This window comes from Equus quagga, chromosome 10, assembly GCF_021613505.1.
Source record: "Equus quagga isolate Etosha38 chromosome 10, UCLA_HA_Equagga_1.0, whole genome shotgun sequence".
NCBI lineage: Eukaryota > Metazoa > Chordata > Mammalia > Perissodactyla > Equidae > Equus > Equus quagga.
In genome coordinates this window covers 105,063,962-105,136,050 of record NC_060276.1, presented here as the reverse complement: position 1 = coordinate 105,136,050, position 72,089 = coordinate 105,063,962, and positions in this window count along the sequence as shown.

Below are 72,089 nucleotides of genomic sequence, written 5' to 3'. Positions count from 1 at the left end.
TGAAGATTAGATTGTGTTTAAAATATTTGAAAAAATATCCTATGTAAACCTGAAGATGAAGACTAGAGAACAGTGTTATAGGGTTAAAGGGTATTATTAGGGACAAAAATTAAAATATAGTTCTATTTAGTTTCAAATTTAGGCCACATAAAAATCAAATTTAACATTATACAAATGGAATATGAAGTATTTAAATAAGTTAAAATTATCTCAACTCTATAAGAAAGCAAAAATAATCGACTCACTTAACGTTATAATTTCATGCAATTATTGATTGTTTTAACAAAAGATTAAAAGAGAGCTGAATGTATTGCAACACACTGCTAAGGAAAATTCTAACTAATTATAGAAGTGCTTTGTATAGAGTTAGAATGAAGAGATTAAAGGGATTTCTTTTTAAAATTTTATGGTTAAACAATATCTAATTAAAAACTTTCCTACAAAGAAACTTTAGGCCTAGGTAGCTTCATTAGGAAAAGGAAATGTCACAGAGTATTCTATTTTTATGGCTTTTCACCTAAGGAAGCTCTCAGGCACAGTGCTGGGCATCCAGAACTCAGATAAAATGCTGCAATTTATTGGCTTGATAAATCAGAAGACTGAATTTTGGGAAACCACAGCAGCTGGAAAGTAAAAGTTAAAATCTTGGAAAAGAGACAACCACAGAAGGGAAGGCACAAATTTTGCATATACAGGTACACCTTGTTTTATCTCACTTCACAGATACTGCGTGTTTTTCAAGACCTTCCACCAGTGACTCTCTGAAGGCTCAGATGATAGTTAGCATCTTTTAGCAATAAAGTATGTTTTTAATTAAGGTATGTACATTGGACTTTTAGACATATCCTAGTGCACACTTAACAGACTGCAGTATGGGATAAACATAACTTTCATAAACACTGAGAAACCAGAAGTTCCTATGACTCACTTTATCATGATATTTGCTTTATTTTGGTGGCCTGGAACTAAATCCACAGTGCCTCTCAGGTATGCCCATAATCCCTGCACAAATTTCTGGTTGATTCTTGAATTACATATACTACACATGCACAAGGTATACTGCAAGTAGAACAGCTAAGTCTAAAATAAGTGAAAGAAATTTCAGCTTCTGCCTGCCACAGGGAAGACAGAGTTTGAAATTTGAGTTCACCTAAGTTCACTTCCTGCTTAAAGCAAAAAAGTCAATACTATCCAGAGAAATATGAGAGAATCTATAGTCTATAAAATGTATCAATAAAATGCCCATGATGCAATTCAAAATTACAAGACATATGAAAATATAGCAGTTCCCACAGCTGTATTCAATGAAGAAAATGAAAATATGCTCATAACAAATAGGCAAAAAGGACATTTCAACAAATAAAAACAGAGCCAAGTGAAAATCCCACAACTGAAAAATATTTGAGCTAAAAAATTCACTTAATAGAAGATTGGAGATGACAGAAAAAGAGTAAATAAATTCAGAGATAGATGAACAGGAATTTTCTGGTATCATTAGCTATCTAGAGGATAATATAGCAAATCTAATTTATGTGGATGTGTAGGCCTAGAGGGACAGAATAGAAAGAATACTGCAGAAAAAAATAGCTGAAGGGACGTCAAGAAATATCTGACACTATATTCTTTTTCAAAATTGTTTTAGCCATTCTAGTTCCTTTTACTTTCCATATAAAACTTAGAATTATCTTGTTTATATCTACAAAAAACCTTGCTGGCATTTTGATAGGAATTGCATTAAAACTGTATACAAATTTGAAGAAAATTGACTTTACTATATTGAATCTTCCAATATATTAAAATAGTATATCTCTCTATGTAGCTCTCTTTTGATTTCTTTCAGCAGAATTGTGTAGTTTTCATCATAGAAGTCCCATATATTTATTGTTAAATTTATCCATAAAATTTTATTTTTGAGTGAAAGTAAATTGTTTTGTTTTAAATTTCAGTTTCTACATGTCCATTGCTCACCTATAGAAATACAACTGATTTTTGTGTATTGATCTTTTATCCCATGACCTTACTGAAGCAAGTTATTCTAGTAGTTTTTTTTTTGGTAGATTCCCTGGAATTTTATATATAGACAACCATGTCATCTGCAAATAGGGACAGTTTTACTTCTTTATTTCCCAACTGCATGCCTTTAAATTTCCTTTTCTTGCCTCATTTTGCTCTCTAGGATTTCCGGTACTATGTTGAATAAAAATGGTGAGACAAGACATCCTTTTCTTGTTCCCCATCTTAGGGGGAAAATGTTCAGTCTTTCACCGTTAAGTATGGTATTGGCTTTAAGTTTTACGTAGACGCTCTTTATCAACTTGAGGAAATTCCTTTCTATTTCTAGTTTGCTGAGTTTTTTTAGTATCATGAATGGTGTTGAATTGTCAAATTATTGTTCTGTATCATCTGATATGATCAAGTGATTTTTTTCTTTAGTTTGTTAATATGTAGGTGACATTGATTGATTTTTGAATATTGAAGCAGCCTAGCCATTCCTGGAATAAACCTCACTTGGTCATTGTGTATATTTTAAAATATATTACTGGATTTAATTTGCTAATATTATGCTGAAGATTTTTGGATCTATAGTCATGAAGAACGCCGGTCTTTAATTTTTGTTTTTGCTTTTGAGTCTGTCTTGTTTTGGTATAAGTGTAATTCTGGCCTCATGAAGTGAAATGGATGTATTTCTTCCTCTTTTATTTTCTTGAATAGATCGTATTGAATTGGTATATTAATTTTTCTTTAAATGTTTGGTAGAATTTCCCAATAAAAGTATCTGGGCCTGAAGATTTCTTTTTCAGGAGGTTTTAAACCACGAATTCATTTTCTTTAATGGTTATCAGACTACTCAAATTATTTATTTCATCTTGAGTGAGTTTTGGTTGGTGTCTATTTTAAGGGCCAGAAATTTTACTATCTTTGTACTTTCTTTTATTGCTTTGATCTATTAGTGTTTCTATATCTTCTCCTGTCAATTTGGGTAATCTGTGCTTTCCTAGAAAATGTATCAATCCAACCCCATCTGCTCTTCATTTTCCAGCTTTCTCCAAATTTTCCACTGATGATCATTTAAATTATGGGGGGGGTGTATGTATGTATGGGTACTCATATATATGGATATGCACATATATATACAAATATTATATATATATATATATATATATATATATATAGTTAGTGGCATATATTTTCTTCAGTGTTTGGGATTTTTGATGGGTAGAAAGGTAGCTTAATTAGCCTAGCCTGCTATTTGATTAAATACCCTCTATACTTATTGTTTTCTCAGTATCATCAGCCTACCCCTTTCTTTCTGGTGAAATCTAAGTACTATGGCCAATCCTAAGTATTGCCTTTTTTCTGAAGACCTTTCTAATTTTCCTAGTAGTTGGATGACCCTTTATTTTTTGCATACCATCATTATCATCTTATTATTATGTTGTTGTTTACATTGTAAGACAGTTATGCTTTTCCCACACTGATGTCTTCCTTGGGCTTTGAGCCCCTTGATACCAGGGAGCATGCAATTTCCAGTTTCTAATTCCTAAGTATAGCTCTTTTAAGAAACCAAGGAGTCAGTCAATGTATTTATTATACTATGCATAAATGATATGATTTTCCAGTAAACTTTCTCTTCATATAACTATATAAATGGATACATTTTAATATTATTTCATAAATTTTAAGCTCATATAATTTATTAAATTTTATTCTTTTCTTAATTTTATGCTGAGTAACTGTAATCAGGAAAATACTTTCCATTAAAATGATTGTCCCTTTGAAATGTGGGTTATTTACTTGTTCATGTAGTACAAGTGTTTCATAACAAATCTGCATAAAGATTTCAGTAACATACCAAGGATATTTACACAGTAATAGTATTATAACTGCAATTCAGTACACGCATTTGATCTCCCCATGAACTATATGCTCTCAGTTATGACTAGAACTGGCTTGGTCTTTGGATAATTAGGCGTTTGCTTAGTCAGTTCAGAGTTTTCTGAAATCCTAGGACTCAGGTACTTTTCTTACATAAGAATCAGCCTCTATGGGCATTTTCTTACGTGTGTGTTCCATTATCCCTAATGTTTAGCTCTACCTGGAACATTTCATCTCATTATATTTGATATCCACCATGTATGAAAATAAAGCAAATTAAATATAAATTTTACTATCTTGGACCAGCTGCTGGAAAACTAGATCTGGATTTCTGAAAAAACTGGAACATAGGTTTTAAAAACAAATAACATAGTCAAATATTCCTATGGTGCTGATTTTAATGAGGCTAACAAAGTGAAGACAATTAGAAGGTTTTAGTCCCTTGCATTAATACACATATATAAATAAAACATGTGAATGGTACTATTAGATGCTTGAAAAAAATTGATGTCTTGAGCAGGTGAAAATATGTGTGCTCCATGCAATCTTTTTATAGTATTTATTTGGTAATACATTTTTATCATTAGAGAAAACTTAAAAAATCCAGGGAAGCCCTCATTTAAATTATCACAAAGTAGGACTTTGAGGAGTTAAAAAGATAAATATTAAGTATATCAGCATATTTATAGCTATTAAAAGTTATAATAGTTTATCTCCACCTTTATCTGTTTTATATATGTATGAACTGTAGTAAACTGAGATAATGAAGTTAACATCATATGAATGCTTAAAATAACAGGAAGAATCAATACTTTTAATAAATTTTACATTAACAAGGCACTAATAAAATAAAACCTGTCTACCCTAAGAACGTGATAGAATAGCTTTTCAGAGCACTCACATTAGACTCCTGTTAAAATCTTTAATTCTGTTAATATTTACAGCTGCCAAAGCATAAAGCATCCCACTGAATAAAACAGCATTAGTTAGCTCCCCAAACAGTCACCTTCAACAAGAAAACAAATCAGCTCAATTTAATAGAAATTAGTAGTTTTCTGTTTTTTAAATGTAATATGGAAATCTTTTATTAGGTTTGTTCTAACTGACATTTATGCCTATAATTCCCCCAGAGAAGCTCTTTTGTTATAATATTATGAAATGCTGCAGGCTCTAGAGGTATGGTGAAATTAGCAATGCTTAGAAACTAATTTGGTTTGAATGCTGCTGGTTCAGTCATTCATTCAGTGAGCATCCATGGTCATATTAGTTGACGTCCCTGAAACTTGGTTTATTCACCTAAGAAATGAGGTTGTAGCAATATCTGACCTTATTGGATTGTTGTGAGCATTCAGTGAGAAAACTTTTGATCTGTGGTGAATAAATTTCTATCTAATGACTGTCTAACCTTGGTAAGGGTACAGTAGGGATGGAGGAGAGGAAATTAAAACTGAGTCAGGCTTTCTTATAGAACTCTCCCCCTTTCAAATGGTTTCTCTCATATGTAGAAAAAATACAACAGTGTTCAGATAACAACATATTGCTTTGAATCTAAGATGCCGGTAATTATAACACATCCCAATTTTAGCAAAGTCAAAATGTGATAAAATGTGGGTCTTAGAATTGATTATTTTTGGTAATAGTATATATTGAGCACTTATACTAAATACTGTTCCAAATGTTGCGCACAGATTAATTTATTTATCCTTCATTAAAAAAATCAAGTAACTACTATTGTTATCTCTATTTTGCAGAGATTAAGTAACTCCTCCAAGAGCACTCAGCTAGTACAGACAGCTGAGCCATAACTGGAGAGGAGCCCTGGGCACTGAATCTACCTACATAAAGCCATGGCTACTCCCAGAAGCACACCTGGCTGTGAGATTCTTTCACATAGGAGTCAAGAGTGGGAGAATTGAAGAAAGGGGAAATGGGGGATAGGAATTGGTATCATTTCTGTCTTGTCCATCATGCTCTAGTGTCTATTAAATGCCCTACCTATTTATCGATAATGCCTAGTGTTAGAGAGTGTTGAAATAAGTGTAACCTTGTAAGTGAGTTAAAGAGACTTGAAACTGAGAGTAAAGTATTAAAATTATTCAAGTGAAGCCACTCTGAAAAAAGCACCTCACTGAGGGGCAGTTACAAAACCCCTGGCAATCACTGATCTGTTTGCTATCTCTAAAGTTTTGTCTTTTCCAGAATGTCGTATAAATGGAATCATCCAGTATGTAGCCTTTTCAGATTGGCTTCTTTCACTTAGCAATATAGAATTAAGAATTATCCATGTCTTTATTTGGCTTGATGCTCATTCTTTTTTACCACTGAATATTATTCAATTGTATGAATGAACCATGGTTTGTTTATCCATTCACCTATTTAAAGATATCTTGGTTGCTTTCGGCTTTTGGTGATTATGAATAAAGCCGATATAAATATTTATGTGCAGATTTTTGTGTGGATATATGTTTTCAAATAAGTTGAGTAAATATCTGGAGGTGTGATTGCTAGATTGCATGGTAAGACTATGTTTAGCTTTGTATTGATTTCTTAGCTTAGTAATTTAAGGTAAATCACTGAGCCTTAGTTTTTTCATCTGTAAAAAGGAAATAAATTTATATTAAGTCAAAAAGCTGTTGTGAGGTTTAAGTGAATATTTAACACAGTTCTTGACTCAGTAGGAAGTAATAATCACTAGTTTTAATCTATCTTTGATTTTATTAAGATAGATAAATATAAATTGATCCTTGTTACTCAATCCAGATACCCAAAACTTGTTCTAACACCACTCTCCTCTAAGTCAGTTAGTCAAGAAGTCATAGTGAGTCCATATCTCAAATATCTCTTAAATTTATTCTTTATTCCTCCATTTCCTCAGTCAATAACTTGGCTCTAACTTTCATTGTTTTTCAGTTGGATTACTACAGATCTTATGATTCATCTCTCTGCTTTCTTTTTCGTTATTTCGCCATCTATTGTGCATGCTACTGATTCCCAAATGTTGATTGCATGTGTCTAGAACCATGCCTGACATATTGTAGGCATTCAATAAATATTTGTTGACTAAGTGAATACATTATCTTCCAACTAGTGCTGACAAATGATAAAATGTCAAACACTCCTTTGTAAATAATGAAAATTAATGACAATTACATGTGTACACGCACATTTAAATATTTACATACTTTTACACATTTTCATCTATGCATCCTGTGTTATAGCCACTTCAAACTATCTTTAGGTCTCTGAATTTGCCATATGCGTTAATTCTTCTGTGGCATTGCCTATGTTGCTTGTTTTTCTGTCTGGAACTTTCCATATGCATCCCTTCACTCTACTGCACATCTTACACACAGCCAGATTTTACAGTGTGCCCTTCCATATTCTTTTGTACTATTGCTTATCAAGTTTTAATGTGCATATTAGTCACTTGAAGAACTTCTTTTAAATGCAGTCTGACTTAGTAGGTCTGGAGTAAAGCCTGAGATTTCTGCATTTCTAACAAGTCCCCAGGGGATGCTGATGCTTCTGGAACCTGACACACTATGTTATAGTAGTTGTTTTTCTTGGCTGCCTCCACTAGACAGGGAATTTCTCTAATGTTATCTTTCACAAAGTTATCATAAGTCATAAGTGATGATTTTATTTAGTAAATCTACCAGGGGTATTACAAGGGACACTACACTGGAAGTCAAGAGATCTGGGATCATTTTTGCCTGTTTACATCACAATGAAAATTTAACTGTAGAACTAAACATCGAATGGACCAATCAAGGTACTTGATTTGTCATTGGTATTGAAAATATATTTCAGATTTGATTTACTTTTCTCTAGTTTATTTTCCAAACATGTAATAGCTATCAGATACGTGTAATCATTAGAAAAATATACACATTGCATGATGTAAATTCATTTCCTGTAACTTCTAATACAATATTATGACCTTATTTTTACTTTTTGCCTATAAATCTTTTGTTTTCAGCAAAATTCAGCCCTATTCTATGATTCTTCTCATGTATTTATCACTTCCATACTCAAATGCTTAACCTAATATTTTTAAAGTCCATTGTTTCTGGCAGTAGGTAACAGAAATGGAATAGAGAAAAATCAAAATATCCAATAGATTTCTAAAATATATTACTGTTCCTTCTAATTTATAAATATATTACAGTTTTCCTCTAACTTAATTATTATAGTTTCTTTCAAAGTTTTCTCTAAAACTGTACTGAAAACAATATTTTCATTTATATTTTTCATATGTTGCTCATGAGATTCTGACATAGTGGTTTTGTTTACAATGGATTTTATGTTGTCAAAGTCCAGCATCATCATTTAATAATTGAAGTTTTGGCCACAAATAGTGAAGAGTACAGCAGGGATGGAATCACAAATAATGCCTAGGGATTAAGTTATAGGAGTCCAATAAAAGAACCTGATGAGAACTGACAAAGATAATAATACAGAGAGGCAAGAGACAAAATCAGCCAGAAAAATAGAAACTTGAGTACCTCCTCCTTCCTCACCAAACGCACACACACACATCCCATTTCCAGAAATACAGTAAGATTGCTTTACAACATCATTAATATTGTGATATGGATTTACTGTAATTTATACACAGACTTTCTTTTTTGACTTTGGAAAAAGAGGCAGAAAGCAACAGATTTCCCGTTTTGGGATGATGATACCCAGCGTAATCCATGTTAATGGTACGAAAGAAAAAACAAAGGAAGTAATTATTTAAGTTGGATTCAAGCCCTTTTTACTCATTAGTCACCAATTTACATGAGCCCCAACCAAATAAATAAGTCTTTCTAAAATGCTTGTTTCTGATGTATTTTGCACCACTGGGATGCTCCATTACTCATATGTTTTTGCAGGTTGTACTAAATTACTTTGGATTCTATCACCAAGAATTCCCACCTGACAGTGTTACCCAGTTAGTTTCTATTTCTCCCTTGAAAGAGCTTCTAACAAGGAGTGAGCCCATGTTAATTCATTAACTCACTCAACAAATATTTTGGGGCACCAATAATGCACCCAGCAGTGTGGTAGGTGCTGCAGACAGCAGTGAATAAAACAAAGGCCTCACCCAACTAAAACTTACATCGAAGTAACACTCACAATATGGCTAAAGTAGAGCCCAAGTAGCTCTCAGTTCTTTCTTAGGGTATGGAAGGAGTAGCATAATGATCACAGCCCCAGATTCCCTTTCCATTCTAGTCTTGCAGGAAGAAGTTAGGAATCCTAGGCACTAGTGTCTGAGTTTACAATTCTAGCCACTACTCTTGTCCCAAATTCTTTCTTGGTGGTAGGTAAAGGGGAGGGAACACACTGCCTGATTATAGATCCATGGATATTTCTTGTATTTCCTTCCAAATTACTCAGTTTCTGCCATTGAATTAATTCTAGCTACCTGATGTTCTCAATCAACCAGTGCCACTCTCCCATTCTATGTCTTTTTTCCATATTTTCTGAGTTCATGTGGTTAGAACACCATCAAGCATACAGTCAGTCACTTCATAAAGTTATGGGAACTTCATGATGTTTTAAAAATTCTTCTAAGCAGTTTTTTTAAACTCTTATATATTAAAATAAATTGTCATAACAATCCCCATTTCCCATCTTGGCTCTGAATTCATCTGAGAGCTTAAGTCAAAACATGGTATAGAATAAATAATCTACTACTCATAAGGACAGATGATCCTCATGACTGTCTCTAACTGTGTATATTTAAATTAGCTAGGGGTCATTAAAGCGGTTCTACAAGTCTTCTCCAAGTAGGGACCAATGACATTCTATATATGACTCTCATCATAAATTCAATTTTTTTGATCACCATTATTTTCATATTTCTGTATTTATTGAACACAGAAGATGCAATTAACATTCTAAGCTTTAAATTCCCCTTGCCATTCAAACCATAAACTTCCTAGTTTTTTTTTTATTTTAGCTTGTAAAATATAAGAGGACAATTTCACAATTCTGAGTCTGATCAGCTGATCAGCTTCCTTTTCATTTAACCCTGACATGGACTTCTCTTGGGCCTAATCTCTATTTTAAACACTATGCTCACACATTTTTGATAAACAACTAAAATTAAGAATTACATTTCTTAATAAATTGGATGTTTTACCAAAGAAGTGTACTGAAGAAATGCTGGTACCACCTAACCTTCCATAAACAATAGAACACACATTCAATTAATATAATATAGATGGCGACATATGATAACACACGATTTACTAAGGATGCTTAGACTTAAAGTCAGTGTAAAAATAGTGATATGTGCCTATTTCTAACAGTTTCTTAAACATACCTTAAGGTTTATGGTAATTTCTAATGCCACGCTGGTTTATAGACAACAACTTCATTAAGCTGCACCACATTCCCATACACCTACACTTAGTAGTGACACTTAGCTATAATCATTAGCGTTTTTATAATTGTCTTATTTTTCTAGGCAGAAAGGCACCCTCCAGGTCTCCTTTTAAGAATTGGCACAATCAAGTATGATATATATTCAAAGACCTCAGGAAGAATGTTTGTGTCTAAAGCATGCACCTCTATCCTTCAGAGCCCTGAGATTCCAAAAGTATACATTCTCTTCCCATAAGCTAAACCATTACTTTGTCTTCTACTAAATATTAAACATCTTTTGAATAAAACATATTAAACCTAGTTGGTCAATAATAACATTGTGGTTAAGTTTCCGATTATTTTCTGTGTGAAATTTTGACTAATACTAAATAAAGTCAATAGTAAAAAATGCATCTATCTGGGTCCTTGTATATATTATGTACTTAATAAATGTTTGTTCAATGAATTCAGTAAACTGTTATTACCTGCGTGCTCTGTGCCTGACACAATACTAAGAACAAAGGAAACAAAGTTATCTAAAGGATAATCCTTGACATTAAATTCTAGAGGCAGACACGTGTATAACTAAGTGGATTAGCCTATCAATATGTACAGAATTCTACTCAAAAAAAGGAATTCTTCTGACACAGATGTCAGAGGAAAATATAATTGAATTTGTCCTTGGATTATCACTGGACGGGCTTATTAAGGCTGAATTCATAGTTAAATAAAGACAGAATAATTCTAGTACATATTCTAGCTAATTTTCAGATCTAAAACTTACCTTAAGCTGGAAGAAACAGTGATGTATCTTAACTCTTTGTTTCTTTATCATCAGACTAAACTTTGCAAAGAAATCTCACCTACCTCTAATTTGCAGATTCATATACATTTAAAAAAAATAGCTGTGGTAAAATACACATAACACAAAGCTTACCATATTAATCATGTTTAAGTATTTTGTTCAGTAGTGTTAAGTACATTTGCATTGTTGTGCAACAAATCTTCAGAACTCTTCATCTTGTAAAACTGAAATTCTATAGCCATTAAACAACAACTCCCCATTCCCCCTTCTCCATTGACCCTGGCAACCAAAATTCTACTTTCTATAACTCTAGGTACCTCATGTAAGTGAAATGATACAGTATTTATCTTTTTTGACTGGCACAGACCAAACGACTTCACTGGTGAATTCTACCAAATGCTTAAAGAAGAATTAATGCCAATCCCTTTCAAATTTTCCAAAACATTTGAGAGAAGGGAATACTCCCAAATTTATTTTATGAACCCAGCATTATCCTGAAGATAAAGCCAGACAAAGACACCACAAGAGAATAAAACTACAGGAAAATATCTCTGGTGGATACAGATGCAAAAATCCTCAACAAAATATTAGCAAACTGAATGCAACAGCATATTACAAGAATCATACAACATGACCAAGTGGGATTTATCCCTGGGATGCAAGGATGGTTCAAAATACAAAAATAAATTAATGTACCACACTACTATTTAACTGATTCTCTCTTTCAATACATGTAAATTACTATTTAATGAATATAAATTGCAATTCACCTTTTGGGTTGCAAGAAATTAAGTAAAGGCTGGCTAGAGCAAATTACTGCTCCACCCATAGACTTCTGCCACCTGTTAAGCTGGCATTTGTAGCATTTTCCAAATAATGACATGCTTCAAACTCACTCAATATCTTTCTTGACATTCCCTCCCACAAAACCTTCCATATCAAGCCTGGTCCTCAAAATATATTCATGTTGATTCATCTTCCAGCTTAATTGTATTTATATTTTATTTTGTATTTTATATTTTATTTTGTATTGATTTTATATTATTCATTAATTATGTTGGGGCTCATTATCTTACCTTTGGAGAAATAATTAGGCATGTACAAACCTACAATGAAATATTCTAAAACTTACGTTGATATAAAGAATATTCCCAATAATTTTGAAAAACTAAATGAAATAAATAATCTAGAAATTATAAATGCCGAAAGTTTCTCAAGAAGAAATAGAAAATATACAAATAATAGTAACATTTGAAGAAACTGAATTGTAGGGACAAAAGAACAATAGTAATTCCTATTTCATGAAAGATAACAGAGCAAGATGGTTTTTCAGGCAAATCTTGACAGAATATTCTGGAAACTTACAAGTCCTATATTATACAAATGTTTTAAAGAATAAAAAAATGAGAGAAAGCTAATTACATCATTTGATGTGGCTAACATAATCTTGATCGCAAATTGAACAAGGACAATAAGAAAAAACTAACTATATAATCACTATAAAAATTCCAAATATGTTTCTAGCATAGGGAATTTAGCACTGGGGAAAAAAAATGTCTAAGTTTAATGAAAAAATACAACTCTTCTATTTACCTGAGAGAATAAACATGATGTTTACCACTTCCAGCCCCTGCTGGGGCCTCTGCTGTCAAACAGAAGGAAGAATCCCCACTCCTACTGCCCACCCACCTCTCTCTCTGGGCACTGCTGCTCACACCAGGTTCTCCAACCACCCAAGGGCTAGTGTGTCTAACTTCTTGGGGTGCCAAAACATCATAGTTGTTTCGGATTCCTTATGCAAATAGATAGAATAACCCTCTCCTCTCTCTGTGTTACACTGTCTCCTGGGCATGAAAGCAGGGCTTCTTTTATCCTAGAGGTTTAACAAGTCACCAGCCTATTTGACAATGGCTCCTTAGAAGTAAACTGTCAAATCTGGGAATTGCTCTCCTCCTGTAGCTCCACAATTTAATTAACTCCATTCCTTCCTCTCCCCGAATTTTAGATTCACTCATTTTCCCAGCCTGAGTCAATTCCTCCAAGTCTAACAGCTATCTTCCTTAACCCAAACCCCAACTCTAAACCCTGATCCCAGCTCTTGACTCACAACATGTCCTCAGTTCCCCGACTTACAATCAATATCACATTTTCACACTGCAGATGTACACAATGTAAAAATGTCCACAATGCTAAGATTTCCTTTTATAAACAAAAAAATAGCTAGCAGGAGAAAGGAACCCAGAGGTCACTGTTAAATTTCTTCTTTTGGTGGGGGGGCAGTGAGGAAGATTGGCTCTGAGCCAACATCTGTTGCCAGTCTTCCTCTTTTTGCTTGAGGCAGATTATCCCCAAGCTAATGTCTGTGCCAGTCTTCCTCCATTTTGTATGTGGGGTGCTGCCACAGCATGGCTTGATGAGCAGTGTGTATGGTCATGCTTGGGATCTGAACAAGCAAACCCCAGGTCACCGAAGAGGAGCACATGAACTTAATCACCGCACCACCAGGCCAGCCCTGAAGTTTTTTTTTTTTTTTAAAGGTTTGGTTATTTAAAATCCTCTAGGCCAGGACTCAGCTTCCAATTTTTTAATTCAACAATTGAATAAACTAATACAAAAGCTGCTTTTTACTTTAGAGGCTTTTTTTTTTTTTTTTTTTTGCTTGAGAAAGATTGTCCCTAAGCTAACATCTATGCTAATCTTCTTCCATTTTGTATGTGGGATGCAGCCACAGCATGGCTTGATGAACCGTGTGCAGGTCCGTGCCTGGGATCCAAACCCACGAAACCTACCAGTGACACAGAGCACTCGAATTTAACTGCTGTGCCACTGGGCCGACCCCTCTTGAAAGAGGCTTTTCCTCACATTTTTGAAATCAACAGAATTTTGAAGTAGTCTTTCTAAAGCTTCTGATTTGAATGTTAAAACCTCCTGGTTTAAATAAGAAATATAATGCTTTACCGTTCACATCTCTTGAATCCCATGCCAGTTATAGCAGACTATTTTTGACTCCTTCATATTCCCATTCTCTTACTTTTTCTCACTTTTGTTCAAGTATCTCCTCTCCTCCACCGGGCCATGTGTTTTGGGAATAAGGCCCCCAAAATGGTTCTTGATTGGAATAAACCCATAGTGGTGGTACCATTTCCTTTGCTTTGGACATGGACTTGTTACATAATTCTGGTCAGTGAAATGTTGAGAGGAAATCTTCTGAGTGGCAAAGTAGAATGCAACTTTGGGGGAAGTGTTTCCTTGCTTTTGTTAAGGAGACCAAAGAAGATCAAGAAATGTTTGTCTGCACATCATTCTGTTTGGATGTGATGCTTGGAATTGTGGCAGCCATCTTACTATTATGAAGAGAATTAGCCTGAGGATCTCCTTGAAACAGGAAGCATGGCAAAACACATATTGGAAAAACTAATTCTTAAAGGTGCCATTAAGCCTCTGAAGTAACCAACGCTTGAGCTGTCTTTTTGGTAAATGAAATAAAGCGTTTCCTCACTTTTTAAATTTCTTTGAGTTTATTTTTGTTCTACCTGCCATCAAAGGTAGTCAAACTCATATAGCAGTTTTAGAATGAAAATATTATTCTGCCTTCTTTTCCTCATCTGTGCTTTCAGATTACTGAGTTAATAATATATGTTTAGTTTTCATGCAAGAATGTTTGATATAAAATATTTAAATTTTCATTTAAGTGATTTTGTTTTTCTTCAACAACAGGAGCAAGAATAAAAACTTGAAGTCCATAAAGAAAGCCATGATTAATAACCCTGCCTGACACTGGGCTATCTCCACAAAGCAGGCCAGGGAAATTCCCTCTGGATAGTTCAGGTTCTATCTAGGCCTTTCTAGGTTACTGACTATCAAAGACAGAATTCTTGATTAAAAAATAAAAATGGATTCTGCCTTTAATAAGATCAGAGGCACTAACTAAAAATGATGCCAGGAACATCCAAAGCAAATGAACACTATTTAGATGTATGATTCACCAGATAAATACGAATATGGAAGAGTTCAGCCTGTTTATTCCCAACTTTTAAAAAGATATAATGGAAAATAAAACCATTAAAGTAAGATCAAATTTAGAGCCTGCAGAACACCATCTTTTTTTTTTTTTATCTTGGCTTAGAACACTAAAACAAAAATGACAATTACTTTTGCCTGTGCTTATCTCAAAGACAGCCAAGTAATGTGACTGGATGTAAGCTTATTCACTCTCAAGAATGTAAATCCAAGATTTAGAGATATTGTACTGTTTTGGGCATTTGTCTCCTCTTAAGGTGGTAGTCTATTCAATTTAATAAACTCATACCTAATATCCACTGCAGTCAAGTCTATGTACTAAGTTTTTGAGGGACAGGAAGGAGGATGGAAATGAGGTAAACACAAACAAGGCAATTGATGGGTGAGGAATCCAGTTTAAAGTTGTCTGCAAGGTTAATTAGAATGCTAGTTTCTGATGCTCTTTAATGCTGTATCTAAACAAGACATCAAAGGGCAAAGAGAAACAAGAGGCTATCTTCAGCAAGGAAAGGAGGAAAAACCTCCAAGAAAAGATAGGCTCCCAGTAAGTAAAAACTGGAGTGAAAGCTTTTCCTGTCTGAGGAAACAGGTGAAAGCTTATACTTGGGAAACATATTTAACAACCAGAAACTTTTTGAAACCTAATGCCCAATCTGCACCTCAGACCAGAATCTCTAGTAAGGGAACCAGGCAACAGGATTTTATAAAACCCCAAGTGATTCCAATGTGCAGCCAAGACCAAGATTCTTCGGGCTATAAGGACTTCCCCGATCTAGCCTCTACTCTGTCCTCAACACTTATCACCCACTGCTCCTATCACTCACTGTGCTCTACACAGGTGGCCTTTCTTTCTACTCAAGAATAAGCTTTTATTTCACTTCCTCAGAGCATCCCAAGTGCTTATCCCTCTGCCTAGAATGTTTTTCTTCCCCAAAACTCCTCCACTGGCTGATTCTACTAGTTTTGGGGGACTCAAATGCCAGTTCTTCTGAAAGCACTCTTAACTTCTTAATCAAAATTAACCCTACTGTCAAATACCCATAGTTTTCCATTCGGTTCCTTCTTAGTACTCACCACAATTTGCAATTATAAATGTATTTCTGGGATTCTTGGTTCTAGTCCTTTTTGCACCTAACTATAAGAACCAGGACAGTGGGGAACATGTGAGTTTCATTCACTTTTTTGTCACCAATTTCTAAAACCATATCTGGTGGTTAGTAAGTGTTGCAGTAAAACTTGTGATGCAAATTAATACATTAATGAGTGCATGAAAGAATGAATTGGATACTTTAGGTCACATGAGGAGACATGTAAGATATTAATTGTAGAATCTATGTAGAAGTTTTATCAGAGAGAACTTCCTCCTTTCCCTGTAAAAATATTACACACCCACCACTTCTTCACTCTCTCCCTTCCTTTATTTTTTAACAGGAGTTATCACCATCAACATATTTATATATCTTTTATTCATGTAACATCTATCTCTTCTTATTAGAATTTTGAGGTCTATAAGAAGATATCCTGTCTTTTTGTTTACTGCTGAATCTCCAGTATCCAGAACCATGTCTGGCACATATGAGGTATTCAATAAGTATTCATTAAATAAATTACGTGGGGGTGTGTGTGTGTGGTGTGTGTGTGTTTGTGAGTTTGAGTGGCCAACCATCCAGGTTTGCCTGGAACTGATGTGAGACTTTCATTGCTAAAACCCAGCAAGTCCAGGCAAACTGGGATGTGCTTGTCACTCCAGACTGTGAGTATATTAGTAGGTGTTGAGAGACTCAACTGGGAAAAAAAGAAAGATCCAGAATAAAGCCAGGATGTACAGAACCAGAGAAAGTCTTGGACTTTCATGTATATATGTGTTTTAGGGAAGAATGCTGATTAGACTCTGGGAATAGTATACAGAATGGATTCGATTAGAAGAATAGAGAGAGGGGAGAGGTTCCTTTGAAAAAAATTTTCAATAGCCCAAGAAATAGTACTGAGGACCCAAGCAAGAAAAAGGGGCTAGAATGCAGAGGGATTCACTGATAAGCAATGACCGAAAGTCAAGGCTGAAGAAGAGAAAAACATTCTGCCTTCTATGATTAAGCTGGGGAGGGTGGTGAGATCTAGCAGCACTGCAGAACATGGTATGATACTCATAGCTCTATGAGGCTTGGTGATTTATCCGAGCTCCGAAAAATTCGAAGTGTCACACTGGCAATGTTAAGGAGTGACTCAGGTAACTGAGCAAGGCTGGGTTGAGATTTCCTTAGAGGCATTTACCTATCTATCTCTTTGCAACACATGGGATTCTCAGAAAGATATGCCTACTGAGTGTGTGGGCTTTTCTCCCTCTATGTTGCTGATTTATTCAAGGCAATTTCACAATACTGTCTCTACAACAACTGAAAATCATTTTATGATTTTTTTTTTTGTAAAAAGAAATGAGGATTATCTATGTGATTGATATATTCAAAGAAACTACTGAAAAATGTCTTATCCAAGAAGGTTATTTGGTTACTTGAATACTTTTAAATGTCCCATTCTTATGCTCTACAACTTCAAATAAGCATGTGTGTGTGAGAGAGAGATGGGGGGAGAAAGAGAGAGAGAGGGAGGGGAGAGAGAGGAGAATCCACTGACCGCAAAAATTGATTCAGGTTTTCTGGCTGGTTTGTCTGCTGTTACCTTCCTTCTTACCAATTGGTTTCCTCTCATAGTTGTGTGTTTAGTCAAGAAAAATGACATTTCTACATAAGAAAGTAGTATTGTTTAATTGAAGATATTGTATACATACGTGTATATATTTGTGTGCACATATGTATGCATGTACATCTGAAAAGAGAAATGGAGAAGGTATGTTACATTTGAGTTTACAAGATATGGTAGACTACATTAATGGCCCCAATTCTTTCTTCTTTGATTCCAGGTCATTTTCCATGTAACTTTGTAGTGCCCCCTGTTAAAGACTTGAAGTCTATTTCCCCACCCCTTGATTTTGCACTAGACCATATGACTTGTTTTGGCCAATGGAATCATAGAATTTATGTGTGCAAAGTTTAGACAAGTTCTTTTATAATTGGGCTTGCTCTCTTGCATTTCTGCCATTGTCATGAGAAAACATGCTCAGGTTGGCCTGTTGACTTCAGGAGGGAGATGGAAGACATATGGAGCAGAGCTGCCCCAACAAAATCACAACAGTCAGGTGTAGCCTAGATCAGCCAACCTACAGCCTACCCTCAGACGTGAGAAATAAATGCATACTATTATATTCCACTAAAATATGCGCTTGGTTGTTATGCCATATATTGTTGTAATAGTTGACCACTCAAGAAAACTCAAATATAGTGGTTTTAAGAGTAAGTTAATTATTTGCAACAACCAAATAGAAATGACTAACTCTGGATGTTTAGAATTCATATGTAACAAAAGAATAAGAAGCAGTAATCTAGTTTTATTTACATGTATCAACTGCATTTTATAAAAATGCAAGTAACTTCCAAAATGTACTTTTTGACAGCTTAGAGCATTACAAATTCAATTTATTTGGGGGAAAAAGTTATAGAAAAGGTTTTTGTGAGGGATTTTAATTTTAAAAAGAAAATAGGATGTTTGATAGCAAAATGCCTACGAGCCAGTTTCCTATACATAATTAATTTGCTTACCAGGTATGTGTCAAGAAAAACCCTATTTCCATCTCAGCTAAGAGTTTCCTTTTCCTCCTTCCTCTTGCCCCATTTCTCACCTGATCTCACTAGAGTATGTGTACCCCCAGGGCCACAAACCCCCACATAAATCACCTAAGTCTGGTATGTGTTAACAAGACCCTTAGCAGCAAAAAGAGAAGCAGTGATGGCTGAAGGAAAGGATCAGGTAGCAAAAATAAAGTAAAAATTCCACTTGATTACCAGTTCTCATTTCTTTTCATCAGTGCTTATAAATCCCCCTGTTCATTTCAGCTTCATAAGCCCTGTCTTATCTCACTATTCTCTCTCCAATCTCTGTTGCTCCTATTTTGGCTCCTTGTTTGTCTACATCTCACCCTTCTTTTGTCCATATCTGAGACATGGAAGCCACCCTATGAGGTTTAGAAATGGGGAGAAGATGAGCGTGTCCTCCTATTGTAGTTGAAATTGATGCATTTTTGGAATGGAACTTAATTTACTTTCCCATAGAGAACCAGAGGTTAATAACTATTATCCATATATTATTTGACTATTTGTGCCTTAAGTCAGAAATCCAGAGGTGTAAAAATAACACACTGGCGCTCAGATGTATTGTTTCTGATTTGCCATAAAAATGACAAAAATGAAAGCTGAAAAATAATAACTCTCTATGAAGATCTGGGTTATTCACATTCCCAGGATAGACTGAAAGGTACCCAGAGGTTCAACATGTGCTCCAGTCCAAAATGTATAGGGGACTTCTCTATCATAGATAATCATTCGAAGCTTGAACAAAATTGAATGTTTAGATTTCATTTTTGTGTCGATGGTTTTAAATTTTTACCCATAATCTTAACAATATTGCAATTACTAGATTGGCTATTGTTGTAAGCTATGTAACATAGACAACAGGAAAATGTCTTATGTTACAGATCCAGAACACACATTGGCTGCTATTTAAATACAAGCGTTACATGAAGATGTTAATTGAAATCTAAAAAAGGACAAAATATTCTTGTGTTATAAATTCTTATTTCCCTACACATTTTATTAGAGATCAGGTAACATACCAATTTAAAAAACTGTGTCAATCCCAATTAAATTTGCATTAGTGGTATCCACATTTATCAAAGTGAATTCCTCTTACTACAGCTATCATCTTCTACTCTACTGCCTCTCATTACATTAAACTGAATATACATATGCATCCAATATACTCTGTCTACTGTCAAATGTACATTTCAATGAAAGCCTTAAAAACTAGGAGAAATAGACAAAGACAAGCCCATTTTGTAGGTCCATCACATGCCCATCTTTGTATAACCCTCTATTCTCAGACTCAACTGGAATCTAAAACATGGGTTAGAATTCAAGGCTACCATAACTGGTTAGTCCACAGGGAAGGTTTACAGACTTTCAATCCTATGTTGGTTTTTGTTGTTTTGGTGAAAAATTGTCATTCTCCCTTATTGTGAACTCTATTGATGGGCCAATTTAAAATCAAATATATCCTTATGCATGAGGGACGATGCTAACACATGTTATGATGTCTGAGAAGACCACAGACCTTGAGTTTCCTGAGTCCAAAGCCATCTTACGCTCCCAGGGATGGTTCTCGCCAAAAACAAATTCTGGTGACAGCTCCTGTTGGTGAACTGTTCTCCAAAGAAGTAATTTGTTTAGGTATCTGTGATTTTTAGCAGCTTCACTCATTTTTGAGTGGCTTTTGTCATCAATATCTCTGGTGGGTCACAGTTTCCAAGATCTTTCAGATACAGGAAGCTCCTAGCATAGGGAGTCCCCATATGCCACTCTTGAAGGTAGCTCTACTATGCTCCTCTATGAATTGTGGAGACTCCCATGCTTCCTGGAACAGTTCCACACTCCTTGGTAGCTGAATTGTCTGATATTGCTCCCTTGGCAGTACTTCTGAGGAACAGCCTCTGGTAGAACACTCACTGAGATGGCCAGTGATGGTCACCATGCCGGGACAGCCTTACAAGGAATTCTTCAAAATCCTATATTGTTGTAGTTGAAAATCTTGGGTAACACCATACAAAATTACCGTATCTCTTATTGTTGTCTTCTCCCTCCTCTTTCAGTGCTTTGTGATGTGGCACAGGTCCATTATCTCAACCTTAGGATAGAATGAGGACTTCACACTTGCAAAGGCTGGACTCCCCAGTGGTTACAATTGTATTCCTTCACTCATCTGGGTAAAAATACAAACTTGTGTAGCTGGGGAACATGGCTGCCACTTCTAATATCCTAAGGGACCCAGACCCATCAGTTCTCTGACTTAGCCACCAGTGTCCTATAGTCATCAAGACAGACAGGTAGCTAGATTGACCCTCATCTATACTGACAACTTTCAGAAATAGGCTCAGTTGCATGTTAGTTTTCAGATCTTATTATGAAAATTCTAAAGCCTGAGGCTTTAAAAAAATTCTTCAATTTAAGTCTAGATCTTTGCAACCCCATACCTAATCTGACTTTAGAATGATAATCTGGGTTTACAGGGAAATAGGGAAGTGTGGAGGAGAATTTAGCACCACACAGAAGAACTGAGATTGTGTGTATAAAGTTTGGTGCATAAGGCACTGTGTACTGATAAGGAATTTTTAATGATGAGTGAGTTCTGAAGCTGATCATATGTAAGATCAAAACTCATCATATCACTTCAGTTGCCTCATCACTCTGCCTTTTCAGGCATTTACCTATCACCCTTAATGCTGTCAGTTATTATTTGAAGTGGGGTAGGTGTTAGCAATGGAACCGAAGTTTAGACTGCGTTGTCAGGATCTTCAATATGAAGTTTCCATATTTTGCAGTAAGCTTAAACCAAAGCTACTGAATTTAGACAGCATTTGACCCAAGGGCCCCTATGTACCACCTTGGGAATAAATTAAAGAGTGGAATTACTTACATCTTTAAATAATCAAAATGCTCTTTCCTTTAAAGACAGAGACGGCTCTATATAATTGAGTTTCAAATAAACTCTAAAATTAAAAGCAAAAGGCAATAGGAACCTCACTATATATTGAGAGATATACTGTGTTCATGGGTAGAAAGACTCAATATTGTTTAGATGTCAGTTAGCCAGAAATTGATTTACAGATCTATAGAAAAATACTGAAACAGTCAAAATAATTTATTCTTTAGCCAAGACTTTATATTCCAGGCAATAATGTTCCAAGGCTCTTGGTTTAATTTGATATATCATCAAGGTGATTCAGTAGGGCAAATATGCTCTCACATTCATACTTTGCTAACAGTCTTCCTAGAAATTTTATTCAAAACTCAAGATCCCCATATAGTAGATTTCATCATTGGCTCCAATGTTTCACTCTTCCTAGTATCCAAATCCTTTGCCTTGTGACTTTGCAGTTCCTCCCCCGCAGGTGCATGAGTCAGCAAAGCAGATCAGTGAGAATAAATGAGTGCTGTTTTAAGCCACTGAGTTTCAGGGAGAGGTGCTATGCAACATCATTGTGGCAATAGTTAGCTAACTGATATATCCCCAAGAAGAATGTCTAGATAGCACAACTTCTGCTTATATTAAAACAGGGAGGGTTTTAGCACATGTGTGTCTAACATTGTGACACATGGCATGCTATATATGATAAAAGACAAATTCCTGTCCTTGATGAACCTTTAATCTGAAGTTAAGCGTCTTTCCTAATCTAACCAATACCTATTGAGGAGGCAGTTTTCTCTGCTATTTCATTGTGATGGTTCAAGAATATTCCTGTCTGGTTGTTTTAAATATTTCAATTAGTTATCTACTTTACTGTAATTCTGCCCTGAGGCTTAAGGCTAACAGCATAATTTAAAGAGAAAGAAAAAGGACACTAAGACATTACTCTTGCTGAAGCAATGATGGAGATGATCATAACTGTCTCAAGGACATTCCTGCCAGATATCTTGAATTCTAACCATACAGCCTTAAGGCAGTTGGAACAACCCTGGGGAGGAAAGCAATTGTCATAAAATGTGTATCAGTGGGTACTTTCTTTTATGAACTTTTCTCTGCCATTGTCCAGTGTCCAAAAAATTAGCTATTTTTTGAAAAGCTTGAGTTGCTCACTATCTCTATGACTTACATAGATGTTGGTGAGTTCTTAAAATTCCCAGTATATTTTTTTCTCAAAATTCAAAATTCATGAGGCCAATAAATTGGTCAATAATAATAGCCTTGGTAACATTAATTTACTGAGGTATAATTTACATAAAATAAAACACAGAGATGTTAAGTATTCAGCTTGGTGAGTTTTGACAATTGTATATACCCATGTAATGATCACTCAAAACAAAATACAGACATTTCTAATACCCTAGAAAGGCCTCTTTTGTCTCTTTAGAGACAATCATCACAGAGGCAACTATTTTTTATTACAATCAACATAGCTTAGTTTTGCCTGTTTGGACTTCATATAAGTGAAATAATAGAGTGTGTATTCTTTTCTCTCTGGCTTCGTTTTGCTAAACTTGACATTTTTGTTTGTTTTTAGATTCATCCATTTTTTGTCTTTCAGTAATTTTCTCCTTTTATATTGCTGAATTAGAATACATTATAAGAATATACTATATTTATCCATCCTCCTGTAGATAGACACTTGGATTCTTCCAGATTTGGTTATCATGAAAAGGCTATGAACATTCTTTTTTTAAAAAAAATTAAGGTTTTTACTTCATCTCTTCTTTTTTTGTTTTTCAAATAATTTTATTGGGATTATAATGGTTTATAACATTGTGTAATTTTGGGTGTACATTTGTCAATTCCAGAATACACTTCATCGTGCTCACCCCCAGTTGTCTAATTTTTATCCATCACCATACATACGTGTCCCTTTTTCCTTTTTGCCCACCCCCCAACCCCCTTCCCCTCTGGTAACCACTAATCTGTTCTCTTTATCCACTTATTTGTTGTCTTCCACATATGAGTGAAATCACACAGTATTTGTCTTTCTCTGTCTGGCTTATTTTGCTTAACATCATGACCTCAAGGTCCATTCATTGTGCTGCAAATGGGACAATTTTGTATTTTTATGGCTGTGTAGTATTCCATTGTATATATATATATATACCACATCTTCTTTATCCATTCATCTGTAGAAGGGCACTTGGGTTCCTTCCATTTCTTGGCTACTGTGAATAATGCTGCAATGAACATAGGGGTGCATAAACCTCTTTGGATCATTGATTTCAAGTTCTTTGGATAAATACCAAGTAGTGGGATAGCTGGATTGTATGTATTTCTATTTTTAATTTTTTGATAGATCTTCATACTGTTTTCCATAGTGGCTGCATCAATTTGCATTCCCACTAGCAGTGTACGAGCATTCCCTTTTCTCCATGTTCTCGCCAATATTTGTTGTTTTTTGTCTTGGTAATTATATCCATTCTGACTGGTGTGAGGTGATATCTCATTGTAATTTTGATTTGCATTTCTCTAATACTTAGTGATGTTGAGTATTGTTTCATGTGTCTGTTGGTCATCTGTCTATCTTCCTTGGAAAAACGTCTGTTCATATCTTCTGCCTATTTTTTGATTGGGTTGTTTGTTGTTGTTTGAGTTGTATGAGTTCTTTATATATTTTGGAGATCAACCCCTTGTCTGATAAATGATTTGCAAATATTTTCTCCCAGTTGGTGAGTTGTCTCTCCATCTTGTTCACGGTTTCCTTTGCTTTGCAGAAGCTTTTTAGCCTGATGCAGTTACATTTGTTAACTTTTTCTTTTGTTTCCCTTGCCTAAGTAAACATGGTATTCGAAAAGACATTGCTAAGATCAATGTCAAAGAGTGTATGGCCTATATTTTCTTCTAGGAGTTTTATGGTTTCAGGTCTTACATTCAAATCTTTAATCCACTTAGAGTTAATTTTTGTGTATGGTGCAAGGTAACGGTCAACTTTCATTCTTTTGCATGTGTCTGTCCAGTTTTCCCAACACCATTTATTGAAGAGACTTTCCTTTCTCCATTGTACGTTCTTGGCTCCTCTGTCAAAGATTAACTTTCCATAGATTTGTAGTTTTATTTCTAGGTTTTCATTTCTGATCCACTGATCTGCTTGTCTGTTTTTGTGCCAGTACCATGCTGTTTTGATTACTATAGCTTTGTAGCATGTTTTGAAGTCAGGGATTGAGATGCCTCCAGCTCTGTTCTTTTTTCTCAGGATTTCTTTGGCTATTCAGGGTCTTTTCTTGTTTCACATAAAGTTTTGGATTCTTTGTTCTATTTCTGTGAAGAATGTCACTGGGGTTCTGATTGGAATTGCATTGAATCTGTAGATTGCTTTAGGTAGTATGGACATTTAAACTATGTTTATTCTTCCAACCAATGAACATGGAATATCTTTCCATTTCTTTTTGTCTTCTTCAATTTCTTTCAATAATGTCTTATAGTTTTCAGTGTACAGGTCTTTCACCTCTTTGGTATTTTATTATTTTTGTTGTGATTGTAAGTAGGATTGTATTCTTGATTTCTTTTTCTGCTAGTTCATTGTTAGTGTATAGGAATGCAACTGATTTTTTTAAATTGATTTTGTACCATGAAACTTTGCTGTAGTTTGCTATGAACATTCTTATACAAGTCATTCTGTGTATATAATTTTCTGTGTGTGTGTGTGTGTGTGTGCACTCAGATACCTAGAAGTCAAATTTTGATTATGAATATGTTTCATCTATAGATAAATTTAGAGAGAATGGATGTCTCAAAAATATTGATTCTTTAAATCGATGAACATGTCATTTTGCTCCATTTATTTAGATGTCCTTTCATTTCTCTAAGTAATTGAGAGAAATGTATGTCTTTCACTAAATATATTCTAGGTATTTTACTGTTTATGACTTTATGGATTTTTTAAAATTTAATTTTCCAAATGTTTGCTGATAGTACATAGAAATATAACTTCTGGACATAATGAGCTGATATTCTGTTATTTTATTAAATTAACGTACTGACTGTAGGAATAGTCTTTGAAGATTCTATAGTGTTTTCTATGTGTAAAATCACGCCATCTGTAAATAGTGACAATTTTCCTTCTTTAGTTCTAATCATTATGCCTTTTTATTTCTTTTTATCACTTTATAATGGTGGCTAAAATCTCTAGTACAGTGTTAAATAGAAATGGTGAAAACAGATATTGAGGCCTTGCCCCCTATCCAAGGGGGAAAGTATTTAATCTTTCACCATTATGTTAACTGTGGGCTTTTCATAGATGCCTTTTATCAGGTTAAGGACATTTCCTCTAATTCCTAGTTTGCAGAGAGTTTCTTTTTTTTAAAATCATGAATGTCTGTTGAATTTTGTCAAATTTTTTCTGCATCTTTTATATGATGATTATATGGGTTTTTTCCTTTATTTGGCAAAGTGATGCTTATATTGATTTATTTCCAAATGTCAAACCAACTTTGCATTCCTAGATCAGAATAACAAATATTATTAGGTATAAGAGGGAGATTAGCTAGTAACAAATGAGTCAATCCATCAAGAATTATCAATCCCAAATTTGCATGCACTTAACAACAGAACTTCAAAATTATCAACAAACTTGAATTAATTGATATCTTTAACACTCTCCACCCAATAATAGTAGAATATATATTCTATTTGTGTTATTTTATTTAATTCTTTTTCTAAAGATTGGCACCTGAGCTAACAACTGCTGCCAATCTTCTTTTGTTTTTTTCTTCTTGTTCTCCCCAAAGCCCCACAGTACATAGTTGTATATTCTAGTTGTGAGTGCCTCTGGTTGTGCCATGTGGGACGCTGCCTCAACACGGCCTGATGAGCGGTGCCATGTCCATGCACAGGATCCAAACCTACAAAACCCCAGGCCACTGAAGCAGAGCACACGAACTTAACCACTTGGCCATGGGGCTGGCCCCTAGTTGTTTTTACTTTATATATTTAGGCATTTTATTTCTTTCTACCAAGAACAGAAGAACTGTCAATACAATGGTAGATTTTGCCCCATATATTTTATTTGAGTAATGAATATTTTATGGAACCAATTTGAACTTAAAAATATCCCTAAAAGATTATATGGGATCTCCCTATATTATTTCCCACAACTCCATGTATATCTTCAGTTATTCCAAAATTTAGAGTTCAATTAGAAAATTTAGAAAATTCTAAACTTTTCTAGAGTGGCTACAGCATTTCATATTCCCACCATCAATGTATGAATTTCTGTACATCTTTGTCAGCATGTGGTGCTGTGACTATTTTTATTTTATTTAATTCTTATTTTATTTACTCAATTTATTTAAAAAAATTAATTAAATATTAATTTAATATTTATCTAATTTTTATTTTTTTAATTTTAGCCATTCTGACAGTTGTGTAGTGAAATATTATTGTGGTGTTAATGGCTAAAGATGTTGAACATCTTTTCATGTGCTTATTTGCCATCCGTATTTTCTTCTTAACTGAAATGTCTCATCATGTCTTTTGCTCATGTTCTGACTGAATTTTTTGCTTTTTTACTGTTAACTTGTAAGTTCTTTATATATTCTAGATGCTACACCTTCGTCAGATATGTAATTTGTAAATGTTTTCTCCCATTCTGTAGTTTATCATTTAATTGTATTAACAGGGTCTTTCACAAAGCAAAAGTTTATAGTTTTGATAAAGTACAATCCATCAAATTTTCCTCTTATAGATCATGCTTTTGGTATCAAGTCTAAAAATGCTTTGCCTAGTCTGAGATCCTGAAGGTTTTCTATGATTTTTTCTATAAGTATCATAGTTATATGTCTTATATTTGTCTAGTATCCACTTTTATTTAAGTTTTGTATAAGCTATAAGACTTAGATGGAGTTTTTTGTTTTGTTTTGTTTTTTTGTCCATAGATGCCCAATTGATCCAGCTCCATTTGTTGAAAAGTTTGTCTTTCTTCCATTGAATTGACTTCTTACCCTTGTCAAAAATCACTTGGGCATATTTGTGTGTCTATTTCTGGATTCTCTGGTATGTTACATTGATCTATGTGATCTATACCAGTCTAGATTATTGTAGTTATACAATAAGTTTTGAAATAGGGTAGACTGATTTCTTTCATAATTCTTTTTTTTTTTTCAGAATGGTCTTAGCTATTCTAGCACCTTCAACTTTCCATATACATTTTGGAATAATCTTATCTGCATCTACAAAAAGAAAATCTTCCTGGGGTTTTGATAGGAATTGCATTAAACCTATGTATCAATTTGGAGAGAACTGACATCTTTGGTATTCTGTGTCTTCCAATCTATGGACATGATATGTCTCTTCTTTTATTTAGATATTTGATTTCTTTCATAAGCAATGTGTAGGTGTAAGCATATAAGTCTTGTGTGTTTTCTTAAATTTTCACCTATGTATTTCTTTTTTTGAACACTTGTAAATGGAATTTTTTTTTTTTTTTTTTGCTGGGAATGAGTCCCTCTGAGCTAACATCTGTTGCCAATCTTCCTCTTTTTGTTTCCCTCCCCAAAGCCCCATTACATGGTTGTATATCCTAGTTGTAAGTCCTTCTAGTTCTTCTATGTGAGCCACCACCACAACATGGCTACTGACAGACAAGTGGTGCAGTTCTGTGCCTGGAAACTGAACCTGAGCCACCGAAGCAGAGCATGCAGAACTTTAACCATCAGGTTAGATGGTTAAACCATCTAGGCTATCGGGGCTGGCTCAATGGGATTGTATTTTTAATTTCAAGGTTCAAGTGTTCATTGCTAGTGCATAGAAATGGAATTGACTTTTGTATGTTTACCTTGTATCCTGTGACCTTGCTGAACTCATTTATTAGTTCTACAAAGTTTTTCTTAGTGACTTTCTATGTAGACAACCGTGTCATCTGCAAATATAAATAATTTTATTTCTTCATTTCATATTTCTGTTCCTTTCATTTCCATTTCTTGCCTTGTTCCACTAGTTAGAACTTCCATCATTCTTTTGAATAAGAGTGATGAGAATAGACATTCTCGCCTTTCCCCCCAATCTTAAGGGGAAAGCATTTAGCATTTTGCTGTTAAGTCTGTTAGCTGTAGGTTTTTAATAGATACTCTTTATCAAGTTGACGAAGTTCTCTATTCCTAGTTTGCTGAGAGATTTTGTAGTAAATGGGTGTTGACTTTTGTCAAATGCTTTTTCTTCACAGATTTATATACTCATGTGATTTTTCTTCTTTAGACTGAATTACATTAATTATTTTTTGAAAATTGAACCAGCTTGTATTCCTGGAATAAACCCCTCTTGGCTATAGGGTAAAATTCTCTTTATGCATTTTGCATTCTATTTACTAATATTTTGTTAAGGATTTCTGTGTCTATATACATGAAGTATATTGATCTGTATTTTTCTTTTCTTGTACTGTCTCTTTCTTATTTCCAAGTTAGAGTAATACTAGCTTCACAAAATGAATTGGAAAGTGTTCCTTCCTCTTCCGTTTCTGTTCTGAAACAGATCTTATAGAACTGGTGTTAATTGTTCTTTAAATGTTGGGTAGAATTTTCCACTGAAGTCATCTAGTTCTGGAATTTTCTTTGTGGTAAATTGTTTGATTACTAATTCAGTTTCATTGTTGGTTATAGGGCTATTCAAACCATGTATTTCATTTTGGGTGAGTTATGGTAGTATACGTGTTTTGAGAAAGAGGTTTATTCCACCTAATTTGTGAAATTTATGTCTCTACACTTATTTGTAGTATTCCCTTGTTATCCTTTTTATGTCAATAGAGTCTATAGTGATATGCTCTGTCATTCCTGATATTTTTAATTTATGTCATCTCTACTTTTTTCTTTGTTAGTCTTGCTAGACGTTTGTCGATTTTATTGATCTTTTAAAAAAACTAGCTTTTTGTTTCATTAATTTTCTCTATTGTGTTTCTGCTTTCAATTTCATTATTTCCTTCTTTTCATTATTTCCTTCTTTCTGCTTTTTTGCAGTATATTCTTCTTTTCCTAAGTTCTTAAAGTGGAAGCCTAGATTACTGACCTGAGACTTCTCCTCTTTTCTGATACATACGTTTAGTGCCATAAGATTCCTTCTCAGCATTGCTTTAGCTGTGAACTATAAATTTTAATGTGCCGCATTTTACTTTGTATTCAGTTAATGCATTTTTTATTGCCCTTGATACTTGGACCTGTGGATAACTTAGAAGTGTGTTGCTTAGTTTCCAACTACAGTCACATGTCTCTTAACGATGGGGATACGTTTTGAGAAATGTGTCATTAGAGGATTTTGTCATTTTGTGAACATCACAGAGTGTACTCACACAAACCTAGATAGTATAGCCTACCACACATCTAGGCTATATGGTACTACTCTTAGAGGACCACCGTCGTATATGTGACCCATCATTGATTGAAATGTCAATGTCATTTCAATGTCAAGGCGCATGACTGTATTTGGAGACTTTCCTGTTGTCTTTCTGTGATTGATTTCTAGTTTGATTCCACTGTTGTGAAAGAACCACATGATTTCAATTCTTTTAAATTTGTTAATGTTTGTTTTATGACCCAGGATATAATCAATATAGATATATATTTTATGGGACTTGAAAAGAATATATATTTTGCTGTTGTTGTGTTCAGTGTTTTATAAATGGCAATTAGATTCCGTTTGTTTCTGGTATTATTGAGCTCTTCTATATCCTTGCTGATTTTCTGTCTAGTCATTCTATCAATTATCAAGAAAGAGAAGTGTTGAAGAAGTCAAATGTAATTGTGTTTTGTCTATTTCTCCTTACAGTTCTATCACATTTTACCTCACGTATGTATTAATATCCTATTGTTGTTGTAATAAATATCCACAAACTTAGTGGCTTAAAAAATTTATTTTCTTATAGTTATGGATGTCAGAATTCCAAAATGGGTCTTACTGGGCTATAATCAAGATGTCAGCAGGATTGAGGTCCTTTTGGAGGCCCCAGAGAACAATCCATTTCCTTGCCTTTTCCACCTTCTAGAGGCTTCCCAGATTCCTTAGCTTGTGGTCCTCAGTCAACAATTACATCACGCTGACTATTGGCTCCATTATTACATCTCCATCTCTCACTTTGACTCTCCTGTTACCCTCTTTCCCTTATAAGGACCCATTGTGACTACATTAGGCCCACCCAGAGAACCAGAATAATCTTCTCAGTTAAAAGTTCTTAATTAAACCACCTCTGCAGAGTCCATTTTGCCATGTAAAGTAAGATACTAACAGTATAGGGTTTAGAACCTGGGCCTCTTTGGGAGCAATTATTCTGTCTATCATAGTCCACCCTCTGACCACCAAAGATACATGTCCACCCCACATGCAAAATACGTTCACCCTCTCCCAATGTCCCCAAAAGTCTCAACCCATTACAGCATCAACTCAAGTCCAAATTCTCATCTAAGTTGTGTCAGCTTAAAAGTCTAAATTCTCATCATCTAAATTAGTTATGAGTTAGGCTGCGGGTATAATTCATGCTGTGATATTTTTTTTATCTGCACCCTTTAGCATTTCTGGGTTTCCAGCTTTTTTGGCTCAAACTCGAGGATATATGAGGCAAAAAGAAAACCCAATGAACACACCACCATGCTGTTCCTTAGGTCCTAAGATCCCTAGTAGATCTGCCTTCTTCTCTCATCCTTTTAGAACCTTATTATATTTGTTTATATATAATATCCAGATTTTTTAGTTGAATTTAGTGGCAGGAATAGGAATCATAAGTCCAGAAAGCATATTTGTAAAAACTATTCAAGACACCTTACACAGGAGTGTCTATTCTGATTTTGCCATCAAATTCTATGTAGCTATATTTTTTCCCCCAACAAGGAGTTCCAGTTTATTCCATTAGTCATCAGTATCTAAGTATATATTAAAATTTGATAGATAAGGATTAGAAAAACACTTTATCTTGTCGTAAGTACACTTCAGAGCATTTTGAAAAGGTTTCTGTAGATGATAAGGAAATCATATTTAATTCACCCAGGTCTTTAATTTAAAGCATCTTGGTTAATGGAGATTGAATTAATTTTTGAGACATCTATGTTATCTTGCGAACTTATCTGGAATTTTTTCGGTAAAGTAGTTTTAAAATAATTATGGCCAATGCCAACTAAAAGCTCCTCTAATTATTCATCATTAATTGAAAAAATGTAATAAAAGTAGAATTACTGATCAAAGTAAATGTCCCAATTTAGAGATAAATGTATTTTTTTTTAGTTTGGCACAAGTTATGCATATAGGCTTGAGGAATAACCCTTATTTGGGCTCACAGTCCAAGAATAGATGCATGACTCACAAAATTTAGCCAATTAGAGTATATTGGACACAAATTATTTTTCTAGTTCTTTAGAGATACCAAGTATGTGCCAATTATTACAGAATATATTAAGTCCCACGCATAGTGTTCTGCTGTGTTTCAAAAAGCATTGAGAAAATTTATGAAAAAAAAACAATTTAAATGTTAAATTACAGATAAATGTTGTACTAAAGTATTTTCTTTGAATTTTTAAGGTTTTATTTTAAAAAAGACTTCAAACTTACATAAATGTTGCAAGAGTAATATAATGAATTCCCACATACTCTTTACCTAGATTCATTAATTGTTAACACTTTGTCACATCTGCTTCCTCTCTCCCTGTATATAAGATAACAAATGTTATATTTTTATTATAAATAATGTATTTATATATTATATATTTTTATAGCGTAGTATTATTATTATTGTTCTTAGTAGTTTTGCTGAGTTATTGAATTCAGTCATTTGTCAGCAACATGACACTTTAACCCTTAATACTTTAGCACATATAGCCTTAAGAAAAAGCACATTCTCTTAACAGTACTATCATCAAATTAGGGACTTTAAGACTAACACAATATTATTATTTAATATATTGTGCATAAGTCCATGTTCAAACTTTGCCAATTGTGTTACTAGCATTTTTTTTTTTTTCTGAGGAAGATTTTCCCTGAGCTAACATCTGTTGCCAAATTCCTCTATATTTTGTATGTGGGCCACCATCATAGCGTGGCCACTGATGGACAAGTGGTGTAGGTCTGCACCCAGGAACCAAACCTGGGCCGCTGAAGAGGAGCATGCTGAACTTAACCACTAGGCCACTGGGGTTGGGCCCTAATAACATTCTTCACGTTGTTTTTCCACCCTGGTCTGGGACGTTGTCCAGGATCACCACTGCATTTAGGTGTCATGTCTCTTTAGTCTCTTTTTATGCGCAAGTGCTCCCTAAAGTATGGACCAGTTACTCTGTAGAACGACCCTCAATTTATGTTTATTGATGCTTTTTTATGTTTAGATTTAAGTTATGCATTTTTGGCAGAGATACAACATGTATATTGTTCTGTTCCTAATGTTTCACATCAGGAGCTGCATGATGTCTGTTTGTCTCATTGCTGGTGTTAACTTTGCTTACTTGGAAAGGGTGTAGCCACCAAGTTTTTCGACTCTAAATTTCTTTTGTAATTAATAAGAAATCAGTGAGGAGATATTTTTAGACTGTATAAGTACCTTGTTATCCTTTAAACATTCAGCTAATAACATTAACATCCATTGACTATTTTTGTCTGAATAAATGATTACAATAAGGTTGAAAAATGGCCATTGTCTAACTCTGTCATTTCCTCTATATTTATTACTTGACATTCTCCTGTAAGAAAGAACTTTCCCTGCTCCCCATTTATTTATTCTTTTGTGTGTTTTTTTTGTGTCAGTAGCTCTGTGGACTCATGAATTCTCATTTTATTCAATAGGTTATACTTAATTTCTGTCATTCACTTTGTTGCTCAGTTTTCCCAAATTTGGCTAGTATGAGCCCCTTCAGGCTGGCTTCTATATCTTTTTGATATATCATTCTCCTTTTTTAAGTGCTTCCTTAATTTATGACACAAAAAGATGGCCCAGATGCATCTTGTATTTTCCTTGTCCCAGCGCTGGAACCAGCCATTTCCCTTTTTAATGTGGAATGGTATTTGGAAACCAAAATCTGGGCACTAATGACACTGATATTTCTAACTCAAATTCAATGCCATGGATTTTTTTGTCTTGCCTTCTCCCAATTCATATTATATTTCCTTCATCTTAAAATGAGAGAACTCTGGCTTGTGAAAACATCTAACTCTCTATCTATCTATTTATTTATTTCTAAAATACATATAAAATACTTTCTGTATTGCTATACCCATGGTACTATGAAAAACAAACTCACATTGAAGAGTTCAAGATTTCTTTCCAATTCTTTTTCATATTTAGATTGAAGGCATATAATTAAAGTGCTGTATTAAAATAATTGTGATTATTTTTTCTTTTCTTTCCCGATAAGTTGTTACTCACTTGAAAAATAGTTATGCTTACTTCTGTTTGAAGTTACTTTTAGTTTTTTTCAACCCATTGTTGTTGATTCAATTTTATTTTCCAGGATGTAATACATTAATAAATTTCCAAAAGTAAAAACTGTACAAAAATATACTCAAAGAGATATCACTCTTTCTCCTATCCATTCTACCCTGTTATCACCCATCCTCATAAATAACTAATTTCATTAGTTTCTGTTCACCATTCTTGTGATTCTTCTTGCAAAAATAAGCAGATACAGTCTTACTCCACCTCTCTCTCACACAAAAGGCTCATATAATATATATTCTTTTGTACTTTGTGTTTTTTACTTAACAATACATCCTGGAAACCATGCCATATGAATTCATGGAGATAATCCTCATTCTTTTCTATAGCTTCATATTACTCCATTGTGTAGATGTACTATGCATAGTTTATTCAGCCATCTCTTATGGATTGAAATTTAGTATTTCCAATATTTTGCAATTGCAAATAATATCAGAATAATTAACCTAGTACTGTTGGGGTGTAAACTATTTTTAAAATTGGTTTAGTTACAAGGCCTATAACAATTGGAAATAAATCTTGGGTTGCTACTGTTAGAATTTTAAGAAATCAAAACCAAATAACAAGAATACCACTCACTCTCTTGCAATACTAAGTCAATTAAAAAATAGACAAGGAGAAATGAGGTATATGGAGACCTAAATATGAGCTTTGTTACTGATAAATCTGATCTTGGAGAAGGTAGTTATAGCACAGGCTTTTGGTGCCCCAGGCCAAATTCCTTCAGCCCACTTCCAATTTTAGCTGCACCTGTGGTACTTTCTGTGTCTTAACAGCATCCTATCTTACTCACATTTTCTGAAAAGTCTCAAGAGCTTACTCAGCAGTCCAGTAGAGCATCCAGGAAGTGTGGGAGATCCTGGGGCAAACCTTCAGCCAACTAAGATAGGAGCTGGTGGATAAAGCCTGCATCTCAGAGGGACCTTTCTAAATACATTCTACAGGATTTCTCAGAGGGCTCCCAAAGGGATTGAGTCTCAGTGGCCCACATCAGTTACCAGTTCAATAACACATTCTTTATTGATTTTTCTTCCTCTACTGTCCCATACTACTCATTCCTTCACTCCTAGAGTTAACTTCCAAACAAACTATCTGCACCCCAATCCATGCCTGATACTCTGCTTTGAGAGAGAAACTGAACTGACACCTGCTTAAATGTACAGCAGTTAGATGGAATACCAATATTAGAATGATTTACCCATCCAAGAAGGCAGTGTGGACCACTACAATACCTACGATGAGTCCCTATCCCATAAAACATTAGGCATAGATAAGAAGAACACAAAAGTTACAGTAGATCAGTTAGCTTAAAGAGAAGAGACTGAGTTGCTCCTGTACTATTTCTTTCCCAAACTCTGCAATCAGAGATCTCACCACACCTCTTAGGGTAGGTATAAGTACAGGAGAAGGTCAGCAATTTTAATGAACATCCTCATGATAAAAATCAGAATAATGGAGATATAACATTCCTCCAAATAACTTCTAGTCAAAATCTTAGAGAATAAGATATTTAACATGTACAAGACACTGATGAATATGAGTAGTTCTACCTTTAGTAAGCTTAATGAGGAGGTAAAACAAGTTTTTAAAAAATAAACTTAGCTACAGGTGCACAGATAGATGAATTTTTCACAAAGAAAAGCAAACCTACAAAACCACCACCCAGATCAAGATATAGAAGCGCAGAAGCCCTTGTCATTGCTCCGTTCCAGGTACTATCCCCAAAATGTAACTACTATTTGACTTCTCTCACCAAAAATTAGTGTTGTCTGCTTTTGAATTTCACATGAATGGATCATACAGTATGAAGTATGTACTCTTTTGTATTTGGCTTTTTTTGTTCAAAATTATTTTAGCGAGATCTATGAAGTTAACTACTAGTAGCTATGGTTCATTTTTATTGCTGTATTGTTTACCGTTGTATGACCATATCACAATTTGCTTTTTCATTCTACTGTTGATGGACGCTTGTATTGTTTCCAATTTTGAGTATCATGAGTAGTGCTGCTATGAACATTTTCTACACACCTTTTGGTTCATGTATGTATGCATTTATGTTGGAGTACCTAGGAGTGGAATGGGTGGGTCATAGAGCATGTGTATGTTCAACTGTAGTAATTATTACCAAACATATTTTTAAAGTTAATTTGCATTTTCAAAAGCAATATATGTGGGTTCCAGTTGCCCTACATCCTTGAAAATTCCTGGTATTGTCACAATTTATACTGTTTTAAATTTTCGCCTTTTTGATGAAAGTATAGTAGTACTTCTTTGCAGTTTTAACTTGCGTTTCCTTGATGACTCATGAAGTTATGCACCTTTTCATATGCTCATTGCACGGTAGATAGTCTCTTTTATGAAAGGCCCACTCAGATCTTTTGACCTTTTTTCTTTTAGGTTGTCGGTCTCTTGTTTTTGGATTCCAGTGAGTTCCATTAGTGGATTTGTTTCTCCTTGCACCAATACTACACCACTTTTATTATTATAGTTTGATATATTGATATCTGGTAGTGTAAGCTCTCTGAAAGCTCCCTTTAAGTATATTACTAAGTTACTCAAAACTCAAAAGGCATTTTTCTCAATGTCTTTTTCTAAAACAAGACTACTGAGAAATTATTGACATGGTTTAAGCATTTTATTCCCAGGTTCTGAACTCAGAAAACTAATGAAGCTAGAAGGATATAAATCTTAAATATGAAGCTATTGTAACTGACTCTGAGAACTTTCTAGCTCTGGGGAAAAAAGTGTGTATCAAAACTGGTCTTCAGTATCACCATATTGCAGGTTGGGTTCCCTAGGAAGCAGCCTCTGAGATAGAGATTAGCATGCAAGCAGTTTATTAGGTAATGCCCTTGGGATCAACATTTGTGAAAGGAAAGAGAGGGGAAGAAAGCATCAATGAGCAGAGAGAAAGAAAGAGAGAGAGAAGTTAGACTGCAAGGAAGACTCAATGGTAGCCTCAGCTGACCTTACTGAGAATTCTGAAGCTAAACTGACTCTTCAGAATTGTTACCAGTTGGATAAGTGTTCTGGGGCCTTAGATCTCCTCCTCAATCAGTCATTGTATGTGAGACAAGGTGGCTCTCTTCAGAAGAATCATCCTAGTAGGGGGGTGACAGCTATGGACTTCCTACAGGCAGCCCTCCCAGCAGCTGAGGGTATTAGTCTTCCATTTCTAAACCAGGATCTCAGTAGTATATCACAGCACCCACCACAGACCAGATATATTGGATCAATGAGATTTAGAAAATAATTATCATCTCTTCCCTTTTCCTTAAATCTTTTTTCAGACTTTAAAGCTTTTTTCTATTCTGTATCATAACAAATGCTATATTGAATTAATTTTATTTTTTTCTTGTCTGTTTTCTCTGAGTCCTTGAACAGGGAAAACAAGTTTTATTAGTTGTTGTATCCCCAATATGTACCACAGTGCCTGGATGAGAGAAAGTGTTCAATTATTATTTGATGAAAGAATAAGCTCAAATGTATAACTATTTGAATTATCTTACTAATGATTAATGATTATATATACCTGTCTGGATGGAGGTTTCAGTGCCTAGCTAGAGGCTTTGTCTTCTTGCATATCCAAAGCCATAGTTTTATCAGTGGTAAAGAGGAAGGGGTAGGAAGTAAACATTTCATTTGTGAGTGGCATGAGACTAAAGATAATAACTTCACTGTATGACAGAGCTAGGATTGAAAAAGAGTGAAAAATAGGCTAAAATAGTGATCTGAATCTCATGAGATGAAACTTAAGAGGAAATGGTGTGAGAGATTGTCAGTTGATTCAATAAATCACCTGGACAGGTTTTTAACTGGCTAAGCAGAAGTTTGTAAGAAAGACTCAAGGCTTTAGATGATTGTAAGACTAACAAAAGCCAACACCATTATGTGTCCACCAGAAAAAGCCAGTATCATCTTAGATCTTATGAGTACAGATATATAATCTAGAAGCCAGAAAGCAATGACCCTATTCTAGGTCAGATTATCATATCATCCCTGCTTTTAGTTCCAAGCACTGCCATTGGAGTATAAGAATCTGACAATTTAGAACGCATTTGGAGGAAAGCAAGTAAGGGAGTGAAAGAACTCTTAAATTTACAAGATGGCCAATGGCTAAAGGGAGGTTTGGGGGAAGAATTACCAAATCTTTTAGGCACAAAAATTAGCTTAATAGAAAACCTGGCAAATATGAACAAAATAATTAATAGCCCTAATTAATATAGCTGAAGAAATCGTAAAAAAAAGGTACTTGCAAATTGAATCCTGCAACATGTTAAAAAACACCATTACATGTCATACACTTTCCTGTAATAATGTAATATGGTTCAATCTTAGAAAGGCTATGGATCACATCATTATGTCATAGAAAAATTATGATGATTTAACAGGAAGTTTAAAGGGCAATTGATGAAAGTTTCATTCATGTTTTAAAAATTAAAAATGTCAAAATTTACAACATTAGAAGTAGATGGGCAGGTTATAAACATGATGGTTTATATATATAAGAAATATATAAACCATCATGTTTATATATATCATATATATTTCTTGTGCTAAGTGATAAAGCAATACATGTTTCCCCCCTATAGTCAGGAATATGAGAAATATGATGATTCTCATTACCTTTATTTATCATTACTCAAGTTATAAGACCAGAAAAATAAATAGGTTATAAATACAGAAAAAGAATAGGCAACGTTATCACCGATGGAAGATGATAACATTACCTTCCTGTAACAACTACAACAACAAAAATTGACTGAAAAAAACTGAATTATTAAAATATTGATAAGAGAATGAGTTATATAATAAATACACAAACTGAAAATATGGCAAAAAGATCTACTTAGAGGGTATAATGGAAAATATAGTTTTCAGATTTAACAATAAAATGTAAAGTGCCTAAAAGTAAACTAGACAAAAATGTGCAGAACCCATAGGCAGAAAACTATAAAATTTGACTAAAGACCATAAAGAATGCTTAAATAAATTGAAGAGAGACACACTATGTTGTTAGTTAGAAAGATTAAATACTTTAAAGATGCCAAACCTCTCCAAAGTATTCTCTAAATCTAAAGCAACACCAAGAAGCCAGGGATCTTTACTTCAAACTTTGCTGGATGTTCACTTAGACCAATAAAGAAGGAAGAATAAGCAAGAAACATTTTTCAAAGTAGAACTTGCCTAATCAGATATGATAACGTATTCTAAAGTTTGAGTAGTTAAAACTCTGTAGTACTATTATGGGAATAGACAAACCAGAGAAACAGGGCAAAAATTCTAGGGGAAATGTATTTTTAAGAATTCGTGATATTAATATAAAGTGAACCAATAAAGAAATAAAAGATACTGTAATAAATGATGCTGAAGAAGCACTACTGGAAGAAAATAAATTAATCTCTACTTAACGCCAAAATAAATTACAGGTGAATAAATTATTTGAATTTTTAAACAGAACCTTATAATTTCCAGAAAAAATAGTATATTATCTCTGATACATAAGAATCTTTCTCAGCATAAAAACAAAAAGAAACCATTCTTAAAAAAACATAAATTTAACTTCACAATATTCATTTTTAAATGTTACAGGGAAAAAAAGCAGAAACAAAAACAAAATGGATGCCAGGGAAATACTAGAAAAATGACAAAGGATGAATAGCTTTATATACAAATAATTCTTTAAATAAATAAGATAAATACTCCCAATAGGAAAAAAGGGCAAATAACATTAGTGGGCAATCAACAACAAAAAAACTACAATGGCCAATAAACATATAAAATTGTTTCAGTGTCTCTAATGTTGAAATAAATTGAGATATTTTACCTTCATTCCCTCATTTATTCAAAATTTATTTATGACCAGTTTTATGCCAAGTACTTTTGTGGGTCACTAAGAACAGAAAGGTGAATGAGACAATACCCTTGCCCTCATGAACTAGAAACAGACAGTAATCTGTCTAACCCAAATCATAAAGATTTTCTCCTGTGATGTCCTATAAAATTTAATAGTTTTACAGTTTAGACTTAGATCTTTGACCTATTTTGAGTTAATTTTGGTGTAAGGTGCGAGGTTTTAGTTGAGGTTTATTTTTTGACCTATGGATATCCAATTATTCCAACATGACTTATTGAAAAGACCATCCTTCCCCCATTGAATTACTTTTTCATCAATGACAAAAATCACGTGGATGTACTTGTGTGAATTAATTTCTGGACTCTCTGTTTTGTTCCACTGATCTATGTGACTGTTCACTTTTCTATGAGACACAGTCTTGTGTTCATATCTTTTGACTCAACAATTTTATTTCCAGGAATTTATCCATAAGAGATGAAGATAAGAATTCTCCATAAGAGATAGACATATGTGAAAAAATGCACATGTAAGGATGTTCAATGCAGCATGTTTTACATACTGAATAACTGAAAACAATCTAATGTCTATCAACAGGAAAAAAGTTATAGAAATTATGATAGATTTTAGATTCTAGCAAAATGATTTACTTAGCTAGTGCAGAAACTATCTCCCTATAAAACCTAGTGAAGTTGGATAAACATAATACATTTTAATATATGGTTGACTTAAAAAATGTGAGCTCTCCAGGAATCAGAATTGAAGAGGATCCTGAGAACCAGAATTCCAGGAGTATTTACTGATTTTGCTGTAGCCCTAGACATGTTAGTAGTCCAATAATGGTAGGGTCCCAATTTGAATGCACACAAAGGCATGGGTGATAACTACTTTGCATACTCATGGTAAGATATTGGAACTTTGAACTGGAAATAAGGCTGAGACCCTTGAAAGACTGTAATCTTCATGAATGGGAAATAAAAATTCTCCACATACCTATTCAGCGAGATGACAATAAGTCTTCAGAGTGAAAATTAAATCCCTATGACGAGGCCCCAGGTAGATAGAATCTACTAACCCTAAACTTAGAATCTAGACTCCTCCAAGCCAGTAAATCAACAGAAACATTTGTACTGGGCTGTTGACACCCTAGACATCCTAAAAAGCCTAACAGGAGCAAACATACACTCTCTAGAGAAATAACCCAGGCCACAAAGCATTCCTCCTAAAAAAACAAGATCTCCTTAAAATGGACTAACAAAAAAAATTTAAAAATATAGACGGAATAAGCAATCATAGCAAGGCCAGGAGATACTACAAACAAGAGCATTAATACTCCAGTAATTTGGGGAAAAGCCTCGTTACTAGTCCATAACCACACTGTCCATTGTAAACATAATGCAAATGACAAGTGTGAGTAACCTATGTAGTTTTAAATGTAACTAAATTTTCAAAATAAAAAGGTAAAAGAAATAGGTGAAATTAATTTTAATAGATTAATATTATTTTATTTAACTTCATTTAATATCCTTTTTTCCTACTAAGTATTTGAAATCCAGGGTATATTTTACACTTACAGCACATCTGAATTTGGACTAGCCACATTTGAAGTGCTCAATAGCCACATGAGAGCCAGTGGCTATCATATTGGAACAGTGCCTGCAGGTCATGAAATAAGTATGTGTAAAATGAGTGATATGATTCATTCATTCAACTATGATTCACTGAGCACCTACTATGTACCAGACACTAGGAAAACTGCAGTGTACTAAGTAGACAAAGTCCTTGTATTCATGTGGCTTAAGTACCACTGTGTCTGGAGGAGGAAGGCATGGGGGCATGGAGAAGCAGGAATTAACAAGAAAATATGTACTATGCTAGATGATGATAAATACTGTCGAAAAAAAATAAAGCAGAGCAACACAGGTAAGGAGGACTCCTGTATATGTATATGTATATGTGTGTGTGTGTGTCTGCCCACCTGTGCACGTACACACATGTGTGTGATGTGGGGACTGTAGGGATATTATTTTATATCAGGTGATCAATGAAGGTCCCACAAATAAGGTAATATTTGGACAGGGACTTGTAAACCAAGAACCAAATACTGTAGAATATCTGCAAAAAATTTGTAGTCACTGAAATTAAAAAAAAAAATAGCTCAATGCATGGATTAAACATAGGACTTGACATTGTTAAAGAAAAAACTAAGACTTAGTTAAGAAAATAAAACATAACAAATAGTTTGAAAAGTTTTCTAGCTACAAAATAGCTATATTCTGTATAAATGACCACAAATAGTCTTTTTAATTTCTGAGCCTGTTATAAAAAAACTTAGATCAGCGCTATGCACTCTAAATATAATATGAGAAAGATAAATATTGCAAGGTATCACTTATATGTGAAATCTAAAAAAAATACTCAAACATAGAAACATAGAGTAGAAAAGTGGTTGCCAGGGTTGGGGGGTGGGAGAAATAGGGAGAGGTTGGTAAAAGGGTACAAATTTTCAGCCACAAGATGAATAAGTTCTGAGGAGCTAATGTATAACGTGGTATCTATAGTTGATAACAATGTATTTTAAAAATTATAAAAATAAATATAATATGAGCCACATAATTAAAAAAGTAAAAATAAATAGATGAAATTATTTTAATAATGTACTTTATTAGTAATTGAATAATATTTCAACCCAATATATCCAAAATATTATTTCAACATGTGGCACTAGCTACATTTCACATGCTTAGTAGCCACAAGTAACTAGTAGCTACCATATTAGATAGCACAGCCCTAGATGCTTCATATATTACTACAGACAGACAGCCTTCTTACATGCTTAGCTAAACTCTAGGTGGATTAAACCAAGAAATAAAAAAAGAAAGTGATGCTGTGGAAATTTTGTCTTTCTCAGGAACTTCTGTTCCTTGGTGTTTTATGGCCAAGCAGTGATCAGGTGATAATGGTAGAGAATTACCATTTCTATCCTAAAGAGAGACATCCAGAAAAAGAGAGACATAATGGGAGATACAGTGAAACACTAAAAGCAGGAGAGACAAAAAAAGAGTGTGTGTGTGTACATGCACACACATGAGGAATGACAAGACTGTTGGGAGACAGAAAGAAGAGGCTCTTTTCTCCAGTCCAGATTAGAAATTGAACATGAAGCTTCTTCCCTCCTCTTGAAGCAGTAGGGTCCTCCATTTCAAGCTGTGCATCCACAAGCACCACTCCATGGTAGAGGACACCAGTGGCTGCAGTGACCAGGGTTTAAAACCCATGAACCTGAACTCATCCATTTTAACCCTCAGTCAAGGCTACTTCTCCAGAGAGAGCAGGCTTGAAATCAATGACTCCAGAGAGCAAATGAAGGAGCTGAATTTAGCAGAGGCGTGGAGTTGGTAGCAAAGGTATTCCCTACTAGGCCTTAAAAATGTAGAGTGTGATTAACTGCTTTTGCCTAAGAGCTCTCTAAAAGGAAAAGACAGATCTTATATCCTGCAAGTCTCAGGTAGAAAATGTACACTATATGTACACTAAAATGATGGACATGAGCATTGTGTAAGCCTGTTTTTAAACTCAGTTACGTTTTGACAACTACTGATTGAATCAACAGGTACATACTGCTTTGATATCATTCAAAACTGTGATGTAGGTCTGTTTCTTAATCCTAAAATGCTGCAACTCTAAACAAGGACCTTGTTTGAAGAGGCAAAGTAACACTATAGTAAAAACCCCATGGACTGTGAATCTGAAGAATGTATCCTGGGTCTGGTTCTATTGTTAAATAGTAATATGAACCTATCCACCAATTATCTTTATAAGTAAAACCTTCTGTGCAAAATTATCGCATTGGATGATAGATTTCCCCTCATTCTACAATCTATGATTTCACTTTTGTAGAGAAAAAAAATGACGAAACAGAATGTTTTCATTTTATTTTACATAGAATAAAATGGAATAAGAACGGTTTGATTCATAAGGACATTCTAGATCTTTCCAGGTCCGTCTACTGCAATGCAACAAGATAATTTCACAAGAACTGGATTCTCAAGAAATTAAATGAACTCCAATTCTCCCACTTCCATCTATCAATATCACTTATGAGTGTGAGAGTTTATGTGAGTCTGTGTCTACTGATGTTTCATAGAAGAGTTGCTCTTAAACAATGTATAAATAGAAAACTTCACAATTATTTAAGTTTTGAAACACCAGTGGTCAAGTAGCTTCATAATGAATCTTGATAAAATTTAAATATCTGTAGGTACAGAATAAGGTTTCCCTCTCAGTTTCCCAGCACTCTTCATAGTGGTCATGCACAGTCATTTCAAGTTTCATCTTTTCTGAGACCACTCGCCACCAGATCATGCCTTGCACGTAAGTAATTTTCAGCTCCTTCCTTACATATGACAAATTTTACACCTAAAGTGTCACTAATATACATTGATGGATATTGATCATGGAGTGGCTCTGTTTGCGACCTTCCTCCGGGGAAAAGCTGGGCTACACATTTCATTTATATTATTTTGTTCTTGCAGCTGCTCAATACCAAATACAAAGACATATACAATTTGGTGGTTTGTTTCAATTTGCAGACATCACAGAGGCCTCTGCCCAGAACCAGTAATCAGCAGGACCAGCGCAACACTGCCAAAGATTCTACAAAGGCAATTCAAAAACCCCATAATTTAACTTTCATTTTTACTTAATAATGTTTGTGTACTATTTCAAATTGAAATGTAATTAGTTTAGAGACTTTCTACACAGATTTTTGGGTAAGCGTCACTGATTTTACAAAGGCAGGCAAAGGCCACCTAATATTGTCCACTACAATTAGTTTTCTGATTGACAGTTAAATCCTCTCTGTTTATTCAGGTTATTGACACTTTCACATGTCAAGTTAAAATACTATTATTCTGTGAAGCATGAAATTTCAAAGGAATTGTTTCAGTCTGCAACAAAATAGCCATATTAGGGAAGATCACTTGCAGGCTACCTACTTTATTCCCAATACCCACAAACTCTTAAGCTTTGTTCAAATGAAACTCCTGATAATGGATACGAATATTGTAAATATTATATAACTGCATGCTGTTGTGATATCTACAGGTTTTTGGAGTTAAACAGCTGGAGTTTGAATCTTGGCTCCAACCCTACTCTGCATGATGCCTCATATAGAGTAGATGCTTCATAAACGTTACTTTCCTCCGCTTATTGTTTTTCTCTAAAGTCAACTAAGAGAATCACTTTGGACTTCATTTCATGGGCAATGAGAAGCTATTTAAAACGCTGTTTTAAATTGGGAAAATTAACATGATATTTTAGATAACTGATAAAAAGTAGAGACAAGGAGATTGCATGTGTTTCAATAGGCTAGATAGATATATCCTATTGATTGATTGATAAGATCTGAACTATGATGGGGGCAGGAAGAAGCATCGCAAATTATCTATCTACCTACCTATCTATCTATTCATTTATCTACAATAATGTGGTAGTTCAAAAAGAACACTCACATCATCAACAAGAAGCCCATGAAATGGGTATTATTATTTAATTTTCACAGATGAAAAAAGTGGTGCTCAAAGACGTCATGTATTTTTCCCAAGGACAATATAATTATATAACTAATAAGAGCTTGAAGATAAATGAATTATCTGTGACCATTCCTATAATGCACTCCATCCTATGAAAATATCAAAAAGTCTGAGGCTGCTTATTGGATATAGACTGGAGGCCGAGGGAAGAATCAAATAAGATTGAAAGTTTAATAGTGGTAACATTAAGAAAAAGAATAAAGTCAGAGAAGGAATTGATATGAGAAATGTGACAAGGAGATTGATGGAATTTTTAACTTAAGATTTACTGATTTCAGAGTGGGATTGGACATTCAAATGGAACTTCCACTAGGTATTTGGAAATATGGGATTGGTGGAATATGTGGCCTGGCTCTGGAGAGGTACAGAGTTACACAGGAGGCTGTAAGAATGAATATAATCTCTGAGAGAGAAATTTTCAAGTAGAAGACCACCAACGGTACTCATGGAACATCCATATTTTGCTAAGAGATGAGGTAAATTGATCAAACAGAGATGATGAAACAAGTAGAGGTATAAGAAAACATGTGCAGCTCAGAAACCAAGAGAAGAATGAGAGGATTGTCACTTTTTGAGCATCCACCAAGTGCCTATACATCACACTTTACCTATACGTTACCTATACGTAACTACACTTTACGTATACATTAGCATTCAAGTCTAATATAACTCATTGGATTCATGTGCTGTGTTATTTCCATTTTTAAGATGTAGAAACGAAGGTCAGAGAGGAAATGTAACTTGTTCAAGAGCACACAGAAAAGAAATGACAAAATTAGGATACTAAGTTAGTTCTGTGAGACTCCAAATCTCTGGAATAGTCACCAGTGATTAAGTGTGGCTGTATTACCAAGAAGCAACATCACAGGATTTGGCAATTAGAAGGTTTTGAGAGAGCATTTGGGACAGGGCTAAGATTTCTGGTAGAGAGGACTGAATAGGAGGTAAGAAAGTGGAAAATGTGTTGGAGACCACTCTCTGGAGAATTTAGGCACTGATGGCTAGGGGAAAGAAAAGATGATAAACGCAGGAGAAATCTGATCTGAAGATGCCACCTCTCACTTTTCTTTCTATAGTGGGTATTCCAGTCCTTTTGTAATTTCATGACATAATGAAAGTGTTAAAGTTGGAAGCTCCATTTTTCTTCTTGCTAAATCTAGCTCACACTTGGTTAACATGTGCTTTGCCTGAAAGTACTCTAATCTCTCTCTCCATCTATTTGTAGTCCAGATAGAAACTGGAAGATTTCCTATAAGGAGTAGCAGCAGGGGAAAATGATTAAACGTATTTGAGAATGCATAGTACATACTTTAGCTAACTTTCACAATTATACAATTCTGTTTTCTGAACCTCAGTATTAATAGAATCCATTGTGTTATTTAGCACAAAACTATCATAAGTTTTGTATTATGTGCCAACTGTTTTACTTATCATCTTTTTTTTCTCCTTTAGAATCTGAACTTCCTTGAAGGTAGAGACCATTTTATACGTTTGTATGTTTATTATTTTTTTTTAAACAAGAGATAGCACAGTGTAGAGTATATGGTGGACAACGAATACATAGCCGTTGAAAGACTAGTCTGTACTAATACACAGATTTAAGAACTCTTCGGAACAAATTTTCCAAAGACATGTTTTTAAGCAGTCATGATTCAATTGCCCCATGGAAAATGCTGTGTGAAATCCAATTACTTCCACATTTGGGCATTTGCTTCTTATTTGATGACTCAAATGGCCAATTCTGAATGCACTGAGACAGGGTTAAAGAGGAATTCAGGTAAAATTCTTAGTATATTATCTACTTCTTTAATTTATAATTTTCTACTAATAAAAATGAAACATGTTTATTATAGATAATGTGAGCAATATGAGACCAAAAGAAAAAAATAAAAAATCACTAATAAACCCACAATCCAAGGATAACTGTGGCTGGTATTTTATTTCCTTTTATTCTTCCTTATACCCATAAACGCACATGCCTTTTTACATAATAAGGGTGAAAAATGTGAATTTTCTATATATTTTTGATTTAATATTGCACAGTGAATGTTTTTCTATGTCACTAAATGTCCATCAAGAACATCATTTTAAAATATGAATAGTATCTTTTATGAATGATATCATTTAAACCATTTTGCTATTGTTGGTTATTTAGATGGCTACCAAGTTTTTATTGTTCCAAACACTTTGGTGAGTAAAATCTTTGTGTATAAGTCTCCTGCTAAAATTTCTGGCCATTTCCTTAGACCAGATTCTGAGAAGTTGAATTACTAGATCATTGAAACTTAATTCTATTTGCTGTTTGTGGAACTACAAAGAAAAAGAATCTTCCTGTCCAAACACTTCATACACAGATAAGGAGTCAAATACACTTATGTGACTGGTTTTTTCCAACTGACATGGCAAATCTGAACATTCATTTGGTACCCACAACATAGGACAGTACTTTTAAATTCATTTTCTTTTTAATTGTCATGCACTAATGATAGTAACAAATGACTGATCCATTCTTTTTTGCTTTCTTTTGCTATTAGAGTGTGTGTGTAAGGTGATGGATTTGGATTGATTCACTCTTCTTATATGCATATTATAGGACTATGACATTAGAGAGGTAGGCTGTGACTATGAAACTGTCTTTCCATATGCTTCATGCCAGATTCCACAAACCTCACTGCTCTAGCCTTCTCCAGAGTCATTCTTAATAATTTATCACTGTCTACAGTGTTTGCAGTACTGAGAAGATGAGGTTACCATAAGAAATAGCATATGCTGCATACAAACAGGTCAATAACCAGCTCATTTTGATATATGTCAGAAGCCTATTTTATCCCGGAACACAGTTCATCTGCCTTCAAAAATCCATTTTCAGGGAGTCCTACAGGCTAAATCACAACATCATTCCAGTTAGGCAGAGAAAATAACTTTAGCTACAATCTGCCTTATTGCATTCAAAGCACATACCTGTTTGCAATCAAGTTTTCCAAAGATTATACATATTTCTACTCTGAGAAAAAGAAATGTGGGATGCTCTCGTGTGTAATTTCTAGATTTAGAATCTAACTTGCAATTATACATAAATAACGAATAGAATTTCAGTTTGAAAGTATCAGTATTAAAAAGGTTAATTTTGCTTTAAAATTACACTTAATGATTTTTCTGGTTATGAAAATAATGCTTTCTGCAGAAAATTTAGAAGAGTATCAATAAGGGAATTTAAATTACTTTTAATCTTATAATCAAGTGATAACTACTGTTAATTATTTTGTGTAACGTTTCAACCATTTTTTCTTACCTATGCGTGTGTGCGTGTGTGGGTGTAATTGCGGTTATACTGTATCTAATCTTGTATAACCTCTTTTATGTTTATTAATATATCATGAACATTCTACACACATTACATATATACTTAAGTATTCATAATAATGTTTTCTATTGATAGCATAATATTGTATAATAATATATAGTACTTATTTAACCAATACCCTATTTTTGGAATTAGCTTTATCTTTAATGTCTGCAATTATAAACAATATTGCATTTAGCATCTTGCCTATCTCTGTGTTCTTAAAATAAATTTCCAGAAACATAATTGTCAGGTTAAAAGGATATAATCTGTTTAAAGGATTTTGATGCATATTCCTATATTACCGTTTAAATATATATTTAGGTTGACACTCAAACTATGTATAGTACTCAACTGGTGTTGGTACTCTACACTGTAATCTCTGGCCTACCCTAGAGACAGTTTTTATGCCCAGGTTCTTGCATCTCTCTGCCCAAGGCTATCTCTTGCCTCAGAATCCTGCTCAGCCCACTGGTGGAGCAGGCAGGAAGCGTGTAGAGGGTACCATCTCAAGAATTTCTCTCCATCATTAAAGGGGCAGGAGTTTGTACATAAGTGCCCTAGATTTCTTACTTCCCTGTAGGACAACTTTGAGTTGTGTTCCACACAGTCTCTTGAAGGTCCTCAGCAGGATTCAGCCCCAGTTACCAACAGAAAACTACTCATTGGCTTTTCCTATATTGGCTTTATTCCCTTCGCCGTCTCACTTGCTCACTCCTTCATAGTCCTTCCTGGGATCACCTCCCAAATCAACTACTTGTATCCAAATCCCTGTCCCAGAGTCTGCCCTTAAGGAAACCCAAACTAGAATAATCTTCCATTTTCTCTTACTTCTAGTTTCAGGATAATTTTGAGACTGGAGAAAGATTAAGATAAGATTGATAACAACTCTAAAATATATGTAAAGACTTAACTGTAAAATTTCAGAGAACTATGTGATGATAGGGAAGGGAGAGGGACTTAAGACAATAAACAGGATAACAACATAATCTTACTTAATCTGACCTTGAACAAAAATTGCCTTCTATTTTCAATGCAAAAATTAAATTCAGATGTTTATATCATAAATATCGATTGATTAGAAAATGCAAAATGTAACAATTTGAATATCTAGACAATATGGTGAAAAGTCTCAGTGCTTTTTCCTTGTTTTGGAGAGGGATTAAGAGTTTCTGATTCAAAGAGGAGGTATCTTGCTTATATTCAGCAAACCTACTTCTTTATAATATGAGTAATTCCTAGATGACTAATATACTGTGAATGGGGGAAGAGTTGCAGGGAAAGAAAGTGGGAAGGACTGAAGATGCACCTTGACCAGGTACGTTTATATGATAACCTGGATAGAAATGAGAGGCACTGTTTGTTGGTCAGGAGGAAAGGACACACAACAGAACATCAGAATCTGATCATTAATGCTGTCCAAAGAGTGCTCTGCAATGATGGAAATGTTCTATATCTGCGCAGTCCAATGCAGTAGCCACTTACAACATGTGGCTACTGAGCATTTGAAATGTAGCTAGTGCAACTAAGGAAATAAAATTTTAATTAATTTAAATTTAAATAGCCACATTTCGCTAGCAGCTACCCTCTTGGACAGTGCAAATCTAGGCTCTACACTGATTGCATCACACTATAGTAACTCTCCAAAAGTTAAATTTCGGGTATGAACTTAATTATAATCAACTACTTGAAGGAAAAAAAAATAGTGCCTTTTGTAAGTCCTAGTCTACAAAGGGCTACTTTAAATTCTTATATTGTTGGGGGGGGAGGAGCCAAAATGGGGAGTCAATCAAAGAAAGACATTAATAATATCAAGTATTTACATAATGCTATTTATTAGCTACTCTTCTAAGCACTTGATGTCTTTTAACTAGTTTAAAACTCATCACAATAGTATCAAAAAAGGATACTTAGGAATAAATGTAACCAAGGAGGTGAAAGAGCTGTACAATGAAAATTGAAAGACATTGATGAAAATAATTGAAGAAGACACAAATAAATGGAAAGGTATCCTGTACTCATGAATCAGAAGAATTAATATTCTTAAAATACACATACTACCTAAAGCCATCTATAAACTCAGTGCAGTCTCTATCAAAATTCCAATGGTATTTTTCATGGAAATAGAAAAAACAATCCTAAAATTTGTGTAGGACTACAAAAGACCCCCAAAAGCCAAAGCAATCCTGAGAGAGAACAAAGCTGGAGGCATCACAATGTCTGATTTCAAACTATATTACAAAACTATGTAATCAAAACAGTATGGTACTGGCATAAAAATAGACACATAGACCAGGGGAACAGAACTGAGAGCCCAGAAATAAACCCACACACATATGGTCAACTCATCTTTGACAAGGGAGCCAAGAAGACTCAATGGGGAAAGGGTAGTCTCTTCAATAATGGTGCTGGCAAAACTGGATACCCACATGCAGAAGAATGAAGTTGGTCCCCTATCTTATACAACACACAAAAAATTCCCTCAAAATGAATTAAAAAGACTTAAATGTAAGACCGCAAACTGTAAAACACTAGGAGAAAACATAGGGGGAAAAGCTCCTTGACATTCATCTTAGCAACAGTTTTTTGGATATGACACCAAAAGCACAAGCAACAAAAGCAAAAATAAACATGTAGGACTGCATCAAACTAAAAAGCTTCTGCACAGTAAAAGAAACAATCAGCAAAATAAAAAGTCAACCTAGAGAATGGGAGAAAATACTTGCAAATTATCTGATCAGGAGTTAACGTCTAAAATATATAAGGAACTCATACAATTCATAGCAAAAAACCAATCTGATTCAAAAATGAGCAAAGGACTTGAATACAAATTTTTCCAAAGATGACATGCACATGGCCAATGGATACATGAAAAGCTGTTCCACATAGCTAATCTTCAGCGAAATTCAAATCAAAACCACAATGAGATATCATCTCACATCTGTTAGAATGGCTATCATCAAAAAGATAAAAGGTAAGTGTTGGGAGGTTGTGGAGTAAAGGGAACCTTGATATACTGTTGGTGGAAATGTAAATTGGTACAGCCCCTATGAGAAACAGTATGGAGGTTTGACAAATAATTAAAAATAGAAGTGTTATATTATTCAGCAATTCCACTTCTGCATATACATCCGAAGGAAATGACAACAGCATCTTGAAGAGATATCTGCACTCCCAAGTTCATTGCAGTATTGTTCACAATAGTCAACAAGCTAAGTGTCCATCAACAGATGAATGGATAAAGAAAATGTGGTATGCATGTATGTATAATATATATATAATATATATAAATACATACCACACTTTATAGTATATATTATATTACATATAATATATTATATATTTTACACAGTGGAATATTTTTCCACAATAAAAAAGAAGGAAATTCTGCCTTTTCCAACAACATGGATGGATCTGGAAGTCATTAAGCCAAGTGAAATAAGTCAGACAGAGAAAGACAAATATTGGATGTTCTCACTTATATGCAGAATCTAAAAAAGCCAAACTCATAGAAATAGAGAGTAGAATGGTGGTTGCTAGGGGCTGAGGGTTGGGTGAAATGAGGAGAAACAAACTCCCAGCTATAAGAAAAGTAAGCTCTAGGGATCTAATGCACAGCATGGTGACTATAATTAACAATACAGTATTATATACTTGAAAATTGTTAAGAGAGTAGATCTCAAGTGTTATCACCACACCAAAAAAATGTTAATTATGTGAGGAGATGGAGGTGTCAAGTAACCTTTTTGTGGTAATCATTCTGCATTATATAAGTGTATCAAATCATCACATTGTACAACTTAAACTTACATATGTTATATGTCAAATAGGTCAATAAAGCTGGAAAAAACAAAAACTTATCACAGCCTTATGAAGTATACACTATTATTATCTCCATTTTACGGTTAAAGAAACTGAGGCATAGAGAGGTTAAGTGATTTGCCCACATAGCTAAGAAATTGCAGAACTGGGAATTAAACCAGAGACTGTGCTCTTAAACACTATACTACCCTGGCACTTAGGATTGCAGAGTTATTAGAGAGGACTCTTTCCAGTCATCCAACATATACTAAAAAAGCAATGCTAAGTCATATGTCTTGTCACAAGAAAAGGAAGTATTCATGAGTCTTTTCTGGTGAAAAATTCTGGGAAACACTGGGTACCTTGATATTCTAAATAGACCAGTTCTGCCTAAAAATATTCTCCAGCATCAAATGTGAAAAAGTCTTTCTTTCTGATCCGAAGTGATGTGTTCCTGGATGAATGATATCTATTTTTATTACTCTGGCTGGAAAAAAAAGATAACTTAGACATGAAGTTCTCTCTCTGATCTTTGCTCTGTTCCTCTATCACACATTTTTTTTGTTTGAACTTTCATTGAACGAATGCAGAATTAGCAATGGAAATCCACAAAGAGATTCATAAAGAGGAAAATGTTACGTTTCTTGGTGGGGGTAAGAGGATGGTGAGGTGGTAAGTAAAGGATATCTCAATTTAAAAGACAATAACAATGTCAAAGATGGAATAGCACCTGAGCAAAACTGAAATATATTAGTTCAATCTGAACATCTCATTGTTGAGCAAATTATGAATTTTAATGTTTGGACTCGGGCAATATTTGGCTAAACAAGGTCAAGAGGGAGGAAAATTCTTTCACATAAGTGTAACAGACTACTTGGATATAGATACTCAGGCAATCCTACTGACTAGCTGTATTTTCAAGCCTGAAGTAGGGTTATGCAGTTATTAGGCACATAATGGTTCTATTTCAAAATATTAATTTTGTTAGAATTCACATTTTCCAAACATTGAAAATATGCTTAGTATATGACAGATTTTCAAGCAGTCACTGAGCTTGACACTAGCAGCAGAAGATAGTCTTCATGCTAGACTTTAATCTCTAGACCAAGCTTTCCAAGAATAATGATTGTACCTACTTTTGGAATATAATGTTAGACTTGTTTTCACAGTTGAGCATTTGTTGGTTATGGAAAGAAAACTCATGGGACTACTGAGACCATAGATTTTCTTCAGGGTCTCAGTGTTTGAGATTATTTACCAACATATACCAACTTCATTACTGAAAAAATATACAGCAAACCAATTTCCAGTTTTTTGATGAAGAAAGATGCTTGACAAGAAGAAAGGGTAAGAAGAGGAAAAGAAATAGTAGAATAACATGGCTGGAGTTTAGAGTTTGAGTGGGAGTGTGTGCCTAGAGCTGATACTGGAGACACAGGCTGAGATCATGTCATGGAAGTCTTTGTGGTCCATATTAAAAGGTTTTATCCTTTTGGGGGCCGGCCCAGTGGTGCAGTGGTTAAGTGCTCATGTTCCACTTCGACGGCCCGGGGTTTACCAGTTCAGATCCCGGGTGCGGGCGTGGCACTGCTTGGCAAGCCATGCTGTGGTAGGCGTCCCACGTATAAAGTAGAGGAAGATGGGCATGGATGTTAGCTCAGGGCCAGTCTTCCTCAGCAAAAAGAGGAGGATTGGCAGCAGATGTTAGCTCAGGGCTAATCTTCCTCAAAAAAAATAAAAATAAAAATAAAAATAAATAAATAAAAGGTTTTATCCTTTATCTTGAAGATGGAGGAAATACATCACAGTTGAAACTGAATAGAATTTACTTACATTTGCAGTTTAGAATATAATTCTTGCAGAAATGTGGAGCAAAATTTTCAAGAGCTTGAAGATCTTATTCAGGGAAATGAATTAAGAAAGTTTTGTAAATGAGATTTGTTTAAATAGAGTCCTTCTATTAAACTACTAAAATTGAAAACCACTTTCTTAAATGAATATGTTTGGGTCCAGAGGATACACTTGAGTGCAATTTCTAAATAATCTTTACTATCAAACTAGTTTTTGACATGGAAGAATCACTTCCTCTAAGTAGATGCAATATATAGAATTTTGATCTAATTGATAAATTAGGTAACAGTTGACTTTAGAAAAACCTAAAAAGTGTCAAATATAAGAAACATTTAAATTGAGATTACCTGTGTTTGCTGTACCTACCATGAAAGCAAAAATGCTTCCCAGGTATATAAGACACCGAAAGAGCCCCAATATTAAAGGAACATACCAATTTTCCCTCAGCCTCTTCATTTAGGGTTACATAAGGCATTTCTGTGCAAAGCTGCCGGTCCCCATGAATAAGGATTAAGAAGGTGATTTATAAGGGTTAAAAGAAAATAAACTCTGTATTAGATAAGAGAATAGTGAAAAGCTCCGAGGAACAGTGTATGGCTGATCAAAATGGATTCTGAAAAAAAAATTACAAAAATATCACAATATTCAGGGCCAAGTTAATATATCTCAATCCATGTCAGTGAGAAAGTAGGACAAGAGAAAAAGGACTCTGGCTAGTCACAGGAGGTGGTCTAGATGGGGAGATTTGGTGCAAAGAGTGAGCAATAAATAGGAGGGGAAACTTTTAAAAATATATATTATTCAACTTTCAGGCTGTTTTATTTTTGTCAAATTGAGGGCAGGCCATAACCCTTCCCACCTACTACAGTCCAGATAAGAACAGGTAAAGCAGTGAAACACAGAGGACAAGCAGCAGACAGGAAATATAGAGAAGGAAGAGCCCTTCCTGGGGTAACAAACAATAAATGTCCTGTCAAGGAACAATGGAAGATCCAGCAGTGAATGAAGGATCTGTGGATTAGGAAATTTAGAGCAGCAGTAGCCGGAGCTATAGCAAAACAGTTGAAGATGATGTATTAAAGAGTAAGCGTTAAGAAAAATTGGATTTGGATATTGAGAACCTTTTCAGTTAGTACAAAAACCTGATAAAAGGAAGTGGCAATCCGATGCAGACCAGTGCAGACACTGGAATGGCAAAGAAATCTGTATAACACTAGATCAGAGATATTTCCCTTTAACCACTTCTTTAAGGGGTTCACCAAGAGCTTACTGGCAATGATTTAAAGGGAATATCCTAACGAAAAGATGTACTATCTGTAGTTTGTGATGTATCTTCATATAATCCTATGGATATGTTCATTATACACATACGCACACTCTCCAACCGCCTCCCCCACTACACACACACTACTTTGAGTCAATTGTTTCATGGACTGTCTCATTCTAATTCTATAGTGTGGACAGTATCATTTTTAACTAATTCTCCCTGGTCATACATTAAAAGAATATGACTAGGAGCTGTCAAAGGTAAATATTCGAACTAAATGACTTCACTGGCCACTGCCTTCAAGATTCTGTTGGTCAGAGAGGGCATACAAGGTAAGCAGCAAGTCTTCAGTGGATTGATCTTCCCCCAGTGCCTGGAATAGTGCCTGCCACCTGGTAAGTTCCCAAGATAATTTTTGGATAATTGAATGAATCTGTTAATGAATGGTACTTTAATAAAGCTTATTCTTGGCCAATCATGCCATGTAAGTTATTTATTCATGGCACATTACAACCAGCCCTTCGGGAGAGTCCCAGAGAATATTTTATTCTTCAATTAAATAAAACTTCATTATTTTCTATCTACTTAAAATAAGAGACATGCCAGCATTCAAGTTCTACAAATCATATAAACCCGATTGAATGCCTGATCTGAACTTTTACCATAATGCTCTTTGCCATGGAAAATGGATTTCCTTCTGCTTACCATGAAACATCACAAAAGTCAAAACCCTTGAAATCTCCTTCAGCAGGAATTCTTCATCAGGATTTCAGGATCTTATAGTGACAATATAATGCAAGAATGGAAAATAGCTTCCAAAGGGAATAATGATGCTTTAAATTGCATCAAGAAAATACTGTGTTAAAAATAAGGGCGTCATGGTCCTATTCTACTCTGTATTTAATACTGTCTCCACTTTTCGTCAATAATCCTTAAATGGAAAAATAACAAACTGGAGTTCACGGAGAAAATGTGACCAGGATGTCAAGGAGACTTTAAATTTTGTCACATATGGAAAACTTAGAGGAACTCATGATTTGCTCCCCCTCCCACAAAATGTTTCCAAACTAAGTTTTCCAAATTTCAGTAAAATGAATTTTAGCATTCATAGAAATGCTAAAAGCCTAAGAATCAATTACAATCTTCTTCCTTCTTTCAACTCTGAATTAAACATCAATACTAATACCAATTATAATGTTAATGCTAGTGCAATTATTGCTAATAGTTGCTAACATTTACTGAGTATTTATGTTCTATCAGGCACTATGCTAGGAGCTTTATATGTGTTCTCTTGCTTAATTTTCACAACAATTATACTTTCCATCTTTCAGATGATGATTTTAAGACCTAGAGCTATTAATACAGTTGCACATAGTCATAAATGGTAGAGTCAGTATTTAAATCCAAGTTTATCAGATTTCACAACTTGAACGAAGTTCTGTCACGTCAATCTCCAAAAATATCTTAGCTTTGCCCACTTATGCCCTTCTCCACTGCTGCTAATCTTGTCAAAACTAGCATCATCTCTTACCTATGCTACTGCAGTAGTATCTTAGTTGAGGTTGTGTTAAGTGTGTACATACATTATATCAATGAATCTTGTCCACAGGTCTGTGAGATTAGCATTGTATTATCCAAAAGTGAAGAAATTTAAATGAGAAAGCTTAAGTAAGATGCCCACAGTAACACAACTATTAAACAGAAGAAAGAATTGAATCTGCCATATAATACTCAATGACTTAAATTCACTTTGAAGAGTGTCAACTGGATTAGTAGAGTGGAATGAAAATAATTCACAGACTCTTTCCCCCTCCAACATTTAATAAAATTGATTAAAATAATAGTAAACCCCAGCAAAAAAAAATAGTTATTACTTCCAATCAAAGAAAGAAATGAACATGACTTAAAGCACTAAGCTTCAAAAACTGATAACCAAGGGAAAAGGCAGTTTCTGTTGGGGCGGTACTGAAAGTTTCCTGATCAGAGTCCTACTCCTGAGCTAGACAGATGAGTTGGTAAAGTCGTAGAAATGTTCACAAATACCCCAGATCTGAGAGAGAAGCGAACTTTGTAGATGTTGTTATCTTCTTACTCTTCTGACTGGGGATGAACGATGAAATAAATAAAGTGTTAAATAGAATTAAAACCTCTTTCTAAAAGAAGTAAAGTTTCCAGGATTTACACAATTAAGGAAGTAATTTGAAGCCTAACCGTACCCTCCGTAGAAACAGGACACAATCCCAACTGGAGAGAACTAACCCTGACTCAAGAAAGTGAAGGAATTCTCAAGAGAGAGGAAGAGAATAAATATCATACTTTCTAATAAAGACTGCACAGAGCCTCACCTGAATTTTCCTGTTTTCCAAGACACCACACTTCTTCAATATCTAGTCTCAAATGGATGCTCAGATATTGTGAAAAGAGTCAGGAAAAGTAAAAATAGAAGTCTACACCACATGTCTATACATGGGCAAGATGAATAAAAAGGCAAATCGCCACATATGTAAACATATAAGAACAAACATATTATTAAGTGAAAGAAGCCAATCTGAAAATGCTGCATACTGTATGATTTCAACTATATAGTATCCTGGAAAAGGTAAAACTATGAAAGTAGTAAAAAGATCAGTGGTTGCCAGGAGTTAGGGAAGAGTGAGATGATAGGCAGAGCACAGATGATTTTTAGGGCAGTGAAACTATCCTGTATGATACTCTAATGGTGGATACATGTCATATACATTTGTCCAAACTCATAGAATGCACAATACCAAGAATGAACCCTAATGTAAACTGTATTTTGGGTGATAATGCTGTGTCAATGTAGGTTCATTGATTGTAAAACATACACATGTGTGTGTGCATGCGCATATGTGGGTGTAGGCTACAAGGGAAATATCTCTACTTTTTGCTCAATTTTGTTGTGAATCTAAGATTTCTGTAAAAAATAAAGTCTACTTAAAAATGAATGAGATAAAACGACAAATGTAGTAAACATGAGTATTTAATAATATAAGAAAATTTCTCTGAATTGTGGAAACAATTGAATCTAGATTAAAGGTGCAAGAAATGTTCTAGGGAAGTACAAATGATCGTACCCTTGTAAAAGTACTGAACTCCAACTATAAATAAAGAATTCTCAAGTATCCAGCAGAAGCACCTCAACTACACGGAGGAAAACATACTATTCTCAGATTTTGCCACAACAATCTTTACCAGCAGGAGACAATGGGGTCACGGACACACATTTTTAGGGAAAAAAATTATATCCCAAGAACATTATAATAAGTCAAAAAGCTTTACAAGTATAAATGCAACAAGAAATATCTATGGAAGATAGTACTCTAAGCCCTTCTTTAAAGAACTAGTTGACAATAAAATCCAGACAATTAAGAGATTACTCAGAACAAAGAATTCAGTAATGGTCATGGCAAAAGTCTGGTGATGAGTATTGCATTCATGTGAGCATAGAATAATACTAAGCAGATGCAAATATTAATGGTACTGAACAGAATGAAATTGTTAAAAGCTGTAATGAAATAAAAAAATTAAACTAAAAACAAATCAGAAAATGGGGGTGCAGTAGGAAGAAATATGAGAGACCAAATTATCTATTTTTTATGCTATAAATTTAACAAACTCTGCCTAAAATTTAACCATATACTTCAATGAAAAATCATACTTCTAACCCCTTAATACTATTCAAGTTTATTAAATCTACAAAGAGTTCACTTAGAAAATAAGCCATATTGTAATGAGGAAGGATTCATCTGAATTTCTTCAGTTTTTCTTCTGTTCAAGAAAAATAAATTTAAATACTTTATTCTAAAATCACATTTGTAGCATAATCTCATTTTATAAAATACTTTTTGGTGGTTTGCACTGTGTCAATTTGGCTAAGCTGGATATATATTTCCCAGAATTCCCTTCCCTGTATGGTCTGGGTTCTGGTTGTCCAAACAATGAATTTGCACATGATTTGCAAGACAGAAGTGATTCAGAAGTCATTATTCTCTGAAGGTCATTGTGATTATATGTAGTTATAGAGACAAGGATTCTGGCTTGTTTCTGGGTTGTCCTTGATCTCTGTGCCGCATCCAGTCTTTCCTGTTGACCAATAGCAACCCTGAAGTCACCATCAGAGATTTGGTGGCAGACGACTTGATCAGAAGCTACACACAGACACAGCTTCCCACTTAACTGGACATGGTTGGCTCTTCAGATTGGTTGGTTGTGCCTTCACTTCCACAGCTGCTCCCACAACTGTGCAAGGTCTAATTCCTATAATAAAACTTTTACTCCATAACTCCATAGAAATTCTGGTTCTTTAATTGAAAGCTTCCTGGTTTTCTTTCTGCTATGTGCATACAAAGATATCTAGATTGATATTTTCCTAAAATTAATGATGGTTATTTCTGAATAGCTTAATTTTTGTGATTTTAAAGTATTTTTGTTCTTTTATACATTTTTTTTTTTGCTTTATTCTCAAGAACAGTGTACCACCTAGCCTGGCTCTTTCTGGGAAGAGCACTACTCAACAGAAAATGTGTGGAATCTCTTCTCTCCATCAAACATTATCTATCTCTGTTCTATTTTCTCAGGACTTTTTTCAGGGATTAGGTAGCTAATTCCTACTAAAATGTAATAATTATAGGCCTAACATGTTATTCCTTCCAGATAACATGTTTGTAATTAGTGTAAACTAATTTTCCACATCTTAACCCTAAGACAAACTGGATGGGATTCCAGATAAGCTAGTTGGCACGTATTTCATTTATGAAAGCCCTTGCTTATGAATTAAAAACAAAGCAGTTCCTCCCTAAATTCTGAGGAGGATGCATTGTCATCAGTAACCTACTATGATGAATTTTTAGTTGAGAATTGAACGAAGTGTAACAATGTAACTGGTTTTCAGAAATTGCAGATTTTAGAATTTTGCTATGATGATTTTGAGAGGCAAAGAATATAAACTGACCAGTTTCTAGAAAGATGCTTGTCATAGTAGGTGCTCAATAAATATTTGCTGACTTCATAGATGAAACTAGTCAGAAGTTAGGCATTCAAAAATTTTTAACTGTATATACCTCAGAGTTAGCATTTCCTAAACTGTAAGCATGAAAGAGGTGCTTTGCCCCAAACAAGATAAAATGTTAAGTTCAAAAATATAAAACTTTCAGTTAAACACAGTTTTAACAGATAGTTTTAGTTGCAGGGATTCTCAGTATTTCTAAGGTAGAGTTCCTAAATTTGGTGACAATGAAGTAGAGAGGTTTTGTTTTTACATTTGTTTCAGTTATTTTCCTAAGGGCCTACAAAATCTTGAACAAGTAGTAGTTCACAGGGCAAAATTTAGCAGGTGAGTGATATGCTCCTTGTTTATCTTGGTAGATTGCTATGTTTGTGGGTACTTCAGTTGTGATGTAGACACTGCAAGTTGGAGCTACTGTTTTGCAAATATAGAGTACACGTAAGTGCACGTGGATAGAACTGACATTCAATTATTTATTGCTTTACCTTCTTTCTGTTTCTATTACAATTCCTCAATCTCAGTTTTAGATGTTAAGGGATATTTCACAAAGATAACAATGGAATACACGATAGAAAGAACGGAGACATCTATCTCACTTTATGTAGAGTGAAATTGCACTTCACTTTTTTTGTCTTAAACTAACAATAAACATAGATATCATTTTTAATAGAAGCTAGAAATGTTTTTTGCCTGCTCAAGAGGTATGAAAGCAAGAGGGTTATATATTGTTCTTCATAGAACAAATCTGACATTTTAATAAACACCTCTTGCTTCTTAGTTTTCAATGAAGTTCTTTGCAGTGAGAGCAAAGATCATTTCACCAGAATACAAGTACACGTCAGCTACATTCCTATTTGCTCAACACAAATATATTCATACTTTCAATATACAAATAGTTAGGTTTCATTCCTTTCCCTGTACAAAATTTATCAAGGAATTGGTAGCATCAGTAAATTAAGCTATAAATGGTAAATGAAATGATTTATTCTTACAATCCATTTTATAGAATTATATGAAAGCATTTGACCACATCACACCATTAAACCATTTGCTTTGGAAGCTAGCTCTGATGTTGACATTATTTGTGTCTTAAAATAAATTGAGTTTTTCTCTCTTTGCATATAATTATTAATATCACAGAGATATCTTTCCTCTTAGGGAAAAATAAAATAGCATTATTAATGACTAACTTAGGCATAAATTCTGAATTTTTATGTTTTTTATACTTTTAGAGTAAAAATAAAGTTGAAATATTACAAGAGACTTTATTATGCAATCATTTCAAATGTCTAACTTTAATTTTTGTGACCTGGTCACAGAAATTGTTTCCAAAAATAAATCAACTGATTACCATATTCACCAAACTTAACCAAAAATCTGTTTATGGAAGTGTTTTGGGGTTAAATAGTGAACTATCACGGTCTGAAATTGTCTACTGAGATGATAGGGTGAAGTGAAATGAGCACCTTACTTAAGAGCTGAATGACTAAGTTGCAAATTATCACTAACTAGTTAGTGACTTTTAAAAAGGCACTAAACCTTTAGGGTATTCATTTTACTTATTTGTAAAATTAAGGTTTCAATTTATTATTAGCTCTAAGATCCCACTCAATTGTAATATGATTCAGTTAAAGTTTACCTTTTTTTTTATTTTTATTTTTTTATTTTTTTTTAAAGATTGGCACCTGGGCTAACAACTGTTGCCAATCTTTTTTTTTTTCTGTTTTATCACCCCAAACTCCCCATGTACACAGCTGTATATCTTAGTTGCACATCCTTCTAGTTGTGGGATATGGGATGCCGCCTCAACATGGCCTGACGAGCAGTGCCATGTCCACGCACAAGATCCGAACCCTGGGCCACCGCAGCGGAGTGCACGAATTTAACCACTTAAAGCTTACTTTTTAAAACAGCAAAATTTTTTTGTGCATTCTATGGGTTTGGACAAATGTATAATGATATATATTCATCACGATAATATCATATAGAATATTTTCTCCGCCCTAAAAAGAATCCTCTGTGCTCTGCCTATTCATCTCTCTCCAAGCCCCCATCCTTGGCAACCACTGATCTTTTTACTGTTTCCATAGTTTTGCCTTTTCCAGAATGTCATACTGAAGGACATCTTGCTTGCTTGCAAGTTTGGGCAATTAAGAATAAAGCTGCTGTAAACATACGTGTATGGGTTTTTGTATGGGTGTAAGTTTTCAATTTATTTGGGTAAATATCAAGGAGTGCAATTACTAGATCCTACAGTAAGGGTATGTTTAGTTTCATAAGAAACTGTGCAACTGTCTTCCAGAGTGGCTGTACCACTTTGAATTCCCACCAGCAATGAATGAGAGTTCTTGCTACTCCATATCCTCCCAGTATTTAGGGTTGTCAGTGTTTCGGATTTTGGCCATCTAATAGATTGTAGTGGTATCTCATTTTTGTCTTAATTTGAAATTCCCTAATGACATATGATGTTAAATATGTTTTCATATGCTTACTTGCCATCTGTATATCTTTTTTGGTGAGATGTCTGCTCAGGTCTTTGGCTAATTTTTTAACTGGATTGTTCATTTTCTTACTGTTGAGTTTTAAGACTTATTTGTATATTGTGGTTAACAGTTCTTTATTAGATGTGTCTTTTGCAAATATTTTCTCCCAGTCTATGACTTGTCTTTTCATTCTCTTGATATTGTCTTTTACAGAGCCAAAGTTCTTAATTTTAATGAAGTCTAGTTTGTCATTTCTTTTTTTCATGGATCATGCCTTTGACATTATATGTAGAAAGTCATTGTTACATCCAAGATTATCTAGGTTTTCTCCTTTGTTTTCTTCTAGGAGTTTTATAGTTTTACATTTTACATGTAGGCCTGTGATTCATTTTTAATTAATTTTTGTGAAGGATGTAAGGTCTGTGTCTAGATTCATTTTTTTTTCCATGTGGATTTCCAGTTGTTCCACCACCACTTGTTGAAAAGACCATCTTTGCTCCATTGTATTGTTTTTGTTTCTTTGTCAAAGATCAGTTGACTATTATCGTGGGTCTATTTCTAGGCTTTCTATTCTGTTTCATTGATCTATTTATCTTTCATTCATCAATACCACACTGTCTTGATTACTGTAGCTTTATAATAAATCTTGAATCAAGTACTGTTAGTCCTCCAACTTTGTTGTTGTTCTTCAATATTGTGTTGGCTATTCTGGTTCTTTAGCCTTTCCATATAAACTTTAGAATCGGTTTGTCTACATCCACAAAATAACTTGCTAGGATTTTGATTGGAATTGCATTCAATCTAAAGATCAATTTGGGAAAAACTGACATCTTGAAAATATTGAGTTTTCCTATCCATGAACATGGGATATCTCTCCATTTACATAGTTCTTTGATATCTTTCATCAGAGTTTTGCAGTTTTCTTCATATAGATCTTGTACATATTTTCTTATATTTATTCCTTTCATTTTTGGGGTGCCAATGTAATGGTAATATGTTTTCAATTTCAAATTTCACTTGTTCATTGCTGGTATATAGAAAAGCAATTGGCTTTTGTATATTAACCTTGTATCCTGCAACCTTGCTACAGTCACTTCTTAGTTCCAAAAGTTTTATTGTTGATTCTTTCATATTTTCTACAGAGATGATCATGTCACCTGTGAACGCCTTTACCCATTTTTAAATTGCATCATTTGTATTTTTATTGATTAGTTGTAAGAACTACTTATATATTATGTCTACTAGACCTTTATTAGACATGATTTGCAAATATATTCTTCCATTCTGTGGGCTGTCTTTTCACTTTCTTGATAGCATCCTTTGAAGCACAAAAGTATTTAATTTAATTAAGTTCAGTTTATCTTTTTTCCCCTTTTGTTGCTTATGATTTTTGGTGTCATATCTAAGAAATCATTGCCTAATCCGAGGTCACAGGTTTTATAACTATGTTTCTTTCTAAGAGTTTAGTAGTTTGAGCTTTTATATTTGGGTTTTTGGTCCATTTTGAGTTGATTTTTGTGGGTAGTGCGAGATAGGGATAAAGCTTTATTCTTTTGCGTGTCATTATCCAGTTCTACAAGCACCATTTGTTGAAAAGACCACTTGTTCCCCATTGAATTGTCCTGGGAGCCTTTAAAAATCAATTGATCATAATTATATGGGTTTATTTATTGACTCAATTCTATTCCCTTGACCTAAATGTCTATCCTTATTCCAGTACCACATAGCCTTGATTATTACAGATTTGTAGCAAGTTTTGAAATTGGGAACTGAGAGTGCTCCAAATGTGTTATTCTTTTTAAGATTGTTTTGAATGAGTCCCTTGCATTTATATAAGAATTGTAGGATCAGCTTGTCAATTCCTGAAAAATGCAGATGAAATTTTGGTAGGGATTGCATTGAATCTGTAGGTCAACTTTGAGAGTATTGCCACTGTAAAAATATTGTCTCCTAATGTATGAACTTTGGAGGTCTTTTCATTTATTTAGGTTTTATGTAATTTATTTCAACCATGTTTTATAGTTTTCAGATTATGAATTTTGTACTTATTTTAATAAATTTATTCCTAAGTATTTTATTAATTTAATGCTGCTGAAAGTAAAATTATTTTCATAATTTCATTTTGGATTGTTCATTGTAAGCATATGGAACTAAAATTTATTTTTGTATATTGATGTTTTATCCTAGAACCATGCTGAACTTATTTATTAGCTCTAATAGGTTTTTTATTCTTTAAGATTTTCTATATACAAGATCAAATCATCTGCAAACAGAGATAGTTTTACTCTTTCCTTTACAATTTCAATGTCTTTAATTTTCTTTCCTAATGGCACTGATTAGAGCAACCTTCAGTACAATGTTAAATAGAAATAGCAAGAGTGAACATCCTTGTCTTGTTCCTCATCTTAGCTTTTTGTCTTTTACCATTAAGTATGTTAGCTGTGGGTTTTTCATAGATGCCCTTTATCAGGTTGAGGGAGTTCCCTTCTATTTCTGCTTTGTTGAATACTTTTATCAGGAGATAAATAATATATAAGCAGTTCTTACAACTAATCAATAAAAAAAACAAATAATGCAATTTAAAAAGGGGTAAAGATGTTCATAGGTGACATGATCATCTATGCAGAAAATATGAAAGAATCAACAATAAAACTTTTATCTCAGAGAGGTTATGTCAATGCTTTTTCTGCTTCTACTGAGATGGTAATCTGGTTTTTGTCCTTTATTGTATTAATATGGTGTATTATATTGATTTTCATATGCTGAACCAAGCTTGCATTCCTGGGATAAATCCCACTTGTTTCTGGTGTACAATTTTTTTTATATATTGCTGGATTTAGTTTGTTAGTATTTTGCTGTGAAATTTTTAATCTATATTCTTAAGAGAATCTTTTCATGTGATATCTTTGGTTTTGGTATCAGAATAATACTGGCTTCATAAAACAAGTTGGCAAGTGCTCTCTCCTCTTCTATTTTTTGGAAGAGTTTGCCAAGGATTGGTGTTAATTCTTGTAGAACTCTAGTCCTGGACATTTCTTTGTGGGAAATTTTTGATTACTAAGTCAATTTCTTTGTTATAGGACTATTCAGATTTTCCTTTTCTTCTTGAATCAGATTCAGTTGTTTGTCTCTTTCTAGGAATTTTTTCCCCAAATTTCACCTGCAGTATCTATGAAATGGGATTATGTCCTCTCTGTTGAGGTCCCCAAAATTTGCTAAAGTCTCCTGCCTGACAGAAATTGACCTTGTTCTGCACCTATGAGACTGAGACCCTAATAACCCAGGTACAAACCAGTTTTTTTGGGAGGACTTTGTAAACAGTGGCTCCACATATAAAGTCAATTCTTGTTATTCAGTGGGCTTTCCATCCTTTGTCAAATTAGTATCATTTTAAAATGTCACACCCAAGGTATGGTACGGTCTTGATTGGACAATTGACATATCCAATTACATTTTGGTAAAAATGAGGGCAAATTCTATTTGAGCCTATGTAAATAATTATATTTTCATGAAAAGTAAGAAGTCTCAGTAAAAATGTTCTTTGAATTGGGAGGGGGCTTCAATGAGACTCAAATACCTTTAAAGGTATTTTCAGTTTTACAAGGTCATAATCTACTAAATTTAGAGTTAAGAGTAGCTTAAGAAAAAAAAGCTTCTTCATATATCAGAAAAAAAAAATAGAACAATTCAAAATGATATCAACATCATTCTAAACAATCCTGTGTCATTAGTTTTTCTGATTCTGATCAGCAGTCTGCATTCATGAAATACGTCTGCCTGCAGACTAAAAAGACTTCTGGAATTCTTAAGAGTCCATACTAGTACAGCTTGAAAGTTGTCTAAGCATTATCAGCAAGAAGTCTTCCCCAAGAGTCTATTCCCTGAAGTATCAGTAGTTCATGGTATATGGTAAAGTCCTTCCCACAAGGCCCTGAGACTGTTTCGTTTTTTGTTGGTTTTTTTTTTTGTCTTTTTGGTTTTTTTTAACAAATTTTAGCCTAAAGCTTACAGCAAAGCCTTCATGGAAGCATCAGGGTGAAGGATAAAACTGCTCAATAAGACTGAATGGATGTGGTTAATTTATCACTTTAACCAATAGGATAAGAATATAGGAGAATAAAATCCTCTATGGGAGTGCAATAAATAACTATTTCATGAAGGTTCAATCAAGGATTCCTCTGAAGGTAATATCATATTGTGGACTATGAAGGCACTGACAAACCTCCAAGGCATTGCCGTAAAGCTTATAATATCTGAAATATTTATATTAATAAAAAGTTACTTATGCAAACTTAACCTTGGGAAGGGTGAGCATCTCTTCTGATTTGGAAATTCTTCCCATGAAACTTTTACAATAATGTTGAGCTAATTAAGAAATACAGAACTATCAAAAAAACCTAATTTTTTCTGGCATCCGTTTTTGATAAGGTGAAATAGTGAATCTTTGTGCTTTTCCAGGCACTATCTTGGAAATCTCAGATAGTTTTAGGTGTTAAAGCTATTCTAAAAATTTTATTTACTTTTTAATGTAGGTTTCGATCTTGAGAAGGCATAATTGATTGAGATTTTAGAGGAGATTTGGTCACTTTATTAAGATAGAGTCATGAGTTCCTGAGAAGCAATGCCTGTTAATGAAAGAGGCAAAATATAAATAAAGAAAGAAAGAAAATAAAATAAACACCGAAAAAGATAATATGATTGTAAGAAAACTTAGCTCTTTCACAAATGAGGAACCTTTGTTTTCTGTTTAAAAAATAATAATCGTTTCCACTTTCACAAACCATACCTCTGAGCTGAGGCTTCCACCTTGACTGTTCCTACAATTAACGTGGGCAAAGCCAGGTTTCATTGATGGGGGGAAATACTGCCTGTCTGTTTCTTCTCCTTTCTTCTCTTTCTTTCTTTCATAAAAGCAATATTATGCGAAATAATAATAGACTATAATCAAGTCAACAAAAAATCAGAGAACATTACTCTGGTAAGATTTGGAAACTCTGATATCTGGGAAGATTATAAGGAAGGTAAAGAAAAACATCTAATAACATTCTCGTTGGAGTTCTAAGACAAATTTATCACTTTAACAGAGAGAAAGCCAAATTCTAGCTTTTGATTAAGATGATATTTGGTAGTAAATGTTTAAACATGCTTTTGTTATTATGATTAAACCCACCAAAACAGAGCCAACTTTATCAAAATTTAAATACATTTTGTCTCTTCTCTTCAGACTTAGTATTTGTAGCTATTATAAACAGAGACAAATAGAAATTCTCTTTTTGCAAACTTTTTAAACCTTCTATATACATTCTATATCCATTCAGGACACAATAAAACTACTTTCTTTTCCCCTTGCAGAAAATCGCATTTAATTTACAACTGCAAATAAACACTTGCATTTCTGTCAGTATTGCTCCTTGTATAGTCTGAACCACAAATAACCAAAGTAACTAACTTGTACTTTTACAAAAAAATAAAATAAAAAATAGGTAGATATTTGAGGACTTCCTGTCATGTAAACACAGTAGCAGACTATCAAAGTTCATAAATACAAATAACACAACTCTCTATAACCACTCACATCTCTTTTGTATCTAGTTAAAATGGCAAAAAGGAACACATTCATTAATATGACTGAAAGATATAGCCACTCTAGAACAAAGAAGAAACACTTCTAAATAAAAGTATACAAGCTTTGTAATAAGTTTTTTCAGTATTCAATCACTCTTAAAAATTGTCTTTGTACTTAATAATTATCCATAAATTAACTCAATTGAAGATTAGTCCAACATTTTAAATTAACTAGGGATGTTTAAAATCATGTTTAAGCTTTCAAACTACAAAACATAATTATAATTAAAATAAAAAGTTTGCCAGAATAATGAAACAATTTAGTTGAACACAAATTTATATTGTTAATAATCTTAAATATTATGTAAGAGTAATAGAAGCTTATTTGATTATTAAACCAATATTGGAAGTTTAGAAAGTTCAGAATAACTATTCTCTTTACCAGGGAAAACAAATCAAAATCTTGTTAAAAATATAAAATGTACACTTGTATTATACCACATTTTGATAAACTCAAGGAAAAGATGCGTAACTACTATTTATTTTTAAACTAAAATTATTTAGTCTAATGTGTCAAAATATCAATCTTTGTTATGCAAACTTCGATTTTTAAAATGTTTCTAAACTAGTAATTTCCAAAATATTAGAAGTTCAATTTGTTTCTTTCCTGTACATTTGGGGGATTTCAACTTATATAAGCACTTATTTCCAACTGAAAATAGACAGCCATTATTCATCCCATAGAGATGACCAAATGGTCAGATGATAAAACCAAAGTCACAATTATTGCTGCCACTAATGAGAATAACTTACTGTCCATACATTAACCAGAAACAAAATAAAAAATTACTAGGGAAAACAAAGAAAGCAAAACCAGAAATAAACAAAAATAGAGAATAAATAAAAGTAAAGCTCCATTGCTGCTTGGGATTTATTCTGAGAGCCAAGAAAAGACCTAAGTGAGCTGAAACTGCTGATGAGGTACACTTCTCCAGCAGAGCAGTTTACTTGGCTCCACAGGGTGAGGCTACATGGACATCTCAGTGGATGACTTACAAAACTGTTAAAGTATAAGTTTCCAAAAGATCAAATCAGGACTCTTACACATATATAAAATAAATGTGTGTCAAATATTTCTTGTAACTCATTAACTGATTAAGGAATCAGTAAGATGATAAGATCAGTCCAAAGAACATATGAGTAGCTAGGTGTTAACAGGTAACGTTACAACGACATTGCTGAGTTAGATACAAAATTGGTAATGACCTACATGGCCATAAACTGGAACTTCTGGGGGTAGAATCACCAGATTAAACGTAGGATGCAGAAGTAAATGTGAATTTCAGATGAAGATAATTTTTTTTAATATAAGTATGTCCCAAATACTGCATGCATTTTTATTTGCTAAATCTGGAAAGTATAAAATGGAATTATCTGTTCCACTGAATAGAAATTATGTGCATTTCTTTGGGATAAAAATTTACAAATTAACCTTTGCACCTCCAGAGAGGTAAGATAGCACAGACAATAGAAAGTCAAGCCTGTAAACGCACTGAAAGAACAGCTAGTAATCTCTTTTACCAAAATTGGTAAACTTGGGGTTTCCAAATTTGAATAATTCTCCCAGTGAAGCACAAGTGAAAAACTTAAACTGGAAAATGCTATTTATTATAAAATAATATTGGGAATTAAGATATAAACAACAAGCATATAGATTATTTCCTTACTTTTTCTATTCAATCTGAGAAAGCATTAGTCATTGTTTTCAAGAGTACTATTTCATGCAGAAGGTATTCTGATATTTAAAATTGCATACTATAGTCACAAAGGAAGGATGGAAAGATTATTTTTAGCCTTGCGGCTTTTTCAATTGCAGAAAAATATTTGCTCACAGGAAAGAAAACATAACAAACCTCACAATCAGATAACAAGGCAAAAATTGCACACAAGTTTTACCAGAATAAGGTCAATAGCTGTATTCCCTGCTGTGTTCATCTCTCTCTAAAGCAGACCAAGATATGCCATTCTGCATTTCTGAAATATGAGTCTATACCTCAAGAAAACATCCTAGCCACAAGGAAACTATATAAGAACTCTGTAAATTTGATTTTGAAGGAAAAGTTAATGGGTAAATGATCTTAGTTACAAAACTTCAGCAAAGAAGAAATCTTGCCAATAGTACAGATAGTAATATTCAAATGATAACTATATAAAATGATCCCTCCAATGCAATCTGGCTATTGTTATGTATTCACTCATTTTTTAAAGATTTATTGAGCTCTACATATGTGTTGGACTCCAGTGGTACCAAAACAAACAACAAACAAGTTGGATCCCTACCTTTGTGAGCTTATGTATGAAGAGAGAGAGAAAACCAACAAATAAACTGGTAAACTGAAGCTAAGTAACCAAACTTTAAAACATTGTCCTTAAAAAAGAACTTTAGAACTTAAAATTTAAATATATCTTTTGAAATACTGACAGTTTAATGAAAAGACATTCTTAGCTTGACAATGGAATTATGATTTTTTGTCTGTTGGCTTAAACTTTTGCATTCAGCAAGCAAAGTCAAAAACAACAACATCAGACAAAGGGTCACTTGAGAGAGGCAAAGAACAAAAATCTGAACTTAAAAAGGGAGAGGGGTCGGCTCCGTGGTTGAGTGGTTAAGTTCCCACCCTCCACTTTGGTGGTCCAGGGTTTCACAAGTTCGGATCCTGGGCGCGGACACAGCACCGCTCATCAGGCCATGCTGAGGCGGCGTCCCACATGCCACAACTAGAAGGACCCAAAACTGAAAAAATATACAACTATATACTGGGGAGATTTGGGGAGAAAAAGCAGAAAAAAAAAAAAGATTGGCAACAGTTGTTAGCTCAGGTGCCAATCTTTAAAAAAAAAAAAGTAGGAGAAATTTTAAATATTAGAAGGGCAATGACATTTGTATTTACAATTATAAAAGTAAAAGTAATGATTAGTTCTGAATGGTCTTATAAAGTAGGAACTCAGCAGGTAAGAATGGACTTTGTTCAGACACGATTATTCAAGCCATTATCAATTTGGTAAGGTGAGGACAAACCAGAATCGATTTGGGAAAATTTTTCAAAATATATAGAAGTACTTTTTTTTTTTAGATTTTATTTTTTTCCTTTTTCTCCCCAAAGCCCCACAGTACATAGTTGTATTTTCTTCGTTGTGGGTCCTTCTAGTTGTGGCA